This window comes from Thalia democratica, chromosome 7 (genome assembly GCF_965202585.1).
Source record: "Thalia democratica chromosome 7, ktThaDemo2.hap1.1, whole genome shotgun sequence".
NCBI classification, from domain to species: Eukaryota; Metazoa; Chordata; class Thaliacea; order Salpida; family Salpidae; genus Thalia; species Thalia democratica.
In genome coordinates, this window is record NC_139171.1 from 56,629,077 (window position 1) to 56,701,165 (window position 72,089).

A 72,089-nucleotide genomic window follows, 5' to 3' on the forward strand; every position below is an offset into this window, starting at 1 on the left:
TGGTTCATAAATCAGAAACACTTAAATATTAAACCGATTTAAACTTTATAATTGAATGAAAATTAATAATTGTAACCCATTTGATTTATACTCTACTGAGGTATGTAAGTTTTAAAAATATGAACTTTTAACAAATTTTAAGTACAAAAAATATGTCATTTAATTTTGTAGCAAGGCGAAGTAAGTTGGTCGTTTAAAGTTTTAGTTTGGTAAAAAATTGTTTAAAGCTTTATTTGAAAGTGATAAATCGAACGTTGTTAAGTTCAGTTAAAACTTTTAACCTCAAAAATTAAAAAAATATTACTTATTAAAACGTTCAAACTCTTTTTTATCATTTACATATTTAATCGTAGATATATATATATACCCATGCCTGTTTATACTAATTAAAAACTTGCGTGTATTTTAATATCAATCTTCTGTGGCTGCAGTAAATTCAAAAGTTTATTTTTATAAAGAGCAAAAATAATATTTAGCCGATATTGTTTATAACTTGAATTCTTTACACTTTGTTTGCATTGTGGAAATAAAAAAAACAAGTTTTAAATGAAAATCTACTTATACTAAGTTATGTTGTTTGTCCTCTTGTAATATTTTATTAACTTGAGTTTAAGATACTGTCATGAAATTATTGCTATTCTAAATATGTTTTTTTTTTTACTTAAAGTATTTGGAAAAATGTTTTTTGGTAAGTTGTTGCACATAAACGTTTTGCTATTCAAGTTTATTTGTTATAAAGTTAATAAAATGTTTAGTTTAAATCAAATATTTTCAAGTAATTTGTTGTACTTGAAACTAATCGTTTCTTCATGAACTTAACTAAGTTATGAAGTTTCTGTGTTCACACGAATTAACAACACATGTAAAAATTTATATTACACAGAGTTTAATTTAATATTATTATTTGTATTTTAATGAAAATTTTAGTGTAGATCTTATGTAGATTTTATCTTTCAAAGTTTCACGAACATATCAATTTGTTTGTTTCTTTTTTCGCGTATATTGTTTAAACGGCTCAGGTTTTAATGCCCGAGCCCATCTTCGCACAATAAACTCCAATAATAATAATATTGAGTAAAAAACTAAATTTGGGAAGTCGGAAACTTAGTATATATAAATAAGCTCGTAAAATTTTAAATTAATTTTAAAAGTAGTTAGTTACTTTAAAGGTTTTAATACTTTTTGGAAACTTGGTTATCAATTTTGTTGTAAATTTAACAAAAATAGTTAAAAACTTTATTCGTAAAAATATTTATTAGTGTGCTGTGTTTGAAAAAAATACTTTAAAGCTTTGAGGTTAAAACTTAATTATGTGCAATTTATTCATTTCGAAAAAATATTCGTATAACCTAATTTATTTAGAAACACACAAATCGTAAAATGTTTTTGAGGTATTTAAGCCTTTAAGATAAAAACTTATAGCAAAGCTTAGATATTTCAAAAACATATCGTTCAAGTTCTTTACAAGCACATAAGTTTGATCTATTACGTTTATCTAATTTATAAATACTTTAAGCATAGTTAAAACTTTTAAACCTTAAAATTCAGACATGGTTTATTTGCGAAAACAAACTTTCAAGTTCTTTTTTATAATAACTTTAAATCAACTCAATACATATTTTGTTTTTTAATTACTTGTTGTAAACAAATATTACAGAAAATTTCATTTCTTTATACGCTAACTTAAAATTAGTCTAGTACAATTGACATAATAAGCTTATACATTAAAGTTTTATAACAACCATTTATTTAATAGCTTTATCTAAATAAAGTGCTCATTTAAACGTTAAATATCAAATTTATATAAGTGGAGCAAAAATATACTTTAATGTGCGCGAACCATTATTGTTCTGTAATATAAAAAAACATTAAACACAAAAACAAACAAATTGAATAAAAAATGTTGAAATGATATTTTTAAACCGTTCGGCTTTATCTTCTTATAAAATTTCCAGAGATGAGGTTTTTAATATAGCCGCAAAGCAAGTGTTGCAGTGTAAAGTACTCGGTTTTTATGTGAAAAATAAAACTACTCACAGAGGACCGCTGCGTCAACCGGTTAAAAAATGAAAAGTTTTTTAAAAGTTTCTTTCTGTTTGATGCTAATTTAAATATAAATTTTTAATAATAAATTATGTCAACGGAGCTCCACTTAATGGTAAAAACGGTAATGACAAAGACACTTTGAACTGTACACTGTTGGATATGACTATAAATCCGCACCAGTATACATACTCTTGAGTATCTTTAACTCAAGGGTACGTAGTTAATTACAAAACTAACAAAAAAAACAACTTAGTATTACCAAATTTCATTGTTTTGTGCTAGATATAAAACTTAGCTTAAATTCTTAACTCAAAGTTAATATATTACAAGTATTTTCTTTAAGAATGAATACTTACTCTTTATTCTGTAATTAAGTTTATGAAAATAACTAAATGTTATATAAGGTGATATTATTAGTTTTACCCTCGAAAAAAATATTTGTTTTTTGTCAGTTCACCTAAATCAAACAAAGTTAAACGAAAACGTGTTTTAAGTTGCGTAAACAAATGATATATAAATTTTTATGACGACATAAATTTAAATAAACGACGTACAAAATAAATTTATTTCTAAGCAAATAAAATGTTTTTATAAACAACTTTTTTAGGTTAAAAATCAAATAAGTAAGTTAAATCAACATTTATAGTGGTTATAAGTAACTAGAGATAGTACTTTTTTTTTTAAAATATTATGATATTTTTACGCAGTAAAAAACATTTAAAACTAAAAATAGTTTATTACGTTTTTCTTTTTGTTAAAGATTATTAAGTTTTTTAATATATGCAGGAGAAAAAAGATGGTTTCTTGTTTATTTTTACATCTACTACGTTTTAGCACTTTTTAACTAATAAAAATACTAAGAATATTAGTAGCTTTTGTTTAAATAAACATAAAAATAATTCAAAGATTTAGTATTTTTCATATTAAAGTTTTAACAGCTTCTTCAATAAAACAAAAACATTTGTTTAAAACATTAGTAAATACATGTACATCATACTTGTAATTAGTCTTAATCAAACTTACCACAACTTAATATTTATAAATTTAGATGTTGTAAATTCCGTGGTTCCTCACTTAGATCTTTATGATTATAGCTTTTAGACTAATTACTAACAATAAATGTAAGTATCATGACTGTTATGTTGAAGTAAAAAAAAAATAATAGCATTTTTATAAAATTGAGTATGTGTACAACTTACCCGGTGTTAAGTTTTAATCAATTTACTGTAACGGTCACTAATCAAATAAAGAAAAACATGTTTATATAACCATATACATAACCATTTACATAACCATTTACAAATACTCGTGTGTGTATAAAAGCTTATAACTTAACTGCAACAATTTTAATAGGCATTCAATGCTTTTTGCTTAAAATCTTAAAAATTAAAAGTTTAAATATACCAGTTGTACAAACTTTACGAAAAGACTGTTAAGTAAAGTACAATTAGTTTTATTTTTAAACTACATCTAGCACTTGTTCTATTCTATTACCGAGTAGTTATCATTTATATTTAATCTATTATTTTGTTATGTTAATGTTGTTAGTTTGTTAAACAACATAACATTTTTGAAAACAATATAGTTAACTGAAAAATTAAAAAAAAATTCATTCAAACTGTACTATTAGATACACATATGATAAAGTTTAGTTAAAATAAAAAGATAAACGACTTTATAAGTGTTTGACCTTTTAAAAATTTAAAGTAATGAGTTGTTAGTACATGTTTAAACTTTTCATTTTGCTTAAAGTATCAAACGTTTAAAGAATATTTTTAATTTAAGTTAAACTTAAAGTTGTGTACAGTTTTGATGTACGTAAGAAAAGAAAGATGATCAAAAGAAAAAAAAACTAATTTAAGATAGTTAAGCTATTATTAATATAAAAATTTGTACAAAAAATTACTTTTTCTTGCCTCAACTACTTATTGATAAGTTCTGAATTACAATCATATGTAGCTTATTTATTAATAAAGTATACAAACTTCGAACATTTTTATATTTTATGCACAATATGTTCATGGCTATTAAGATTATTTCACTATGTCAATATAAATTTCATAAAAGTAGAATTAGTTAAGAACTTTTATTTGTACCTTCATTGCCTCTAAAAATAATTGAAATTTTAACCAGGTCGAAACCGTGTCATTAGACAAATAAACAATAAATAAAGTTTATATAATACTCAAATATTTCTGTTTTTACAAAGCTTGTTGTTAATTGTGTTACAGCTTCACATGCAGTACTTAGGTATAAATCTTTAGAAGTTTACAGTTCAAAATTAAATGTACTTATAGCTTTGATTTAATATTCTTGCTTTTTTAGAAGCTTATTTAAACTTTTACTTTCTTGTAGTATTCCTTCTATATTTTTAAATAGTTCTACATTAAAACAAAAACTGAAAACATTTTTTGCAGTTGTTTACAGTTTAAACTTAGTTAAAAACATCTGTAAGTTTAAATTTATTTTTATTTTCAATGTATTTTATTTTAGTAACAATTATCGTCACACACACGCATTAGATGCGTAACGATCTTATTTATAAATTTTTGAAATATTTTAGAAAATAATTTTACATTTACAAGTTGTAATTGATATTTCTAGCATAGTGTAGTATACTAAAGTGTAGTCAATTGTACAGCACAGTGTAATAGTTTTTATTAGTATCTTAGTTTTGTTTTACAAGTAAACAATAAAAGTTTTAAAAAGTTTCCTACATTTTTTTTTTCATAATATTCGTTTGAGTTCGTTTATACTTACTACCCACATATACACTATACATAATTATACATGTTTTTTTTCTAATGTGTGTTAATATTTTATAGACTCCGTAGACCTGTTCTTAAATTAATTTGAGAGCTGTGAAACGCCGTTAGTCGGAATAAATTTTTAACACAAAAACATCTGTGGTAAATTAAATGCATAGTTTATTTACATCATGGAAAACTCAATTAAAGGTTTCTAAATTTGTAAGAAAAGTTGTTTTAAATTATAGTTATTTTAAAAGTTAAACACTTGTTTTTTTTTGTTAACAAACGAACTCGAAGTTTAAGTAAACAAAAAAGTTGTCAGATTATACAACATTCGATTTATGTTTAGGATGTTGTTCACAAAAGCTAAATACTTGACTGTTAGAGACCTAAACACTTGCAGTAGTCTTTGTTAAAATTTTTATAATTTAAAGTTTTAGTAAATATGAAATTTAAAAAACAAATTTAACTACTTTAAAAAACATTAAATTCATTGTATATTAATTTTGTTTAAGGTTCTTTTCTATCCAGATACTAAAATAAACACAACATTCTAAAAGAAACTAATTTATATAAGCATAACTTTGTTATTAATAAACTTTAAAAGTATTAAAAGTATCTTATTACTTTAAAATATTTAGTAAGGATTTATAAGCAAATATTTGACTCTTTTAAGTTTTATTTACGAACAATTATAAGTATTTTGTGTATATGATCAAATGTCGATTAAATAAGGCAAAATAAAGACTATACATTGTTCTAATATTCAAAAATTCTGCTTATTTTTATTAACTTAAAATTGTTTAAATACTTTCACTTAAAGTTGTATAAATATGATAAAGACTATAAAATGGATACATTTATTAATTAATTTGTTTTAGCTACAATATTTTATGATACATACGTATTAAATGAGTAATATTTTTAGTTTCTAAATTATTTTTTTTAAATTAAACTATAAATGTGGAAATTACATATTTTATTTACTACCAGTTTTCGGTGGTAAAAAAAATTACGACATTTTTTTGACACCAAAACCTAATAGTAAATAAAATATTTAGTTTGCACATTTATAATTGAATAAGCTCTTTACACTTCAGTAAATTGAGCAATCTTTTTTAATTAAGACAAATAACTATATAAACTAGAATTACAAACACAGAAAGTTGAAACTTTCAATACAATGTTTGTTCAATCATTTATTATTACGCCATTTTTTTTGTATACAAAATCGTCTTTTAGGGTAACATTACTGATAACATTATTACATAATACTTAAAAAAATATAATTAAAGATTTTAAAACACAATACGTCACTTAAAACTTTGTTGTTGGATTAGATCAGTATTTTTTTTTTGTAATCTTAAAATTTTTAATATTTAGTTAATGAATTTATAGTTTAAAGTATCTATAATTTGTGAAATAGTTTTAGGTTTTAGTAAACACACTTTGCGTTATATTTTCAATTGTTATATAGCAGTAAACGAAAAAGTTATTCAATAATATTTCAAACTTGTATTTATTTCCATGATTACTAAAGCTTATTACTAATAAGATTTTAGCAATCTTGCAGTATTATTATTTATATTATTTGAAGTCAAAATGTTACACTTATACAACAACTAACAAACGACAATAAGATCAGTATAATTAAACAATATTTTGTTAATTGTTACATAACCTACATTGAAATAAATCTATTTTATATAATTTGGGATGTTTATTCTTACTAAGTACACAAAACTAAATTACAAAGTCATGCACAAGTTTGATATGATCTTTGTAAATATTAATCAATATACTTTGATAAAAATCGTCAAATGTTCTGAATTTTACAAAGTTTTGGTCTCATTGTTGGTATTTGTTTATGTAAGTTTTTAGTTACAAAGTAAATATTTATTCTTTACGCTCTTTGATTTAAAATATTTCTTTACTAACAAATGTACTAACTAATTATCATAACTTTAATTTTTTTTATAAGTAACCGCTACTACGAAAGTGTAAAAACTTATTTGTTTTTATGCTTAAAATCAGGTTCGCATTAAACTCAATAAACTAGTACATTAAAAGCACTTCTCAAATAAACGCTTTTTAAATTTATTATCAATAAAGTTTAACCAGGCTGCTAATACTAATGATAATCAGTAAAAGCTTTGAATTGTATAATAAACTAGTATATCTTTATTTAAATATTGTTAAGATAGGTAAAAGAAATTTATGTTAAAACAAAAAATAAAAATATAATTGTTGATATTAAAACGATATATTTTGAAAATATAAGTGTTATAACTTTCAGTGCAGAAAATTGTATAAAAATAAACGAAATATGGGTAAACAGATTTCAGCTCTTAACACAGAAATAAAAGAATCTGTAGACAATACAGAAATGAGAAAAATTTGTAATAAGGAACAAAATGACTCTGACACACTGCCAAGCGGATATAGAAATTTGTTTTTCTGCATAGCTGAGTCTTTCGATGAGACTAAAAAGTTTACTTCTGATTATTTTGTTGCTTATAACAACTTTTTTTAACTTTGATTTTATCAAAATTCAATTAGTTTGTATTTTATAATGGATACAAAAATTTATGGAGAACTATTATATCATTATTTTAGTATTATTTAAAAAATCCTATAACTGCCTAAGACAAAAAAATTCTAAATATTTTTTCTCGAAATTTGTTTAATTGTAATTGAGTACAACTTTTTTATTTACCTAGTAGATAATTTATGCGATTCGTTGTTAGCTTATTTTAAAGGAAAAGTCAAATTTTTGAACAAAGGAAAAAGTAAGATACTTCTGATTCAGTCATTATTTCAATAACAAAGCAGTTGTTGTAAAAAAAATAATGATTTACTATAAAAATAATTCAATCTAATACATTTTCTAAATAAAATATGCTTAAACATAAAATAATATTGACCCAGACTTGTTTTTAATAACTATTATGGTTGTATATTTTTATGAGTATCTATAAAATGTTTTGTTTTTTTTTGAAATTTGTTTGTGCATTTCAATAAACTTTTTTGTTAACATATATTTCAATTAATTTACTTTTATTAGTTTTCATTACATCTTAATCTCAGTAATTTAGGTTGTTAAAATTGTAAACTTTTGGCTTTAAATGTAACTATTAAAGTTATTAAAGTTCAAACTTTGATTAAAAAAAACTCTAATATTTTACAATGTGTCACTGTACTTAAAATCTCACTTATAATTAAACTTTTATTTGAATAAAAAAATCTACAATTTTTCCTTTACTTTGACATTCAAAAATTTAATTTTTTGTTTCCTTAAAATTTTAAAGTATAACGAAAATAACAAAAATAAGTTCTTATCTTGTGAATTACCTAATTTACTTTAAGTTTAAGTTGAGATTTAGTACTTTTCTCATTTGTTACTTACTTAATTAACATAATGATTTTTATCTTTTTTGCTGTTACTACAGTTTGTTATAGTATAATTATTTTTATCAAAGAGTAGTAAACCTGGAAAAACTTTATTTAAGCATAACTCTGGTCTTTCTTTATAATTTAGTTTAAAAACATAACGTTAATTTAATAATTTTTCAAAATATTTCATATTTGTCAAAGTGAAAGAAAATGTTCAAATTGACTTGGAATACCAGCCTAAAACTGCGGTTCAACTTAAGTATTAAATAAATATATCTTTCTTGGTTAAGTTTATTCACAAACTAATTACAAGAATGATAAAGTCTGTAATACAAAACATAGTTAAACTAGGTAAATACTTATACATCTCTCCCCAGATTTTATCTACGAAGGAGATAAAACGATAAATTTACTTAGCGAAACAAAATTGTTTTAAAACAATTTGTTACAACTTAAACACAATTTTCAGGTCTAAAATTCAACGAAATTAAACTCAAAAAGACAAAAACATTAAAAAATTTACGATTAACTTAGTTCACTATTAAATGATTTGTTAAAACAAGCTACAACTTAAACAAACAAACAAACTGTAACAAAAATTTGAGACTTAATCTTTACTTTTTTTTCTTCACTCAGTTGCTGAATACAAGCATTCAAAAACTTAATTGCTTCACCGGTTTGAATTTTTCAGCTTTGAAGAACGAAACCACACGCCAATCATCTAATTAACTTGAAACTTTACTTAATTTGCCGATAAACATCTTTATCATAATTTCGATTTCAAACAAAGTAGAATGTGCATTACTGATGGCATTAAACACTGAAGAAATACTGCTACACTTATTTTCTAAATACTCGATACCAACTAATAGTTCGAATTTTTTAAAGTCAATCCCTGCGCCCTCATCCAAGATTACTTTGAACAGATGGCTATTAGACAAGTCTGCTGCAAAGTCAACTACAAACTTAATGACGTCACCACTAGACTGAAACTCATTCATTAGTTAGACCATAAAACATTAAATTACAGTGAACATTCCAACTTGACAATAAAAGAATATCAGCAACATCGGTGTCACGAAACTTTTGAAAAGCATCATAAAGTCTTAAACGGAAACGCTGCAAATAATCCGATAATTTCACACACTCATTCCGGACACATTATTGTTTGCAAGTAAACTTTAGTGGTCTGTTTGCTTTTCTGTATAAAATATAAATCAAGGAAATATAGATTAAAGCAAATCCGGTTCAACATCAATTTTGAAGAAAGCCATTAGTACGGAGGGAAATTACACAATGCTTATTCAAAAAGAATCTTCCTTCTGGAACACAGAACATCAAAATTTTTCTTGACATCCTTTTTCTCAACTTTACAAGAAAAGGCAAACTTTTACAGTGGTATGTTTGCTTTTCTCAGATAAGGGATACTACAACATTTGCAAACAGGAGGGGCAAATCTTCTTAGAAGCTTACGATTTTGAACAGTTAAGCGACCTGATCCATCAACTTTGACAACACATTGATGACAGTCTTTCACTTCTACCACCACTCCACTTTTCCCCCACTTGCTAGGAAAGTTACCTGTCTGATTTAGTATCACGACATGATCACCGCAATTCAAAGGTGGCAAAGATTTTGTGTTCTCACTTATATTTTCTAGAGACTTAACAAAACGAATATTGAGAGATTCTTCCTTTTTATTCCAAATATCACGCAACATTTTTGAGATCTGCGGGTTATTGTAAGTCATAACATTCTTTCTGACGTAAAGTAATGACTTCTTATCATTTGGAGGTAGGTGAGGATTGCTTTGGAATTTTTGCGGTTTTCGTCGCCATCCAGTGTGTAGAAATACGTTTTCCTGTCCCTGTACCTCCTTTTTCTTCTTGACGTTTTTAGCTCAAACATATTTTTCCTACGACCTCGGCTGCAAAAGTTATCAAAGTTTTGTGTATACAATCCACCAACTAGAAGTGCATTTGACTCATCAACATAATTTTGGTGACATTGATAAACTTTTTTACTGGACTTTATCCAGCATTGTTTGCAGGCAGAACACTCAATATACCTCATATTTTTACTGCTCCAAACAAATTTATCAGTTGATTTATTACATATGCCACAGGTTATTTTACCATTTGGTTTTTGTGTGGTTTTCTTTGAGGATTTGTATGAGAAAACTGAGGCTGTAACAGCAGGTTTCGACATTGCATCACGTGCCATCTCTTTTCCTTCAATAAAACCGATTGTCTCATTGACATCTCTTTCATCTAGATTTTCCCACCCTAGCACCTCTTTACGGATATCCTCATCCACTAAACCTGTTACCATGACATCTTTTAGGATTATGTCTGTAAAATCTATCATTTGATTACAGCCATCCTTTAGGCATTTACATATGTACGAGCATGTTCTGGCTTTTCCCTTTAAACGGGCGGCAAATAATCTAGTATTTTCAGTCAAATCCTGTCTTGCACTAAGAAAGTCTGATCGTCGTACAACAACTGAAACAGGAATAACTGCAAGCTGCTTGATCCTCCTTAAAGGCTCTTGCTCACTTAAATTTACTACATCTTTATGTCCCTTCAGAATAGCATCCCCTAGATCAGGGGTCGGCAGGCAGTTGGTGCTCGCGGGCCGAATTTCAAGTTTCCAAATTCTTCGCGGGCCGCAGTTTTAGTTTTAGTGACATTTGAATAATCTATTGATTTTAGTTTTAATCACATATAAAAAAAGTTTCACTTTTATTCACTTTATAAATTCAATGATGTTTAGCTACACATAAAATGCCTATTTTAATTATAAATATTTATCGGAGTAAAATTTACATTGAAAAATATACCTAAGTCATAATTAACTGTGTACTTTTTTAAAAATAATTAATGCTCGAATATTATAATTAAGTATCTTATTAGTTATTAATTAGCTTTTAACATTATTTCCACTTTTAAAAAAAGTGCAAAATCTTGCAATTAATTAAGCTCAGATACCTGACTAAAATATCATCAGTATAATAAGTACACAATGTATAAGTAGACCAAAAAATTACAATTAGTAAACTACACTACAGTCTTAAAAACTATTCTGAAAATTCGAAGATTTATTTAAAGTGTTTAAAATAAAAGTTTACCAGAGTTTCTTTTAAATGTCTCAACAGGTTTAACCTAGTTTGAATTTTTCAAATTTTTAAACTAGACTGTATGTTTGGCTGTACTTTTTAAAATCAAGTTACAAAAAAAAAGAAATAACGAAGTTTATTAACAGTAAAATAAATATATAGCAAAAATAGTATCATATGTCAGCTTGAATGGACAATTACGTTTCTTAAACATTTTTTAAAAAATTAAAAAAATGTTTAAGGTATTAATAAAGAAGAAAAACTTAACTTTTTATTGACATTATAGCAATTCTTTATCTGCAATAAAGATGTTGTATTTAAGGAGTAAATGTGAAATATAAGACGAGCTATAAAAATTAAAAAAACGTTAGTTAGGAGTTATTGTGTGAAACAAAAAAAAAACAAATAGCTATAGTCAGTTTCAACAAAACAAATGATTTTATTCAGTAACTACAGACTGATCAATAAAAAAAAACTGTTAAGGTAAGTTATAAAGTAGCAAAAATAATTACTAAAAAAAAGATACCGTTTAGAATTAAAAACTTTTCTAAGAATTTATGTTGGCGGTAGTAAAATATTTTGTTTTTTTTTTTTATGACAACAACAAATCGTGTTTAGTAAATCTCTGAAGATTATAAAGCAGCATAAATCAAATTAGAACTTTAAACAATCTGTTAAGATGAGAGAACTGATACAACAAGTATTGCTCATCTGAGAGTTTTTATTAGAGGTGTTTTTACTGACTTTGATTTTTTTTAAAGTTTGTAGGTTTAGTTCCAATGCACAACAATAGGTAAAGGCGTTTTAAAAGCAAAGATGCAATGCACTTACATAAAGTTTTTGAAAGTATAGTTTTCTGCTTCTTTTTTTGGTATAAAATTAAATACATGTAATAACAAAATTTTCTTTAGTAATAAAGCATTACTAAATAGATACTGTTAGACTAGTTTTAATGTGTTTAAAAAAGTATCTATATAATAATTTTTTTGTGTCTAATCGAAATTTCATTACTTTACCCGTAAAAATTGTTTAAAATTCCAGCTTTTTTCACAAATTCTCAATTTCAAGGTTTTTCCAGAATTTTTAAGCATAAGTTTTTAAATTCCAAGCTTTTCCGGGTATCAAGTTTTTTAGCAACACTAATTGTTCACACCTATGTGTATACAAATATATTAATAATATTTCAAATTCTATCAGCTGCAAGACTAAAGTTTAACATATACTACATTTCAAACTAACACTCAAAATTTAACTAAACATACATCATAAATTAAATTTGCCGCTCATAAAGCAAAAAAGCCAACCTAAATGACCAAAAACTAGCCTAATATTTTAGTATACAAATATTTATTCAAAGCAAAAACTGAAAAAATGACTAAATTGACTTGAGATTTGAAATCTACAGATAGTCATAGTTTAAGTGTGTGGCAATGTTTTGTTTTTTATTTGCTTGAACTTGAACTATTTTGAATAACAATATACAAACCTTATAATTTTACCATCCCTATATTTAGTTTGTATTAAATAGGTAGTTCAAATAAAACAGTAACTGTGTATTTTAGTGCATAAAAATTAACTTGGTTTGTCAAAAAAACATTGTTTGAAAAATGAAAATGTATACCTACCAAAAAATATTTTAATTTATATCACGTTATAGATGTGTCTTTACACATCTAGATACTACATGTATAAACAATAATTTAAGAAAATTATGAATTAAGTAAACTTAATCTAATTTAAGTAATAAAAAAACGTGGTTTAAAACGGGTACCGCTAATTTCCTACCCGCGATCATTTCCCACCCGATCAAACCCAAAAACCGCTTACTAACCAAGGGTTAGGGGTAACAGTGACAGTAAAACATAAATTAATAATAAATAAAACTAAATAAAATCAATAGAAAATAAAGGAATAAATAAAAAAAGTTTAAAATATTTTCGAGTTGGAATTGTGCGCGGGTGGGATTTGATCGGGTGGGAAATGATCCTAGTGAGAATTGTCAGTATGCTGATTAAAAAATGAGCATCTTTGTACATTTGTGTGCATCAGAACTAATAAAAATTGCTAAAAAAAACTTATAAAAAAAATCAAAATGTGTGAAAATCAAAATAAAATAAACCTTTTTTCTTACTAGTCTGTTATTCTAAATGTTTATGTGCAGACTCAAATATAAATTTTAGTAATAAAACATCTATAAAAGAAACTTAGTTTTAAAAATCATGTAAAAAATACCTAAATTTGCTGTTGTAAGAAAAAAGCTATGATGCAACTAAGAAAAAACATGGTGGAATGCTAATCTGTCTTTTTTAAATTTTTAAGCTGATACTGTAAAGTTTTTTAGTTGTTTTAAAATGTTAATTAGGGACTAAAAACGAAATTAATAAAGTTAAACAAAAACCAAAAAAAGTTTAACTTGAAATATTTTTTTTTGCTCAGCGGGCCATATTTACATGCTCGCGGGCCACAAAGTTTTCTTCCGCGGGCTGCATTCCATTCAAAAAACAAACCTGCTCGCGGGCCGCAGATTTACCCTTTGAGGGCCGCATTTGGCCAGCGGGCCGCAGTTTGCCAACCCCTGCCCTAGATCTTCCTCACAGCACTGGTACAGTTGACGGCGTTTTTCTATATTTGTCATCTCTATGCTATCTTTAAAAATAGTCCACTTTTGTACAAATATGTTCCAACCCTCTTCATTGCAGTCTGTCCCTATTCGAGGACGGTCCATCTTTGGAGGCTTTGGTTTAAAAGAATTTGCACTAATGTGAACATTGTTGTGAATGATAAGCAAAGAGACAACTACAGAAGCATCGACGTCTGATGTTTCATATGTGCTACTCTCAAGAGGGCATTTAATCACAGGCATTGTTGATTCAATTCAGCTTGACTTTATCATAAATAAATATATCTTTCTTGGTTGAGTTTATTCACAATTAAGAATGTTAAAATACAAGAATGATAAAGTCTGTAATACAAAACATAGTTAAACTAGGTAAATACTTATACAAATATGATTTATTACATTTTATATTTTAAAATAAAAACAAGTTCTGTTAACTTTAAGCGCAAAAACTGCCGTAGGGTTATTTTAGAAACCTTGAAAGTATTTATGTGCTCATACAGTTAGCTGCCCACTTAGTTAAACTTTTAAGGCACAAAAATTTTTTTAGTCAACTTAATGTGCACAGGCTTTGATTAGCTTAAAGACCACAGGTTTAAAAAATGGTTTACTTATAACAAATTCTACAACTAGGTTATATTAGAGTGTAAAATGTTATTTTGTAACTGTTAAATTTGTAGGAAACTTTAAGATATTATTTATTTAACTGTTGGTTCACCGTAAAATAAAACTTAAAGATGGATTTTACTGACTTCTTGAAAGAAGAATTTTGTCACCTATTTTTTTAAACAATTTGTTCTGATTTAAGTATTAGCCTCATTTATTTCTAATATTTGTAAAAATGTTCTAAAAAAACAAGTAGTACTTAAATGTTTAGTTATACAAACTAATTAATTTATGTTGTTAATTGAACGATAAAATAGAAGCGCTCAAAAATTTTGGTCTAAGGACTTGTGTAAAAAAGAACCCTTTGGTTATTCAGTCGTACAACACATCTTTTTACAATCTTTTATGTACTTGTAAAAACTATTTGTTTTACTCTAAGTTCTTAAACCACAAAAAAAAGTCAAAAAACAAATAAAGATTATATTTTATTCGGTTAAAGAATATCTTGTTTTATAAAATATACCCAAAAATATTTGTAGTTTTATTTTTATAGTTTCTTTATGTTCTGTTCTGACCATATTAAATTTCAGTCAGTAACTATTTGTTCTTTTACTAACCATTTTACCAGTTTTTAAATTAAGATTTATATTTTTCAAAAACATATTTTTTTCTAGTTGTAGAGGCATACCTCTGAAATCCTTAATTTATAAACATTTAGTGTGAGTTTGTTTACTATAAAATAATCTGATACCTTTTTTATTTCTATATTAAAGTTTTTACTGTCATTTAAGTTTTTGTGAATGTTTTGTATAACATTGTATCATCTGCAAAATTGAAAATGTTAAGACTAGTATTATTATAAGAGCGAGTTAAACATGAACGATGACACTTTTGCTAGAAGGGTCACTTTTGCAAGGGAATCGCTTATTTGCAACCCGCGATCAAAACCGAGTCAAATCCGAGAAATGCTTACCAACTAAGGATAAGGGTTAGGGTAAACTGTAATAGTAAAAAAGAAACAAATATTAAGTATAAATAAAACAAAAATATATAAAATGAAGGAATAAATAAAGAAAATTAAAAAAAGTTTTCAGTGGGAATTGATCGGATGGCAAATGATTGCGGGTGGGAATTGTCAGTATACTCTTTTGCAAGAAGGAACAATTTTGTACGAGAGTAAAAAACAAAACATTATAAAAAATGTACCGATACCGACAAAGAGTAAGGGTTAGGGGTAACAGTAATAAAAAAAAAATAAAAGTTATAGACCGAGAATAAGAGTTAAGGGTAACAGTGAAAGTATAAAGAAATAAATCATAACAAGTAATAAACAATAATTATCAATAATAAAAATAAAAACATTAGCAAATAATAACAAAATTGACAAAATAAAAACATAAAAAAATCTTAATACAATGAGAGAAAATAAATAAATAACATAAAATAAATCAATCAATCAGTGCAAAAGTGCCTTTTGGGGCATATTTGACTCCAACATATTACCTGTAAGTCGTTTTTATGGATTAGGCATATCAATGGTCCTAACACTGAGCCTTGTGGTAACCCCAACTTTACTTTTTTTTTACTGTTTGACTCATACCCTCCAAAGCCAAATATTTTATTTCATCTCAAGTGTACTAATAACTTAATGCATATTGCCTCTTATACTATAATATTTTAATTTTGTTATCAAGATGTTTTCACATGTTATATCAAATGATTTACTTAAATTTAAAAAGATTACTCAAAGTTAAAAGAGAAACATATACTTAAGCTTATTTTTATACGCTTTAAATTTTTTTACAGTTTTTATGATTTTTTTTGTTTTTTGAATACTTAATTAAACTACAAAACTTATGAACTGTTTTTGTCTTTTACTAAAAAGCTCAACTCGTAAAACTTTTTTTATTACTGTTTCTATGTTGCTCTGTTTTACCAAAGCTAAAGCACAATGCTATTTTGGTACAATTGTAAACATAGATTTTGCATTTTAAACAAAAAAAAGCAACTGAAACAATGGTAAAAAATTAATGAAGAATTAAATGACAATGACTTTTGTTACAGCTACATTAGTTTTCATAACTAACCAAATTAGCCTATGCTTGCTTTTTGTAGCTTAGTATATTTCCTGAATTCTTGGTCTGATTTTATTCTTAAGGTCCTGGACAAGATGATAATATTTATCCTCTGATAACCAAAAGTTTTTTTTTGTGCACCACGACCAAAAATTTTGAGCTTTTTTTTTGTTGTTCAATAACTGAATAAGTTATTTATTAAATGAATATTTTAAAAATTATACTTTTAGCTTGGTTGAAATAAGAAAGTACAAATAGATAACAAAAAAAAAAACAGTTTTGCATTAAAAATTATGAATTTTAGATTTATATAAGAAATATACAAAAAATATTAATTATTATTTAGTATTTTGTTTGATGTTTATTTTGTTCAAAGTATGTTTTCAGTAATCTAAGTAATTTTTTTCAACAATAAATTTAATTTTCTACTAAAAATAAACAAGAAAAGTTGTACTTAAAAAACCCTGGACAAAATTTCTAAAATACCAGCAGCCATCTTAAATCTTAATTATTCCTGGACAAGACATTATAAGGTATCCGTGGTGTGCAATTCAATAACCGAACGGTTTTTTTGTGCACCAGGTCCGAGGACCAAATATTTTAAGCATACTTTTTGTTGTTTATTATTAGTGTTTTACCTGAAAAAGACATCATTACTCACTTTTCCTATCTTAGTAGTAAGTGTTAAACATATGTCAAATAAGTAAGTCAAGTCATTACTATATTCACATGCACCTTTAACAACTTTTAATCATCCAAAATAGACCATGCTTTTTTTTATAAAAAACTGTTAGTACCACATCATTTAGCAAACCACTAAGTTTGAGACTAATGTCTTTTTACCACAAAAAAAGTTTTAGTTTCAACCTTAACAACCACAAAGTGTTGGAAAATCATTAAGCTCAGATTTCAGAGCTAATTCAAGTAGAATTTAACTATAAGCCAACAATTAACAATTTTATGATCACTGTCATAAAATTGAACCCACAATCAGCTGTTGCAAATAAAAATATTGCTAACAAGTCACTTTTATTTTTAAATCAGGTTCAGCAAGTCTAAAAATAACTATTTTAATATATTATAAAACCTATTTTTGATAAAAACCATAGACAGGGGTGATTAGTTTTAAAAGTTAAATTTGTTTTTAAACAAATTTATATTGAAATTATTAAAATAAAAGTTTGAATGAGGCCTTTAAGGACTCTGGACTAAACCATAATGAAGAAAATAGTTTGATATAGAAAGTAGCAAACTAAAATCTGCTAGTATAAAAATTAAGCTAGTTTTAACTATTTTAAAACTTACAATACTTATTAATTTTCTATAAAGTAAAATATTGGTAATTAACATTTTTCTGAATATAAAGAAAAATTTTTTTGCTTGTTAGTTTTAAAAAGTTTCAACATATGTACAGTTTTTTATACAATAAAAAAATTTAATGCTATATATGCTTTATGCTTGTTTAATTGTCCTAATTTAAAATTTTTAGTTTTTGTGATCATATATTGTTTACTTTTTGTTTTAGATACTCTTATTAAACTTCATTGATTTTGAGTAACTATTTGAAATGAAAAGATCACAAAAGCTTTCGTACAATTCGTTAAGAGGACATATGGCCTTAAAGAGCAGTGGTTAGTGTGTATTTAATTTAAAAAATTAGTTAAATAACTAATTTTATTTGTTTCAAAATATAACAATTACTTGATTATTATTCTTTCTTTGAAAAGTTAATAAAAGTAGTTTAAATACTTCTAATTATAACAGACATTAAGGCCATAGGGGGGGTAGGCCATGTTTTTTACAAGTTGATCTTATTTTATAGAGTTTTTACTAAGCTTCAAGTTGCTTTTTATCGTTTTTAAAAATTCAAATTAGTTTTTGAGATATGACTGGCCAAAGTTGGGCCGCATAACAGGTTCTTTATGGGGAAGGAAAAACTAAAACGGCGAAAAAAGACTAATGCATTCAAAATCTATCTCCTCCTTTATTTTTTAAGCAATCTTCTTCAAACTTTCACAGTCTATTCTTTATACAATAACAAAAAAACGTTATTTGTGACTTTAAAAAATTTCAAGTAAAAATACCTTTTTTGTGAAAAAAAAAATTTTTTTTTGATAAAAAATCACTTTTTTTTTTTATTTTTGTCATAAAATTTTTATTTTTTTAAATTATTAAAATTCACAAATAACGTTTTTTTCTCATAATGTAAGGAACATTTCCTGAAAATTTTAAGAAGATTGCTTGAAAAATGAAGGAGAAGATAGACTTTAAAGCCCGTTTTTAAAAACTTGAGAAAAACGGCTTTAAAGTTACCCTTTTTATACCCTTTATAAAGACAACCCTTTATATAACCGGTCATAAAAAAAAAAAAGTTACTAAATATTTTTAAAATCTAAAAAAAGCATCTGAAAAATTATGAAATTTACTATAATATTAGTCTATATGTTATTTTTGGTCAAAAAATGGCTTCTACCCCCCCCCCCCCCTATGGCCTTAAATACAAAAACACAACAAAAAATTTAAAGCATCATAATTTTTTGTATTTATAAATTACATTGCATAATAGTAAAATGTAGTGGTCAGTGTAACTGCTTTAGAAACTTTTATATAATAGCTATTTTAATTGTTATAGGCAATAAGTAGTCTGCTCTTTGCTTTTATTTGAAAAGTAAATTGAAAATCAATAGTCAATATGATTTTAAAGTTAACTTACTTGGAGTTTCATGTAGTTTTAATACTTGTAATAAAAATCATGATACTTCAGTACAATTTAATTTGTTCTTTTTTTCCTTGAGACAAAGTAAAAAAAAAACAAAAAAATTATACCTTTCATTAAATTACAATGTATCAAAATAATGGCCATTTTTTTCACTTTTGTTTATCTATAAGCTGATTTACATTTTGTTTTTATCATATAGCTTTGAAGCCAACAATAAACAAGTTGCAATCTCAGCATTTAATACAAGACCAGATGTCAAACCACTACTACAATCTCAACACAATGAAGTGTTAGTTTACAAATTTTTTTTTAAAATTCTTTGCTTTAAAACTTTTTATTATATTATGAGTTTTAGTATATTATATGTATGTTAAGTTTTTTTTAACCCTTGTCTACTTCAATTATATATTCACCAGGACTATGGTTATTTAAGCGTTCTAAACTATAGATTTTTAAAAGTTTTTTTATGCAAGTGTTATCAATGTACAATTAGTTATATTTTTTACTCTTTACAGCTGCAATAGACAGCAAACCTCCAGCCTCAACCAGGAAGAGTGTTGTCAAAAGAGACCAGCTGAGAAGAAGCCAGATGATCAAGAAAATTAGGCAGCAAAATGAAGATCCTGGAAATATTAAGGTTTTAATTTGTTTAGTAAGAAAAAGTTCATAGTTATGGGTTGGATAGGTTATTTTGTTTAAAATATTGAAAATTTATTACATTATTCTCATTGAGCAAACTTTGAAGACTAAAGTAGTTGTTGTTGGATACAATTTGTGGGTGAAGTGTCATAACTACTATAAAGATAAATTGGAATATAACAAAATATGATTAGAGGTTGTCCTAAAAAACATCAATTTTTCCATAGCTATTCAGTTTGTAGTTTTGGTATAAAAACTAATTTTATTTTTGACCAGAGACTATTTGTTTTTCTTTTAAAAAGTCATTATTACTCAACTATTTAACTTAAACTTTTACCCTGTATTACTTAAGATAATTAAAAAAAATAAGTTATAAGTAATATTGTTATAAAAATATATCTATTATTTATCCGTTATGATGTCATAATAAGGAAAAATTGAATGTTTTCAATAGATAATTCTAAATATCTTCAAAAAGTTAACAAATTTTTTTAGCTAAAAAACAACTATCTAATAATTTTTAGATAAGTCTTTTTAGTTTTGTATAAACAATACAAAAATTAAACTCAATAAATTATAGTTTTGGTTTTCAAATTGCATATGTTTTTCTAAACGTATTATCAGGGTTTTACAAGAAATCAACAAAAAAACGAAACTGAAAGATTATATTTAAACAATAATTATAGACATTAACAACAATATACACTAAAAAGTAATAAAAATTATAATAAAACATAATTGATTATATAGAAAACAAAGTTATATTTAACAACAACAAAAAATCAAGCAAGACAAAATGAACTTTATTGTGGACACTTTTATAATTGGTTATATGATTGTTCAAATGTAAACCTTTAGTTTTCTTGTGAAGTTGAAGGTTTACTTCTTTTAAAATTATGTGGATAGGCAGAGGAATGCATTAGTCTTTTTGAAAAAAAAGATTATTTAACAATTATAATTGTTTTTGAAATACTATTTTTGTACTTAGAATATGTGAAATTTACAGAAAATAATATAACAGTAGAATATAAATACTTATCTTCTGTATTTTAAAGTAGTGATGTACCGGACCCACAATTTCGGGTCCGGCCGGACCCGGATCCGGACCTTTTTTTCAAAATAGAATCCGGCCGGAACCGGATCCGGACTTTTTTTTCAAATTAGAATCCGGCCAAAACCAGATCCGGACTTTTTTTTCAAATTAAAGTCCGGCCGGAACCGGATCCGGACTTATTTTTTAAATTAGAATCCGGCCGGATCCGGATATCAGACAAAAATGGCAATAACCGGCCGGACCCGGATAGTGAGTGCGGTACATCACTATAATATACTAGCCTAAGTCAGAATGAGGTTTTTAAAAACTTAAAAAAAAGAACTTTAATCTAATAATAAGTAGAACAGCTAGCCACAAGGTTTACAAATTTAGGTGTTATTTACAATTAAAAATCTAAAATCAAGTTCTTAAACAAAATACACTAGAAAATTACAAAATATTTGAAACTGGATCAGCTCAAACTCATTCAAATCTAAAAGAAAACTAGCCTGAGTTTTTATATAAAACTAAACTAGCCTGAGGTAGTCCAAGATTTTCTAAAATTCCCAAAAATTTTCAAATTAGCAAGGTTGCCACTGTTTAAGTCAATAAAACTAGTTAGAATGAGTATAAATAAGCCTGAGTCAGAAAGAGATTTTAAAAACTGAAAAAAATACTTTAATCTAATAATCAGTAAAACAGCTATCAAAGGTTGACAATTTGGTAGTAAAGTTGTTGACTGATTGTGGTACACTTAACTTATTAGTACTACCCATCATATTTAAATACTACCTTATTTAATTAATATCTAACAAATACTAAATTATAACTGAGACTACTTTCTATAATCAGACACGACAGTTTTGAGTGATGAATCTTTTATATAAAACACAACAAGAAATACTAGCATATACAAAATTATTAATTACTTTGGTAACACTTTAAAAACTGGAAGCTATTAAAATCTATATCAAAAGACTTAAAACAAAAAACTAAAATTAAATTAAACTATTAGTAAACAAGAAACTGAAAAATTTTTAATAAACTATTAAACTACAAACCTGTATTAAATATTTAAACAATTAAACACTTGATGAAATATTCACTTTTAAAACAAAACACTACTTACAATAAGCATTCACAAAAAAGTTCAAGATATTTTGTTGCTTCAAGCTACACACCAAACTAACTAACTGATTACATATAAACTGCCTGTCATGTTCTGATGTTTTGTTGCATCAGTATTTAGTTTAAAACATTTCGTCAGATGATTCTTATTGGCTCGTACATTCAACCGTATTAACTCTAAATATTCTCTGAGCTCAACTTTAAACAATAAATAATGCAAGTATTCATTCCAAAGTTTTCAATTTTACAACATATGTAAAGAGTTGCATTTCATGAAATGTTTATTTCATAGTTTAAATGTAAACAAATGTAAATTAGTCATGTGTACAAAATGAGCCAATCACGGTAGGTGTTTAATTTTAACTGACGAAAATGACTCTTATTATATTACACAGGGTTTGTTTTTGAAAAAATACTTTTCAGTATGCTCTTTTTTACTAACTAGACCGGGTCTGGCCGGATCTCTGTTAGGATCCGGCCGGACCCGGATCCGGACTTTTTTTTTAATTAGAATCCGGCCGGAACCGGACCCGGACTTTTTTTTCAAATTAAAGTCCGGCCGGAACCGGATCCGGACTTTTTTTTCAAATTAGAATCCGGCCGGATCCGGATATCAGACAAAAATTGCAATATCCGGCCGGACCCGGACCCGGATAGTGAGTCCGGTACATCACTAATTTTAAGCGAGTTTAAGGTTGATATTTCGAGGAACCATACCTTAATATTTTCAATGATGCAGGGTTGCCACACACTCAGGGAACTCAGGGAATCTCAGGGAATTTTCAAACTGTAGAAAATCTCAGGGAAACTCAGGGAATTTTGGAATTTTTCTTTTAACTCAGGGAAACTCAGGGAAGTTTTGATTTTTTCTTTAAATTTCAGGGAAGTTTTTGAAAATCTCAGGGAATTTTTTTTCTAGATCTAGAATGAGGTTTAGTTAATCCAGTTTCAATATTTTGTTCAAAAGTAGTAGTTTTTATTATTTAAGTGGTTATTTAGAATTTTTTTAGCCTTGTGGCTAGTTCTTCAATATTCTTAGTATTGACCTTGTAGTTTTTTTAAGTTTTAAATTTATATTTACTTAAGTAAAGTCAAACAGTTTAGAGAAATGAAAGTTGTTGTTAACTATTCATTGAAAAGTTCTAATAAATTTTTTATTTTTAGTTACTTATGTAGTTTAAAAAACACTATGTTGTACTATTAGTTCTTATTTTTTAAATAATAAAGTTATTTGTTATTTGTTTAAGCATTAATCAATACATTTTTACAATAATGTTAAACTTAAGTTTTATTTACTGCATTCAGAACAGTTGTTAGGAAAGACATACAAGTCATAATGAAGTTATTATGTATGCATTTAAGTGAGTTCTTCATGTGAAATTATTATTATAGTATAATTTATTTTTGTCAATTAAAATGTCAAACAAATTAAACTTTATTCTTTTATGTAGAAAGTTAACTAACAAGTTTACACAAAGTTGTGCAAAAATTTAGTTTTTAATTTTTAATTGGTTTAAACCTTTTAAGATTAAGTTTTTGAAAACAGTTTTTTTCATAAATTTAATGTAGAAGCATACACATACAACCTTCCTTTTATTATTAAATAAGAAAAATGAGAATGAGGTATTAATATTTTGTGTTAGAAGAGAATTTTTTTTTTTAAGATTTGAAAAATACTCAGGGAAACTCAGGGAAATTTAAGGTTACTCAGGGAACTTTTTGGTCACTCAGGGAAGATTTTTTGGCTCAAAGAGTGGCAACCCTGATGATGCTAAAAATTAGCATTTACTCATCTTCATTATTGCCCACTTGACAGTAGTACAATAAACACTGTGTTTACTAGGTTAAGATAAAATGTTTGCTTGTTAATTACTTATTTACTTTGTAGTCTCCTTACTAATTATTCACCCTTATAGTCAAAATCGCCCAAGTGGTCAATATCGCCCACTTTGAGAAACTCAGTTCTTAAATAAGAGAATAAACTTTTAAAATATTCTAGCAAACTACTTAAAAGATCCTATTTAAGTTTTAAAAACATTTTTTATCAATAGGATAACCTACAAGAAGAAAGTTTTAGCTGCATACAAAGTATCACTTAAAAATGAGTAACTGACTTACCTATATTTTATTTGTTTTCAACAAAATTCAAGTTGAGACTGATTTATTAACTTGTATTTAAGGTTTTAAAAGATTTTTAATATGTTATGTATGTCCTTGCTTCAGTACCTAACTTTATCAGTTTTGTTCAAGCAAACTTTTAAGTTTAGTTTTTATTGTTGATGTCATCTTTGTTTTTAATATGTTGATCAAAAATAGTATTTAATCCTTCTAAATGCGTTATTTTTCAAATCAAATTATTCACAGACAACTCCTTCAAAGCAAGTTCAAACACCACGAGGCGCTTCGATCAAGTACTATGACGTCACAACCAACCCAAACAAGACTTATGACGTCACAACTGCGGAAGACAGGTTGCTGAAGACTCACAAAATGGATAACAGAACCCAGCAGCTCAGACCCAAATCGTCACTGATGACGTCTACATCCCATTACGCAGGTTCTTGTAAATAAATTGTTGCTATTGATAACAAAGATTTACATATTTATCAAAATATTATCCCACTACGCAGGTCAGGGTTCGTGCGCGTCAGGCAAAATCAGGCTAAGTCAGGCTAAATCAGTTTTTTGAAAAAAGTTGGAAAACGTCAGGCTAAATCAGTTTTTTTGTTTAAAAACTTGAGAATCTCAGTTTTTCTCAGTTCAAATGCTTAAAAATTTTTGATTAAAAAAATTGAGATGTGAATTTATTTCTAAATAAAGATTTAGTTATTAAATTCAAGATCAGTCAGTGTTTGTAAAGATAAATGCTTAAAACCTTTTGTTGAATCTCTTAAAAAAATTTAAGAACATTTAATATTTGTTTTGGGTAGATTATATACGTCATAATTATGAAAATTTATAAAAAAATACAGTTTAAACATTACAGTTTAGTTCAACAACTTAGCTGTTTGTTTGAATTTGTTTACATCAGCTTTGTTTTTCAGAGCTTAGTTGATTAAACTGTTTTAATTTCTAATTAAAAGGCTTTATACCAAATAATTTTTAGATTATAACTCTAAGCAGTTTGTTCATATATTTTACTGTTTGTCTAAAATTATTAGAGATATTCACAACACTAAAACTTAGTTTTAAGATATAAGTATTAAGTTTTGTGGGAGTACAAATTTTAGGAACAATCCATTTTTCTATACAAGAACAAAATAATTAAGGTTATTTGTTTAAATTTAAGTGTAAGCTTTTTAAATCTGATATGACATCAACAATCACTATATTTATTTAAAGTTTAGGATTTATAATTATGTATCAATTTTAAGTACTAGCTAAAATACTATAAAAATATTTTTTTACTTATTTTAATACTCTTGTAAGCATTTCATTATAATTTTAATGAAACACGACAATGCACGTTGTTTTATTATAAATCTTCTGTTTATAATGTTTTTACTTAGTGCTTAATTAAATTGAAAAATTGTGTTAAGTAATATATATTAAATTTTTACACTAGTAATAGATTAGATATAGCGCGTATTTTAAAACTTATCACTGAATTTGTTATGTTAAGGGCATAGGGGATGGGGTCAATCACTTTTTTCACAATTTAGTCTTATTTTATTGAGTTGTAACTAAGCTATGAGTTGCTTTCAGCAGATTTTTAAAGCTCAAAATATTTTTGAGATAAAGCTGGTTGAAGTTGCAAACTACAATAGTACTAATCAAGACCCCAAATACCTAAAATGACTTCTAAAGGGAATTTTCGTTACTTTGAAAAAATGTCAGGCTAAATTGGTCTCAGTCAGGCTAAATTAAAAAAAATTCGCGCACGAACCCTGGCAGGTGTTTATCATTGTTTTTGATAACAAAACGAATAATGTTTTTTGTTAGTTTTTTAATTGTTTTAGTACCAATAATCAAATTTAAACTGTTAACAACAACTGTTTTTATTTACGTAAATTAATGTTATAGGTTTTAGTTTAACTGTTATGTTTTTTTTTTATTAATTAACCTTTTAAAGAGCTGAAATAAAAATTCTAAACTGATAAGATTTTTTACCGATAAGAACTTTAAAAGACTAATATAAAAATATTTTGAAACAAATCGTTAACAAAAATATTTTAATCAGCAACTTTTTCAGTGTCAGACAAGAGGCCCAACACGACCCAGAAGCAAAAAATGCGGCAGACCATGAACAAAGCGCGGGAAATAACCTACAGCGGCGACTACCTGCTGCGCCACAGCGACAAGTTCGTTCAGCCGGAACGCCAGTTTCAACCGAGGACGCTGAAGAAAAACGGCGGGAAAACGTCGTGGCTGTCGAGATCGAGGAACTACGCTCCCCCCATGGTGAGGAGGAGGAAGGCGGAAGAGGAGAGGAAGGAGGAGATGGATGAGAAGGAAGAGGAAAATATTGTTAAGAGGTTATTGGAGTTTGTTTTTTTTTTTAATTGTACTTTTTAACATTCATCAACTATTTTTTAGCTTTCGTTATAAGGTTTTGGAGTTCTAATATATTTTTTAGTTTCTAATGTTTTATATAATAAGTTTATTTTTATAAAGTAATGAAAACAAGTTTTGGTGTTTTTATTTATTATCAGTTTAAGTATATATTTTGTATACAAAATCTAAACTAGTTTAAACATTTTTAAATGCTCTAAATAAGGTTTTTTTTTCAATCATCTTTCATTATTTGCTATCATCACATTTTCAGGTCTTGTAACTGAATGTTAATGGAACATAGTTTTAGTACAGTTTTTCCTCACTTATCCGGTCCTAACTTATCCGTTTTCTCACTTATCCGTCAGTTTAAGTAATATTTAATTAGGCTAAAGTATTTTAATATAAATAAATGTCTAAACTGATTTCAATAACTAAGCAAGCAGTTTATAAAAACGTGAAAACTCTTGAAAGTTAAACTTGATGTCATAAATTATAATTTTTGCGTTGTACAAATATTAGAGTATCAAATCAAGGAATACTCCAAACTTAAAGTTTTTGGTTTTGATTAAACTGGGTTGTATTTAAGAATGTTGCCAGGACGCACCTTAGCATTAGTACACAACCGGCCGGATGAAACAAAAAACCAGAAGGTGTTGCACAACTTATCCGATTCTGTGAGTATTATGCTAAAAAACAAGAGAGTTATGTCAAACAAACCTCCATCCTCATTTAGAAAGATTTCTGATATTAGTTAAACTCCACACAAAATAATTTGTTTCGTTTAATTGAATTTTAACTTTACAAAGTTTTGCTTCGTTTAGTTTTTGTCTGTTTTAATTTTTTGGTTCGTCGAGGAAATTAAACTTTGTAAAGTAATTGCCTTATTTGTAAAAGGTGCTTGTCCAAAATGACCGTATGAGTGAGGAAGCACTGTATAACTTTATATTTTTCCTATTAGCTGTTTTTTGAACTCTAAACTAAGTGTTCACTTGCCAATTTAGAATACGGTCAAAGGTAATAACAAAATATTTTAAGAATTTCTTCTTATGATGTGATCGTTTTTAAAAATAAACTGTTGAATTTTCGAACGTCAAGATATTTTTTTTTTGTGTGGGTATTTATTCCGTACTTTAATAATGAAAAAAAGTAGAAAATTCCATTAGCAAAAGGTTTTTAGTTTTGATAGAAATTTAATTGTTTTAAATTACTTTTAGCAATTAGTAGTTTTGGTTAGTTATTTTTAATAATGCTGATTTTGTTTTGTGGTTCATTATGATGTATTATAAACAGTAGAAAAATAAAATTAAGAATTACCAGCAATAGTCAAAATTAGACACAAAGTAAATATTTTGATAAACATTGGTTCATTAGAAGATGTACTTCTAGTTTTTAAATTTATTTAGATGTGCCATAAAAATTAAAATCAATTGTTTTATAAAGCTTACACAACTTGGTCTTAAACAGTCTTGTAAAACAAAACAAAACACTTTTAATTTAGCAAATCAGGTAGACTGAATTGAGCATGCTAAAAACTACTTGTTGTTATTTTAAAAAAGGTATTTCTTTGTCCGTATAATAACACAGTACTTTAAATTGTACATTGGTTTGTAAAATGCGAATTAAAAGCTTTAAATTTTAAAATAAATTATTCATATGTAGCTTGTATGTTACGCACTACAACAGTTAACTCATGAATAAATGACAATAAAAGCTTAGGCAGAATAAGCTAAAATATACACAGAGGTGTTCAAAAAACAAAGTTGTTACAAATTATGTTACTCTATGATTTTATTTGAATACAATAACTTGTATCACAAATATTGTTCCTTTTTTTCATAGAAAGCTCAAAACTATTTAAAAAGTTTATTTTGTAATGTTAGGCTATTATTCGAAAAAGTACAAAATAGTTATATATTTCTATGAAAGCTAAAATTAAAAGATATGACGTAATAATAGATAGAATTTGTGTTTTTGAAGACAGGTTTTATGTCTTCAGAGTTTAATAATAGGGCTTGAGAGTTACATGATATGTTTTGAGAGTAACATGATATGGCTTCAGAGAACTTGTTGTAACCTTTTGTTGACTGCTATCTTGTAAATGCTGTTATTCTCTCTTGATTTTCTTTAATTGCAAGCTTAAATTTCTAATTTGTTTAATAATAAAATTAGTGAAAAATAGTTGTTTATAATATATTAGTGATTTATTTAGTATATTAGTGGTAGTTTAAGTTTTCTGTATTTATATATAATTATTTAAAATTATTAGATCCTGTTAAATGTTCATATTATTATATGTATTTATTATTGTTATTGATTCCCATTAATGATATTCATATTCCCTATATTCATATTAATCATATATTGATATGCATATTTGATATTTACAATTGATATTTGTATATTTTATATATTGTCTATACATATTGATTGGCTATGAGTGTGAGACGCATAAGTTACTCAAAGGCAGTAACTGTTCCGTCGGGGCTGCCGGGCCCTCCGAGCGAACAATTTCTACAACAAATCGAAATTTCACATCAATGATTTTTATTCTAAAATGAATTTTTAGTTGTCATAGCAGCTAATTAAATTTACAAATTTACGATCCAAATATAGTTTTTACAAAAATTTTGCAAGTTTTTCAATCAAAATGTTTCTTAACTTTTTGGTCTCGCCTGCTCAAAGTAGGTCAAATTTACAAAGTGATGAGTACTTGAAAAATTTACTTTTCAATTTGAAGTCAAATATCCACAATTCAATGACACATAAAAATCAGTACTTAGCTGCCTGCGAAAAACTGGAAAATAACGAAGTTTTCCAACATTTAAAAGTTGATAGAACACCAAAAAACACGGTTTTAAACCAAAACTTTTTGTACATATGGAACGCCATCGAAAAAGAATCTAGTTTGAAGCTGATGGAAATTTTACGAGATCATTACTTATCTGAAAGCGAAAAACACAAAGAAAAATACAGAAGTCTCGTATTGGAAATAGTCGAGTTTAAATCAAAGAGACATGCTTGTAATAAAAACTTTGCTTTGGAACTAGTGAAAAATTACGTTAGGATTATTCAGAAAAATTTTAGATACGAAAACAGTACGGATATAAACGAGAAATTGAACAGAAAAGCTAGTTATAAGCTGAGTGAGGAATTAATTTACGAAAGAATTTTAAGAACGTCAGTTTGTGTCGCTATAGTGTGAAATCGAAAAAATTTAATTATATAAATATTGATTTGTTATATATCAGGGTTCGTCGCGTCAGGCTAAGTCAGGCTAAATCAGTTTTTGGAAAAAAATTAAAAAACGTCAGGCTAAATCAGTTTTTTATTAAAAATTTTGAGAATATCAGTTTTTCTCAGTTCAAATGCTTGAAAATTTTTGATTCAAAAAAATTGAGAAATCATTTTAAGATCAAATTGAGATGTGAGCTTATTTCTAAATAAAGATTTAGTTATTAAAGACAAAATCAGTCAGTATTTGTAAAAATAAATACTTAAAACTTTTTGTTGAATGTCTAAAAAGTTTTTAAGAATTTTCATTATTTAGTTTTGAGTAGATTATATATATAATAATTATGAAAATTTATTAAACAAATTCAGTTTAAACATTACAGTTCACCTTTTTCACAATTTAGTCTTATTTTATTGAGTTGCAACTAAGCTATGAGTTGCTTTTTGCAGATTTTAAAGCTCAAAATGTTTTTGAAATAAAGCTGGTTGAAGTCGGAGACTACAATAGTACTAATCAAGACCCCCCAATACCTAAAATGACTTCTTAAGGGGATTTTTCTTACTTTGACAAAATGTCAGGCTAAATTGGTCTCAGTCAGGCTAAATAAAGAAAATTTTGCGCACGAACCTAATATATGTAACATTCAGTTTGATTGGATATATAAATTGTGTTATACAAATACGTAATATTTTACTGACTACTTACTGAAGTTTCGATTACTTGCAATCAGTCTTATATTTCAACTGTAATACAATGTAATATTTTAACAAGTATGTGTTTAACTTAAAAAGTAGTTTGTTACGTAAACTGTGTATGCTTCCAAAATAAAACTATTACAATACACATTTAAATTATTTGTTCGAAATTAAGAATATACTGTACAGCTTACAACTTTGTAGTGTAATTATAAATTATAAAAACAGGAGTGAAGATTATGAAAAATGGGTTGAGGATCAAGCGGAATTTGTACAAAAACTTCAGGAGAAAGATGAAGAGGTTGCTACTCATGTGGAACTACAAAACAGGTTGGAAATTATAACTATGTAACATTTTATACACGGTGTCTTAAACAATGAATATAATTTATTAAAAGTAAAATTTGGCTGCATCATTTGGTTTAATATATTAATAATGAGTTTAGTCTGTAAAGAAAAAAAAACTATCGAGTTATCTGCTGCTAAAGTTTTGGTACTTATTTGAGTTGTTATAAACTCAAAAAGTAACTTATGTTTTAAAAACTATTTGATGTGTGGATACGTTTTTTCAGACACCCTATACGTGTAGAAATAAAATTTAAGTTGAAATTAATTCATTTTTGTAAATTAAATTTTAAACGATTTCTTTAGTTTAACTAGAATAATTTAAGAGCAATAATAAGTAATTATCTTAAACAAATATTATCATAAGTAGAATTTGTATATCAAAAACTTGAACATTTAAAAAGTTATGAGTGTTCGAAATATAAGTTTGGAAAATTACTGAAATCAATTGATATATTATACTAATAAGTTCATATCAAGTATTCAAATTAAACAAATATTCACAGTGCAAACGATAGATTTGAGCGGGCGATAAACCAGCAGCCTTTTGTTGACTACAACGACCAGCAGAAGCAAATAGAAACCAGGAACAAGATAATAGAGGAAGACGAAAACCTGAAATACCTGAATTTCGTCAGCAGGGTCACCAACGACATACTGGAGAAAAATATTTACTCCAACAGGTTTGAAGAAACTAGTTTTATGTAGTTCAGTTGTGCCTATGTACTCAAGTTAAAACTTACATAAAAGTTTCAGTCATACTGAATTATAAATTTTTTCTTAGTTTCCATAAAAAGTGTTCCTAATTAAGAAAACTTAATTAACGTCTAAATAAACTGTCATTTAAATTTTATGAGTCTGCTAATATAAAAGTGTGTTTTTAAATTTATAAATACTTCACACATTCTTTTTTGTGCCTACGTGCTTAGGTTGTAACAACTCGTAAAAGTCTCAACCACACTGGTTTTAATTTTCTTGTCTCTAAAAACAAATTTAATTAAAGTTATAACTAACGTTCAAAAAAACATTTTTCTGAACTAGGTAGTATAATTAAACAATTCCCTTACAAGTAAAAAATGTTTGAGAACAAGGGAAATAATTATAACTAAGGTTCAATTTTTTTTCGAACTAGATTATAGAAATAATAGTTATCTCCAGTTTTCTTACTAATTTCAAAATTGTATTTAATATTTACAAACAGAATGCTGGTGTTGACTATGGAGCGCCACCTTCAGTCTAACTTGCACCAATTAGAAGAAGGCAAGATGAGAATTCATTTGAATAAACTGAAGCACCAATTGGGGATAGTTGAAGAGATCAACGACCTCAGTCAAACGATGACGTCACGTAACAATGACGTAATCAGTAACCGTGGTAACAACATCAGTGGTTATGAAGCTGATAAGAGCGTCAAAAGTTTCGAGCGGTTGTCTCACAAGGGAAAAGTTTTCAGCTCGAGGGGAAGCGATAAGAATGACGTCATAAGCGTCACTATTAGCAACAAAAGTTACAAAACTCAAAAGGATGACGTTGCCAGTGTTAAGAGCAATCAAGTGAAAGATGTTGAAATAAAAAATGTTGAAGTTGATGACGCAAAAAGTTTAAGAAGTCACATCAGCAGTTTGAAAGATGAAAAAGACTCGATGATTTCTAAAGCTAAATCTGATCATGCTGAAGGCGATGACGTTTCAAGCCGCAAATCTTCTTCAAAAGCTCAAAATGATGACGTCAAAATTGAAGACTTTGATAATGACGTAACTTCTGAGAAATCTCAAAACGACGTCGCAAATGATTTCGGCATGGAGACTTTGAAAATCGACGATTTGAAAGCTGAAGCGTCTCAACTTGATGACGAGCATCTCGAGAGGGGCGACGCTGCAGTGACGTCACAGAAGATCAAAAGTGACGTTATGGACACCGAAAAAAGCTCCGCAAAGTCGGAAAGTGACGACACGAGCGAAGGTGACGTGACGAATAATGATGACGTGACGGTCGGCGGGTATTCCGATGATGACTTCGAGGTCGACGAAGACGACGAAGATTTTTGATTGTGACGTCACAATAAATTTACATTCTGAATTGTTTTTTTATTTATTTTGTTATTTTTAAAACATTTCGTGATGTTAATTACGTTGTTATTTTTTTTAGTTTTCTGTAAATTTTGTATTATACATTTGTATTATTTGTTTAATGTAAAAGTGATCTCTTATTGGTTTTATTTAGTTTTCTGTAGAGATTGTTATTTACTTATCAAAAAATATTCGTTATTCACCATAATTTGTGCGTATCTTTCTTGTAAATTATATTTTAAATGTGTGACACTGTTTTATATAATATTATTTACAAAACTGTGATCACAAAATTATTGAGATTTCAGATTGAGAATAACTAAAACATACATTTTTAATTTTGTTGTTGTTTTAAAGATGTATTTTTTGTGTCTACCTGTAATTTTCATTTTTTAATTTTTTTAAACTTTTCTGTGCAATTAACACTAAAGTAATCTTAATTTTAACTTTTTTATTAAAATTCTGATACTTTTCATTGCTAACTAGTTTACTGTGTCAAACTAAAAAACTTTTGTAAAGATTTCAATGTTTTTTTAATCAGTCTTGTTTTTATAATCACGTTTTCATATATGCACTTTTTTATCTAAGTTTTTTTGTTTTTATAGTAGCATTCTTTGCACAAAGTTGTTGAATGTTTGGCATTTTTTTGTTGTTTTGTGTAATAATTTTTATATACTTTAAACATATTTCAAGGTAAAAGTTCTTTTAATTCCAAGTGTTTATAATAGAGTGAATTTTTCTAACATGTGATAAAAAAATTTAATTTTTTTTTTTATAAAATGCTTATAACTCGACTAAAATATAGTCCAATTCTTTTCAGTCAACGCGTTTGAAGTATGATTTTCATTTAATAAAAAGCGAGTTTAAGCTTAAAGATTTAAATTATTAAAATAAATAGAGTCAAAAGTAGTGTCAAAAGTAAAAACTCAAGGTTTGATATACTCAAGTTGAATCGTTTATGTATGTAACTATGCATTGAAATATTTTTACTTTAAATAAATTAACATTTGTATTTTTAATAAAAGCTTTTTATTGTAGTTTACTTTGTTCATTGCTTAAATAACATCTTCATAATTATCAATCAGACTTTGATACTCAAAACGAAAGTAAATTTTTAAGTTTATATAAAATTACTCAGTTTTAACATTTATTAAAACCAAACTGCTGATAATAAAGTAAAGTAGCGAATATTTTTTAATTACTATTAGCTATTTTATTTTTGATATAGGTTTTATCGATAGCCAATAATGAGTTAAGTTTATGTAATTAGAAATTTTAAGCATAGTCCTACTTGATAATAGATTATACATTAAATTTGTTGCATGTAGATGTTTTTTAAACTGAACTATGTTTTTTAAGTTGCTTTCTTTGCTTTGAAAGGAACAAATTTAAAATAAGAATTAACTTCTGTAGACCTCTCATTTTAAAAACTAATATTGACTAACTTATAAATTTTATGAAGCTCGTAATTTTTTATTATTATTGAAATGAAATTGAATATAAAATTAATATGAATTTGCTTAAAATACTGTAGTTTTTAGTTAATAATAATTCACATCATTTTTTAAAAGATCTCATAGTCCTAATAATCCTAAAATGTTCTATACAATTTTAAGTTATATATAATTTCAGAGTTTAGATCTACTTAAACTATAAAAAACAATAATATATTAACCCATGGGTTTTGGAAGGTTTGTGTTGTAACATTTTTAGTCTTGTAACTTACGGGGGAATGCCCCGGGGTGGTGGACACATTAGTGGCCATGCTAAATCGTGGGGAAGGTTTTCTAGACGGTAGCTTTGCTACATCTAGACTAGAGGGGGGTTTATAGTTGTATATAGTCTATGTTAGGTATAATTCAGGGGTCGGCATTAAAACTTTTTTCAACTTGTTTAATATATTAATATTCTCAAAATACAAAAAATAAGTTTTAGTGTTATCTTTAAAGGATAATTTATCGCCTATTTTTTTTTATGAAAAAATTATGTTTAATTATGTGTTTTAAAACACACAAAAAACGTTCCTTTTTTGACCTGCCGAGATATTTTATTAAATAAAGTCAATGTAAGATAATGAACTTATTAAGCTATAAATTCAATAAAAACAAATACAAATGTACAAGATTGGCAAATTAGTCAAATTTGAAATATTTTAAGTAAGTAACAATCAGTCCTAACAAAAATGTATAACACAGCAAATATAAAAAACCTAGCAATGTAACCGTATAAGCCCGTCATAAAATTGTCGAATAGGTAAAATGTTATTTTGTATTGAACTGGAAGCTAACTGCTGAGTTCGAATCAACTGTTTAAATCCAAATACAGAGCTTCCGTACAAACATATTCAAATCAAACTAGCCACAAGTGAACTGATTTCACTGCTCCAAGCCAAATACAAAACTGTGATCTATCAACACTGATTTGACTGCAAGCCAGTAATAATTAAAAATGTGCTTTTATTTATTGCATCATCAATGCAGTTTTATGCATAATAATAATAAGTGATTATCAATGTACTGATTATGATTGGCTGTGCAGTTTCATTTTGATATTTAACACTTAATATCAGGGGTGCATTACCAATGCGTTACAGCTGAATTGTCAGCTGTAAATTCAAGGTGCTGTTTATTTAAACAAATAAAACTTATATCTCCAGTTTATATGATAAATACTTGGGTAAGGTAGATCAGGGATTTAAACGTTTTTAATGTACTGCGGTTTAAAGATTTACCTCATTTGCATAATACTATGGATAAAAAAATGATAAAGCCTTATTTTTGCAATCTATCTATCTTTGAATACATAAAAGTATATTTACTTGAAAACAGACGTTATTCATTCAAAATAAACTGACACTTTATAACAGCTTATCGGCAAATTACAGTCCTAGGCCATTTACGGAGTAGCTTAGATTAAATATCTAACCTGCATCGTATTTTTTTGGTTGAACACATCTTGCGCATAACAAGTATATCGAAACTTGTATTTGACAATTAAAAATTTAACTGTAAGTCAGTAAAAAGTTCGCATTAAATAATGACTTCATTATAAATTTACATTTAGAACTTTATTTTGTGTTTTGCTCATAACTTTAATTTTATATCGACCTAAAATATTTCATTTAGTACATAAAAAGTTATTTTAAAATTTTAAATATTTTTATATTAATTTAAACCTAAGTTTAGCAGCCTGCAGTTTTTTAGTTATGCTTTTTTGCTTATAAAAAGAAAACTATTGCTGCTTTTTTGATCTAAAACGTAATTTAAAGTTGAACTATTATCAAAACTTGGTTGGTGAAACTATTTTTAAGCATAATTCTTTTAATCAAAGACTGTTTTTGAGTTAAATCTATCACAATTTAGTTTTTAATTTATTTTAGCTATTTTTAAACATTTTTAGTCTATGAGAACAGTAAATTAGAGATTAAACAGAAAAAAAAGATTTTTTTTTTAGTTTTTAATCCTAATGACTATTTAAAGCTAAAAGTTCTATTCTAACACATAACAAGTATTAATATGTTTTTTATTTCTTCATTAGTGTTAAAGTTACTACTTTTTCTCTATATTTAAAACATATAGTAGTATATGAGTTACAAAATTTTTAAATTTTGTCTATAGCTTTAAAATATTTGAAACATTCTACAAAACAAATTATATTTTAGAAATAATGGCAACTAAATTTGTAACAGCTTTACTAGTTTGAAAAGTGTGCTTCGCAATTAGAACAGTTTTATTATATAAACTTTTTTATGATAAAACATGTAAGTAGTAACTATGTAGTAACACTTTAACAGGTAACTAAATTAAAAGAGATAAAAAAAGCTTCAACACCGGTTAAAACACAAAACTATTTTAAAATTTAGATATATCACTAGTCACTACTTGTTTAAAACTAAATGTTTGTGGTTCTTATTTGTACAATATACTTAATGCTAATCTTTTGAATTTATAACTGTTTAACAACTATAAATAAATTTATAATCAAAGTTTATAATTTTCAAATCTATTTTATAATTTTTAATAAGTTTTTTATTTATAAAGACGGAGGAATGACTTGTTAAAGGTTTATTGTGAAATAGACATTGGTATGTTCATCTTTTATAAAATTATCATCGCAAACTTTACAACTACATTTTTATGTTAAGAACTAGAATCTAGATTTATGAATTGAAATGAAAACTTAATTATTTAAGGGGAATTTACAAATCGCCAAGTAAGTTGTGTATGCTAAATTGTGTAAATAGAAAATTCATTTTTATTGTACTATGATTTGATTTTTAGAAAACAAATCAAGAGATCTCAAGTACTAGAGGAGAAACAATACAGTTAGATCTTTTAAGAATTTATTATGCAAAATAAATTTCGGCCAAAGACCTCGTCAGTAATACCACAAGTAAATGGTGTGCAGCTCGATGACCAAAAGGTCTTTCTCCACACCAATCCATTGACCTTAGTTGTGAGTGTTCACATTTTTCTTTCTTTCTTTCTTTCTTTCTTAAATCAAATAAATTTATTGTATTTTAAATTGTCAAACACCAAAAAACTTCTTGAAATTTTACCAGCTACTTTTGCATAATAGTCGTTTTTTCGCTGGACAAAATCTGACTGGACAAAATTTTCAGCTTGATATTCCGCTAAAAACACAGTGAGTTCAAACAAACTAAACTGAACAATTTTGAGAAGGACAAAAAACTCACTGGACAATTTTGGAAAGGACAAAAATCTCACTGGACAGTTTTGAAACAATAAAACAAAATAAAGAAATAATGGAAAAAAAAATTGTTTGTATTTTTTATAATATTTTAAAGCTTAAATAACGTAAACAATATTGCAAATATTTAAAAAAAAATGTTATTAAATATAATTAATATTAATAAAAATTTTAAATAATAAATATTAATAAAATAAAAAAATATTAATAAAATATTAACAAAAAAATATTAATACAATAAATATCTAAATTAAAAAAAAATAAACAAAAATTTAAAACTTATTAAAGCTCAAAAAACGTAAGCAATAGTACAAAAATATTAATAAAAAAATCTAAATTAAAAAAAAAAATAACAAAAATTTAAAACTTATTAAAGTATAAAGAAACGTTAGCAGTAATGAGAATATTTTATAAGAATAAAACCGTCTAAATTAAAAAAAACGTTTTAAGTTTGTAATTCTGTAAATAATAAATACAAACAAATTAAAATAGTAAAAACTTATTTTAAAATTTTTATACATTTGTATAAATACGCAATATTGCAATAACATATAAGTGTTTTAAAACAAAAACAAAATTATTTCAAATTTGCAAATGTGTAAAAGGTAATTGAAATTAAAAGAAAACAATAAAAACTCTTTTAAAACTTTAATTATATTTTTAAAATATAAAAAATAAAATAGGGCACGCAATATTTTTGAATATTAAATAACATTAAAATTTGTCTGAAATTAAAATAAAATCTACTAAACTGTTTTATCATTTGTATTTGTGTTTTTAACTTACAAATACTTAAAATGTTACAAATAACACTAGCACAGTCGCTTTTTAGTGTAAAAACATATCTTATATCTCTTCTTAAAAAAAATACTTAACTAAACGTTTTCAAATTTTGTATTTGTAATTTCCAAGTGTTTGTCCGTGCGCGATCAAAGTAAAATTAACTTAAACTTTTTTATTTTTATAGTTAAAGACACTTAGAATATTACACAATAACACTAGCATAGTCCTTTTTCGGTATAAAAGCATATCCTATATCTCTTCTTAAATCTAAAATACTCAACTAAACAATTCAAACTTTTGTATTTGTGTTTAACAAGTGGTTGTCTATGCGCGATCGAAGTAAAATTAACTCAAACTTATCTATTTTTATAATTAAAGACACTTATAATATTATACAACTACACTAGCATAGTCCTTTTTCGGTATAAAAGCATATCTTATATCTCTTTTTAAATGTAAAATCCAAAACTTAAGAATTCTAAATTTTGTATTTGTGTTTTACAAGTGTTTGTCTATGCGCGATCGAAGTAAAAATTAACTCAAACTTATCTATTTTTATAATTAAAGACACTTAGAATATTACACAATAACACTAGCATAGTCCTTTTTCGGTATAAAAGCATATCCTATATCTCTTCTTAAATCTAAAACAGTCAACTAAACAATTCGAAATTTTGTATTTATGTTTACCAAGTGCTTCTCCATGCGCGTTTGAAGTAAAATTAACTCAAACTTATTTACTTTTATAATTAAAGACACTTAAAATATTACACAATAACACTAGCATAGTCCTTTTTCGGTATAAAAGCATACCCTATATCTCTTCTTAAATCTAAAATACTCAACTAAACAAATCGAAATTTCGTATTTTTGTTTTACAAGTGTTTGTCTATGCGCGATTGAAGTAAAATTAACTTAAACTTATTTACTTTTATAATTAAAGACACTTAGAATATTACACAATAACACTAGCATAGTCCTTTTTCGGTATAAAAGCATATCTTATATATCTTCTTAAATCTAAAATACTCAACTAAACAATTCAAAATTTTGTATTTGTGTTTTACAAGTGTTTGTCCATGCGCGATCGAAGTAAAATTAACTCAAACTTATTTACTTTTATAATTAAAGACACTTAGAATATTACACAATAACACTAGCATAGTCCTTTTTCGGTATAATAGCATATTTTAAATCTCTTCTTAAATGAAAAATAATTAACTGAATATTTTCTAATTTTGTTAAGTTTCTTATTTTTAATTTTAATCGAAAATTGTAGCCTAATTAAAATTCATTTAGATAACTTTAAATCTTTGAAAAAAATGCTTTACTCCTTCTCCAACGCTCTTAAATGATTGCTTAAAATGATGCTGTTGGTTTCACCGTTAGTACGGTTACTCGACCAGTACGCCACGATGAGGCCAGCATCTTGTACTGGGTTGACTTTTTTTATAGTGGAGTGTCACTTATAACAATATAAGTCCTATAATCCACTTGTACACGTTTAAATACATAATCCACACTCATAATTTTTACCTTGAGTGCAATTCTTCAAGCAGGGAAGATGAAAATATCTTTCGCATTTTCTACAGCCATGCTAAAAAGTTGTTTTTTTTTATGTAAATAAAGGTAATAAAATGTAAAAAAATATTTTTTACTCACCCATTCTATTTCTTTTGTTGAATTTACTGACTCAGAAACATCATATTCATCTGTGCCACACGAGAAACAAAAGTCTGATAGTTTTGATTCATTTGTACTACAATCCCTAGGTCCTATATGTATACAATAAGGTTATAATTATTTTATAAAAATCTTAATTTGTATAATTTCGCTAACCTCCTTTTTTTTAATATCTTCAGCAATTTTAAGTTTGAAATTATTGTAATCTTCTTCAATAATTTTCGTGAATTTATCATCTTCTATTGTAAAGTAGTCAATTGCGTACTAAAAGTATGTTTGCATTAAGTTTTAAAGTAGGCTCAACTTCTCTAACAACTTTGTGTAATTAAGTATATTTTTAACTAATTTACAACGGATAAATACCTTTATCACGTTTAAAGATGACTCTTCATCATTTTTTAGACTGTGACACTTTTAACGTTTTTCTTTGATTCCTTTCTTCTCAGAAAACTTACAAATCTTGGTTTCTAATTTTTTTTTTACTTTTTTCGTCATCTTCGTTTCCAAGTAAAACCCATTCTTTTTTTAATTTGTTCACAATCTAAGTATTATAATGAAAGTAGTAAAATATTCATAAATAGTTAAATTAAAGAAACATACAAATAATTTAAAGTTTTCCTTTTTGTCCTTAAACACCGAAACAATTCTATCTGATCTTTTCATCTTTGTATTTACTTTAATGAGCCCCTTTTCACTCATCATAAATCTTTGTAAAAGACCGCCTTCAATAATTTCAACATCTAAAATCATAATTAATGTTTTATGACATGCGTTTAAAAAAATATAAACTAATAAACTAACAGTCGCTTCATAGATATTATTTTAATCAATATAAATTAGATTTAATTAACGTTGCAAAAAGAATATATTTACAGTTAACCTTTAGGTAACTTTATTCTTAATATTGTCTTAATAACTTGGTCATGCAATACTTTTCCTGGTGTTAAAGTTTTGTACTGGTTGTGATTTATACTTAAAGTTGATGTTTCATCTTTTATCAAAGGAATATCTTTGAGAACACTTACTAGAACTTTGCTTTCTTTAGCTTGCATAACTTTTTTGACCTAAGCAAAATAGTGGATTACTTAGTTTATTAAAAATTACAAAGTTATTACTATTCCAAACTTTTTCTTTGTAGTATGAGGGCTTGTAGTGTGGCATTTCAGAGGCTTTCTTTGCTCCATCAAGTGAAGCCTTTTATAGAAAATAAATTAAAAAAATTTAAAAAAACCAATTAGTATTTTAGTTTCTCACTTCTAATTTATGTTGATAGTACCCAGTTGTTTGATTATTTCCTCTTTTTTTCTTGCTTGGTTGGGTGTTCCATTCATCATCTAAATTAAATTCGTTTTTCCTTTTTCTAAGCATTTTTAACACTCTGGTCATATCGATTCCTTGGTTCACCATAAAAGTTTCTTGGTCTTTTCTAAAAATGTTTAATAAGGCTTTTGCAAACTTCCTTAAAATTTATGAAAAACAACCTGTAAATTGGTCTAATTCTTTTCAAGTAACTGTGATAGCTCCATCTTGTATTCACATCACCATCATCATCCTCTTCGTTGTCTTCCCTTCGATGTTTCTTTTTGTCCATATTTTTATGTTTCAATGAGGAAAACCAAGACTTTAGGGTATATTTCATAATAAAATTAGTAAACTATTCTAAATCATCAACTTTAAAAACGAAACTGTAAACATATTTTTGAAAAAGTTTTAATTTCTTAAATTGGAAACTATCTAAATTTGTAAAAACAAACATACCTGATTGTTAAACTTTACTTGCGATTTTACAAAATGCAGAATGACTGCTGTCCATAGGTGAATATTAGGGGCCCAAGTACGCAAGAAGTATTTTATGAACGCCGGCAAGTACATAGGATTGGACTCTCCTGCTTCTTCAACCATTTCTTTACACACTTGCAATACAATTTCCTGAGTTTTACATTATATTAGTGATGGTAAAGAAAGTACGAGCATAAAGTTAATTTTATAGACAATTTTATAAATTTTTCAAAAAACATAAAACTTTAATGTCAATTATTTTCCTTATCTTAAAAGCTATCTAAAAAATTTTTTTTTTATCTTAGAGAACGCACCTTTGTCTTTAATTAAAGAAAAAAAAATTTGGTTTAGGGTTTGAATTATTTCATGGGGTCCCTCCAAAAATAAAGGGTTTTTTTTCTTTTTTTTATTCAAATTGCATTATAACCAAAAATAAATTTTTTTTTTAAATATTTTTTTTTTGATTTCCCTTAGTTTGCATGTTATTTAAACTCTTAAATAGTTATTTTATAAATAATGTTAATATCTTTTACGATTTGGCCCCAAAACAAAATGATGTATATTACACTATCATTTGCCTTGGCCGTTTCCTAGATAAAAAATTGATAAAAGGAAAAAAACGATTAATAAGAATGTAAATTACAACAAATTTAAATAAACTATAATAATTTAATTAAATTTGTTGTAATTCACATTCTTATTAATTGTTTTTTTCCTTTTATCAATTTTTTATCTTGGAAACGGCCAAGGCAAATTATAGTGTAATATACATCATTTTGTTTTGGGGCCAAATCGTAAAAGATATTAACATTATTTATAAAATAACTATTTAAGAGTTTCAATAACATGCAAACTAAGGGAAATCAAAAAAAAAATATTTAAAAAAAAAAAATATTTTTGGTTATAATGCAATTTGAATGAAAAAAAGAAAAAAAAAACCCTTTATTTTTGGAGGGACCCCATGAAATAATTCAAACCCTAAACCAAATTTTTTTTTCTTAAATTAAAGAAAAAGGTGCGTTCTCTAAGATAAAAAAAAAATTTTTTAGATAGCTTTTAAGATAAGGAAAATAATTGACATTAAAGTTTTATGTTTTTTGAAAAATTTATAAATTTGTCTATAAAATTAACTTTATGCTCGTACTTTACGAGCATAAAGTTAATTTTATAGACAATTTTATAAATTTTTCAAAAAACATAAAACTTTAATGTCAATTATTTTCCTTATCTTAAAGAAAGTACTGATTTAATTTGTAAATTTTTACCTTAAAATCTTTTACAAAAAATGATTGTTCGCTGTTAATCTCATCGCAGATGTTAACTTCACTTAAAAATTTGGTTGCTTGATTTTTTTGAAAGGCCTCATCAACCATATCGGCACTGCAAGTTAAATATATAAAATTTCTAATATTCACAACTTAAAAGTCTTTTTATTACCTCATTCCACATATTTCAGTAATAAACCTATTGCTTTCTTCAACTGCTTTTGTCCTTGCTGTAAATAAAAGGTTTATAGTTTTCTGAATAAACAAAACACAAATAGTTAATTTAAAACAATTACTTTTGTTCATTGAAACAACTGCTTAGTGATATAAAATCTTTTTAATGAATTCATAATCACGAGCCATCATCATCCGGCATAGGGAGCCCATAAATCTTTTTTTGACCTGCTTTTTAAGCTTCTGTGAATCTGCTTCTCCTTTGTCTCTTGCATCGCCTTTTTCTTTTGGATTGTCGAAAAAGCGCTTCCATGAATGAAGATTGTGGTTTGAACAAACGTGTATTAATGACTTTAAGAAGAGATATAGGATATGCTTTTATACCGAAAAGGACTATGCTAGTGTAGTTGTGTAATATTCTAAGTGTCTTTAATTATAAAAGTAAATAAGTTTGAGTTAATTTTACTTCGATCGCGCATGGAGAAGCACTTGGTAAACATAAATACAAAATTTTGAATTGTTTAGTTGAGTATTTTAGATTTAAGAAGAGATATAGGATATGCTTTTATACCGAAAAAGGACTATGCTAGTGTTATTGTGTAATATTCTAAGTGTCTTTAATTATAAAAGTAAATAAGTTTGAGTTAATTTTACTTCGATCGCGCATGGACAAACACTTGTAAAACACAAATACAAAATTTCGAATTGTTTAGTTGAGTATTTTAGATTTAAGAAGAGATATAGGATATGCTTTTATACCGAAAAAGGACTATGCTAGTGTTATTAAGTAATATTCTAAGTGTCTTTAATTATAAAAGTAAATAAGTTTGAGTTAATTTTACTTCGATCGCGCATGGACAAACACTTGTAAAACACAAATACAAAATTTTGATTTGTTTAGTTGAGTATTTTAGATTTAAGAAGAGATATAGGATATGCTTTTATACCGAAAAATGACTACGCTAGTGTTATTGTGTAGTATTCTAAGTGTCTTTAATTATAAAAGTAATTAAGTTTTTGTTAATTTTACTTCGATCGCGCATGGACAAACACTTGAAAAAAAACAAGTACAAAATTTTGAATTGTTTAGTTGAGTATTTCAGATTTAAGAAGAGATATAGGATATGCTTTTATACAGAAAAAGGACTACGCTAGTGTTATTGTGTAATATTCTAAGTGTCTTTAATTATAAAAGTAAATAAGTTTGAGTAAATTTTACTTCGATCGCGCATAGACAAACACTTGTAAAACACAAATACAAAATTTTGATTTGTTTAGTTGAGTATTTTAGATTTAAGAAGAGATATAGGATATGCTTTTATACCGAAAAAGGACTATGCTAGTGTAGTTGTATAATATTCTAAGTGTCTTTAATTATAAAAGTAAATAAGTTTAAGTTAATTTTACTTCGATCGCGCATAGACAAACACTTAAAAAACACAAATACAAATTTTGAATTGTTTAGTTGAGTATTTTAGATTTAAGAAGAGATATAGGATATGGTTTTATACCGAAAAAGGACTATGCTAGTGTTATTGTTTAATATTCTAAGTGTCTTTAATTATAAAAGTAGATAAATTTAAGTTAATTTTACTTCGATCGCGCATAGACAAACACTTGTAAAACACAAATACAAAATTTTGATTTGTTTAGTTGAGTATTTTAGATTTAAGAAGAGATATAGGATATGCTTTTATACCGAAAAATGACTACGCTAGTGTTATTGTGTAGTATTCTAAGTGTCTTTAATTATAAAAGTAATTAAGTTTTTGTTAATTTTACTTCGATCGCGCATGGACAAACACTTGAAAAAAAACAAGTACAAAATTTTGAATTGTTTAGTTGAGTATTTCAGATTTAAGAAGAGATATAGGATATGCTTTTATACAGAAAAAGGACTACGCTAGTGTTATTGTGTAATATTCTAAGTGTCTTTAATTGTAAAAGTAAATAAGTTTGAGTAAATTTTACTTCGATCGCGCATAGACAAACACTTGTAAAACACAAATACAAAATTTTGATTTGTTTAGTTGAGTATTTTAGATTTAAGAAGAGATATAGGATATGCTTTTATACCGAAAAAGGACTATGCTAGTGTAGTTGTATAATATTCTAAGTGTCTTTAATTATAAAAGTAAATAAGTTTAAGTTAATTTTACTTCGATCGCGCATAGACAAACACTTAAAAAACACAAATACAAATTTTGAATTGTTTAGTTGAGTATTTTAGATTTAAGAAGAGATATAGGATATGGTTTTATACCGAAAAAGGACTATGCTAGTGTTATTGTTTAATATTCTAAGTGTCTTTAATTATAAAATTAGATAAATTTAAGTTAATTTTACTTCGATCGCGCATAGACAAACACTTGTAAAACACAAATACAAAATTTTGATTTGTTTAGTTGAGTATTTTATATTTAAGAAGAGATATAGGATATGCTTTTATACCGAAAAAGGACTATGCTAGTGTTATTATGTAATATTCTAAGTGTCTTTAATTATAAAAGTAAATAAGTTTGAGTTAATTTTACTTTGATCGCGCACCGACAAACACTTGGAAATTACAAATACAAAATTTGAAAACGTTTAGTTAAGTATTTTTTTTTTAAGAAGAGATTTAAGATATGTTTTTACACTAAAAAGCGACTGTGCTAGTTTTATTTGTAACATTTTAAGTATTTGTAAGTTAAAAACACAAATACAAGTGATAAAACGGTTTATTAGATTTTATTTTAATTTCAGACAAATTTTAATGTTATCTAATATTCAACAATATTGCGTACCCTATTTTATTTTCTATATTTTAAAAATATAATTAAAGTTTTAAAAGAGTTTTTATTGTTTTCTTTTAATTTCAATTACCTCTTACACATTTGCAAATTTGAAATAATTTTGTTTTTGTTTTAACCACTTATATGTTATTGCAATATTGCGTATTTATACAAATGTATAAAAATTTTAAAATAAGTTTTTACAATTTTAATTTGTTTGTATTTATTATTTACAGAATTACAAACTTAAAACGTTTTTTTTTTTAATTTAGACGGTTTTATTCTTATAAAATATTCTCATTACTGCTTACGTTTCTTTATACTTTAATAAGTTTTAAATTTTTGGTAAATTTTTTTTTAATTTAGATTTTTTTTGTTAATATTTTTGTACTATTGCTTACGTTTTTTGAGCTTTAAAAAGTTTTAAATTTTTGTTTAGTTTTTTTTAATTTAGATTTTTATTTTATTAATATTTTTTGCTAATATTTTATTAATATTTTTTTTTTATTAATATTTTTTTATTAATATTTTATTAATATTTTTTTTATTAATATTTATTATTTAAAATTTTTATTAATATTATTAATATTTAATAACATTTTCTTTTTAAATATTTGCAATATTTTTTACGTTATTTAAGCTTTAAAATATTATAAAAAATATAAACAATTTTTTTTTTCATTATTTCTTTATTTTGCTTTATTGTTTTAAAATTGTCCAGTGAGATTTTTGTCCTTTCCAAAATTGTCCAGTGAGTTTTTTGTCCTTCTCAAAATTGTCCAGTTTAGTTTGTTTGAACTCACTGTGTTTTTAGCGGAATATCAAGCTGAAAATTTTGTCCAGTCAGATTTTGTCCAGCGAAAAAACGACTATGATCAAATACATACACAAAAAAATATTTTCAGAATAATATCATTCACAGGATAACAATGACTTTTTATAACTTAATATTTGATTTTCTTTATTTTGCTACTGTTTTTTTTAACGTTTTTTAATTTTTCAGGAACTTGTAAGTGTACAAAGTTGGAATAAACTATAGGTTCCTTATGTAATGGAACAATTTCAAAGACAATATGACTATCTCATTAATCACTTTCTCCTACAATTTTTCACAAATCAAGATATTTATAGTCTAAACCAGTGGCTTGCTAATATATTTTTTCCAAAATTTATTACAGTTACTCAAACATACAAAAATACATTATTTTTCCTGAATATGTAAACTTCTAGGTTGAGAGACTGTCTTGCAAGACAGATCTAAACGGTTTACTAATTACAAAATAGTAATCTTTTATAAGGATATTTTTCATTGAAACTTGTGTTCTATATTTTTAACAAACAAAAGTTGGTGACGAAAACAGCTAACAATGTTGTTAAAGTTTATTTGTAGTTTAACGAGGGTCACTTTGGCTCGAATAGCTTATTTTGTTTTTTTTACCAAATTTTAAAGAAGGTACTATTTTTTCATTTTTTTTTATATGACCTATGCAAGTTTCACATAGATTTATAGCACTTCAAACGTCTTGAGTATAAAATCCCTCGAATAATGTAAATTTATGTAAAGCTCGCTAAGGTCACATTCACATAACAAAAAAATTGAAAATTTAATATTTCTTTAATATAAAACTTGTTTAAATAAGAATATTGAAAATAATAATCTTTTGAAAAATGTTCTATCATTAGATAAAACCATAATAAATTTGATTATTTAAGAAAATTTTATTTGGGGATATCTTAAAAAAATAGTTTAAAGAAAAAAAACTTCCTTCATAGAAACTTAGTTTTTTAAATAAGCTAAAAATAACAATTCTTTTTTTTCGGAGAAAAGCTAAAATAAGTAAAAAAATTGAAAAAAATTGTTAAACTTTTAAAGGGGCCTCACTACCAAAATCAAACCCCAATTCGATTGAAATTATTGTGAAGATGTAAATAACGTTCTTTAGAAAAGAAAAAAGTTCCAAGTTAGCGTTAAAGAAATTAAAAATAATTGGTTTTAAAGTTTGGTTAAAAAAATAAAGAAAAAGCTATCGAGCTAAAGTAACCCTCGCCGATGTTAGTTTCTCTGCTGACTGAGTTTTTTTTTAATTTTTACATTTATGTTCAAAATGTTCGTAAAATTAGAGCTGCAAGCTCGATCTGTGGCAGCTGAATTTTAAGTGATTAAATGTTTTCAATGAATATAAACGTTAAAAAGTTGAATTCTGGAGCTGCATGAACTTTCAGCACCATGTGAATTAAATCATGATCGTTGTTTGATATTCACTACAAGGCGAGAACAACAAGACAAATTAAACTCGAGCAGAAGAAACTCGAGGCGGTAATACTCAAGCAGAGGCAACTCGAGCAGGAGCAATTAAAACAGGAAAAACTCATCAGGGAGCAACTCGAGCAAGGAAAACTCGAGCAGGAAAAACTTGAGCAGGGAAAACTCCAGCAGAGGCAACCTTTATTTTTAAGTTACTTGCATGTTTTCTTTTTTTTTTTAATTACTTAATAGACAAGTCATAAAATTAAGTTTGTAAATTTATAATTGTGCAAATACAGAAACTTACATTGACATAAATAGAAGTAGCTATATTTGTTAGGAAAGGGTGATGATATACAAAGTTATGAGATATGTGTTTTTTTTTATTAATTAATTAAACAAATATATTCAACTTTAATCTGAAAAATTTGCTATTTTTTCATATTACCTTAATCAACTTTAATTTAAAGTTTAAAACTAGGGAATTTTTATTTGACAATTTCAATCTGCAGCACTCCCTAACAAAAAGACTACGCGACGCCACTGGTAATTTTGATGAAAAAATCGAAAGTGGAAAATCAAAAGATATTCTTTGGTACGTAATGATTAGGAGTAGTTTTCTTTGAAATTTTTGAAAAATGGGTTTGGGAAACCCTTGTTTATGCCAAAGACAACGTTAATAATATTTTTTTAGCTTGTAAGTAGCTGTAAAATATGCCTTTGTTTTATTTACTATTTTTTGTAGGAAAAATGGTGTCTATTAAGAACAGTTTTCTAATTTATTTAGGATTACAGCTTTTTAAATGCATACAAAAATAAAGTATTACCCTTATTTTAATTTGTTTTGGATAAAAGCTTTACAACAAGTATTTTTAATTTCTGAAGTTACACAAACTTAACAGTTCTTTAAAAAAAATCAAAGTGAATTTATTATAAATGTTCCACAGAAATTTAAACTCAGTATCTAATTAGTATTTCAATTTAATATAAGGGCTACTATTAAAATACGTATATGAGTTAGAATGTTAGATCAAAGATTATATAGGCACAATTCAAACTTTATTTCAAAGTTTTACGTAAAATATCCTTATTTTTGTCGTATTTTATCGTAATGCCCTATTTAAAGTTGAAACTTTAAATTATTCGTTTTAAGTACTTTTTTAAAGCAAAAAATTATCAAAGTTTGTTTTTGACCATTATTTTTAAGCGCTTAAACTTTTAAGCAAGTACAGTAGCCTCTCGCATCTTTACGCACTCGTGACGTTACGCACTCTTGTCTAGTTACGCATTTTAGAATTCTAAAAAATTCAAAAAATATAAATTTTAATTAATGTCTTAACACCTCTCCTTTTATACCTTTAAATAAATAAAAAAATTAATTCCTCAAATTCTTATGGTATGAAATTTCATTCCTACTCAAAAATCCATTGATATATCTTTAATACAATGCAAGACAAGTTTATCCTAATGTTGGTAAAGGTCAAATTAAAAAAAGCTGTTGTAACAAAAACAATTTTTATTGAACGTTTTTCTTATACTTTATATATTTTTGATTAAAAGAAGAAATCTATTACAGCACCAAATGCATATTTTTGTAAAAGGCTATAAAAACAAATTTTAATATAGAAATCACACTATTTCTCAAATGTAAACAAATGCTTAATTATAAATTGAATTTGCTAAGTAGAGTAGAATCTAAATGTTAAGTACCAAATAAGTCATAAATAAACAAACATACAGATAAAATCTACTTATTATTAAAAACAGTTAAATATTTCGACAATTATTATTATTTAATATAAATTTAAATCCTCTTTTTCTTATAAATGTATAGTTTTAACTATTTTATCATATTTATAAATAAAGTAAAAATTGTTAAAAGTAGGATCTGATTTTAACTAGAAGCAATATTAAAAAACACCCATTATAGTAAGTATATTTGGTACCTCTCGTATCTTTACAATCTCCCGTATATATACATATTTCTGTTGACACAATGTGCGTAAATAAGCGAGAGGTTGCTTTATCCACAAGCATTACTAGATAAAAGTATGTGTTTATTAAGATATTAAGCTTTTCGAAAAAAAATCTAATTTTTTTAGTAATTATTTTAAAGTACACTAAAACTTTTATTGAAATTAATAAAACCTGCACATACATTAAAAACAACTTTAGGGTAAAAAAATCAAATCGCACAGATTTAAAAACTTTCAAAAGTTTTTTTAACAATAAAACTTAAGAATTAACTCTGTGCAATTTTAAAATTCTTATTGAAACTTTTATTTTTATTTTATTTTAAAATTAATCTTGAAGTGGTATAATTGTCATATTTAGTTAAAATGTACAAAATTTCAAAAATATATCGTAAACTTACCTTATAAAATGTGTAAAGGTAAACCTTAATTATTTTAAAAATATGTTTACTACTCACTAATTTTTTGTACGTCAAAGTTGTCTCTAAAGAGCACAAGAGCACACTATTAGAACCACGACAAAAATAAAATTAGATATTTCTTAATACTTTTGTACTACATTATGGTTTTTAATAACTTTTTGTCGTAAAATTAAAATGATACTAGCTTCAAAAAAGCATCGTGTCCAACTAATGAGCTATAAATGCCAGTTTAAACTTGTAAACTTATTTTCTTTAAAATTGTCTTTAAAATACTAGTTTTAAGATTGAAGTAAGCAAATATACTTTCAGATCTCAATATGTATTCAATAATGCAAAATAAACTTAATACTTAGTAAAATTATTAATTTTAAGTTTAGCTTATTAAATTTTAAAAGCTATTTTAAAATTTTCTTCATTCTAAACATTATTTTGTTTACATGGTAAAATTAATTCAAAGGATTACTCCGCTTTCCATATTTAAATTTTAAAGTTTCTAACTCTTTGTTAAATCATTAATTGATAACATACTTTAAAGCTATGCATACAACAAATTACAAACTTTATAAAAATAACTGTTTATTAGCAGTTAATGCTTAAAAGGCACAAACTTTTGCGATCAAAAATAGAGTCAGCAAAGATTTGACTCGATTTCGCAAAGCGCATAAAAACTGGAATCACAATCATAGTCGTGGAGATGATAACTGTGTACGGCAGCACAATTTTCACTTGTGTTTTCATCGTAATCTGAAGCGCTATACCAATCAAAAGCAGCAGTTGAGGCGTCAAACTCGCTACCTGACGACCAAAAACGCCATTTTGTTTCCTCATAGACGTCAGTAAGGCCAATCCAAATGTGACCAAGTCCGCTACTGTAAGCAGCACTTATGATGGCTTGCATTTGGCTGTATTCGAATAAATGTTTAGAGTACTAAAATAATTGTATTTTTTATTTTTTCGACAGCTAAAATCTATTTTGATTATTATTTTAGTTATTGCGTTAATCCATATTTAGCTAAAAGCTTCAAGTTTTGTAAATAAGTACAGCTAATACTAAAAGTTTGTTTTAGAAGTTTTTAAAGCCAGTACTTTTTTTTAAATTAAATGTGTTTATTTGTTTTTTAATTATTTTTTAGTATTTAAATAATATTATGTTGCTAACGAGTCGTTTTTGGCTTAAACTTAAAACCCAAGATTCAACTTAAAAACTTTGTACAACATTAGTATTTAAAACAAATTCTTGCATAGTGCTCTATTTAATAGACTATAAAACCTATGAAAATAATTAATACTTTAAAACATTTTTTAGTAATCAGTTTCATTTTTTATTCTTTAAGACTAATTACTTAGTATGAAGTTTGCATGTTAATGAAGAAAAATAGTATAAGCATTTGAAAAAAAAACTCAATGATTTGTGAGGATAGTTTTACGAAAGTTGAAGTAGCCCATACTAAAGAAAGTTTTTACAATATTCAAAATAGACAAGTAACAAGCTGTAAGTTAATTTTTATAACGCATTCGGTTCGTTTTAGGTAAAGGCTCATTAATAAATAAAAACAATTTTATATTTTATCTTGTGGATTTCTCAATGATAATTCTGTGTAAAATTTTCTAAGCTTTTATTGCACTTATGATGTTTTTTTAAGAAATAACTGTTGAATATTAAAGTTAATTATTTAAAAGTTGTTTAAATTTTTAGTCGTTAGTTTTTATATTGAATTATCTAAAGGCTTGTGACAAATTTTTTAAACGTTTAAGTGCTTATCACTTTTTGTTAACACATAAGTTTAGAACAGCAAGTTAGTTGTAGTAACAGTCTGATGTATTTTTTGAATACTTAATTACAACCTGTGATATTTTTTGCCCTCCTCACTCACCACCTCCTGCACTACGTCGCCACCTAGCGCCAAACACATTCCCCTCGACTTTTGGAAAGACGCTTTCGCTGGAGTGAGAATAAACATCTTACCGATGCAGTTTTCTAAAAAAGTTGGCAATATAATTTTTTTTACAGTTTTTTTGAATACTGATTTCTGCTTAACACAATTTTCTGTTCTTTATAGGTATTTACTATACTTTATTATTTATATGATGTTGTAATATTTAAAATTTATTAATAAAACTTATATCTTTTGTATATGTTATTATTGTTTATAATTTTAATTACTTTTTAAAGAATTATTAGTAGCTGACAGTCAATATTTTAAACTATTTACAAAAATAGTTATTAGTTTTACTTATTAAAAAAATCACGCTATACGCAAGAATCAGCGCAGACATCCAACAATTCTGATTGTGACACAACAACACAAGCTAAAAAGACCACTAAGTTGATAATATTCATTTCTAAATTTTAAAGATCAAATCTGTTTTAAATTTGTTTAAAGTATATGTCTTATAATTAAATGTATTAATGATGAAAAATTTCTTAAAAAAGTTCTAATGTAGTCCAATAATATAACCTTTTAAAAAAATTTTTACTTTAAGATTATAATTTGTTTTACCATTACTACTCAATTTTGAGCAGTAATGAAATTATGATTCAGCTTCGGCATTTTAAACAAATTTCTTGAGAAACTATTATATGTTGTTGTTTCCAGTAAGTTTTGTTCAATCTTTAAATTTTAAACATGTTTCGTAAGTTAAACGTGATATGTACCTTAGTTTTCCAGCAATAGAAACTCGAACACATAACTTTTTAAATAACTTTTGTGCGCCCGAAACTTTTATTTACTTAAGCTGTATAGCTTGCTGTTTAAATACTTATTACTTCGATATGTATTTAAGTTTTGTTTATAAGCTAATTTCTTTAATAAATGTTGTGGTATAACTTTTTTTTTTAGTTTCATTATTATTAATGCAATATTTTATCATAAAGTGCAGCAGGAATCTAAGGACTAAGTTAACTACTAATAAGCTTTAAAATTTAAGATTTACTTACGTAAACACTGAATTATTGTACGAAAGGTATAGATAGATTTGTAAAAAAGTTACTTGAAATAAAAAAAAAGTTTAAAAAAAAAAAATTATTCAAAAAGCTTTGAAACAAATAGTCTGAAGTAAATATATTCATTGTTTTATTTAAATTTGCTTCTGTCAATAATTAAGAATGTTGATATTTTTTAAAAGGTAATAACATAGTTAATTCGACTGAAAAGAACTTGAATTTAAAAGAATGTAAATTTACGAACTAAAACTCTTAAAGTTTTAAAGCTTATGTTTGCTTAATTTAGTAGCAAATAATAATAAACAAGAAAATTTTGAATTTAATGAAAGTTAAGAATTTAATCACTTATAAACATTTTAAAAGTCTCAAAGTAGCAGTTCTATTGGTTGAAATCATTATAAATTTACACATTTATAATACAACACTGTTTTATTATTTTATTTATATTTATATAACTAATGCCAAAGATTTTTTATAGTAAGAGAAAAGATACAAAAATATTTTGTGAGTAATTTTGATACTCATTTTTATAGTCCATATTATAAACAAACATTTGTGTATACATCACGTATATTTTCCACATTATTAGCATAAAAAAAATGTAATCAGCCTTATAATCGATGGATACCTCAACGATGTTTTTATGACGAAGTTATGTTAAAAGACTGAAAATTTGAACTTATTCTACACAAAAATCTTTTATAATAAACGAAATTTTGTTGTATCTAGTTAGTTTTTTTTCTTAAAACATGTTTCTTAACTTAAACGTCATTTACCTGTGTTTTCCAGCAATAGAAACTCTAACACATAAATTTATAAATATATTTTGTGCACCCGAAACTTTTGTTTAATTAAGCATTATACCTCGCAGTATAGTCATTTTATGCTGCTAAATGAACAAAGTTTTTTTTAAATAGTTTATTGTCATTTTCTAAAATTTAAATGGGGTTTGATTTTTGTTCATTTAACTTTTTTTACTTCAAGTAAAGTGTAACCTATGTTTAGTAAAGTATATTTAAGTTAAATTTTCAAACTGAAAGCTTAAAAGCAGTAACACTATATTTTTATATCTTGTTGTTAACTTATTACCTTTTTTTCGTTTAAATAGAAATTTACATCGCCGCTTAAAGCAATTCAACTTTCCTTTTTAAATAACCTTGGTTCTTTTAATAAGGAGGGAAATATTAATGGTGGTAAACATAGTAAATGCTAAAGTATTTTAAAACGGTAAAAGCATAAAAAAATTGTTTGTTATTCACACTTTTACAGACTGAAACTTATAAAGTTTAACCTAGGTAAGTAATGTTTGGGCTTTAAGTTAGCTTAATCGCTAATCGCTTTTATGACTGTTTAAGCTTGTAAGTTTACTTCATTTATAAGTTTTAGTTGGTAAAACCCGTTCACAGCCGCGGTAATCTTTTATTCAAAAGTAGATATAATTGAGTTAATTTTATGAACATTGCTTCTGTATTATTACGTTTTCAATATTTCGAGCAATAGAAACTAGTATTGTTTGAAAACTTCGTCTAATTAAAAGCTATGTTAAAAATTATTTTAAAGAGACATTAAATAAAAACAAAAATATGTACAAAATTTATTGCAAGAAAATTTACGGACAACAAAAACAAAGTAGCATCAGTGCATATAAAAGTTTTAAAATGTAAAAAAAAAACACTTCCAGTCTTTTTGCAAAGCTAAATTCAATTGCCCATAATGGTCGATTACAAGTTTTTCTTGTAATCTTTCCGGGAACTGGTTTTGAGGGGAAATCACTTTTCAACTGCGAGCGTCCAGCCTTGCGCTTTTTATTTATTTTTACCCTCTTTCTGATGCGGCTTGCGGTAGGCTTGACGTCCTTTTCAATCTCCTTTCCAACTGACGAAAAATCCAACTGAGTCGTCTCGAACATGATCCGATCTCTGCTGAAGATCAGCTGGAGGTTTTCTCTCAGCAAGCCGACTATCTTATGCAGAACTTTAGAAGTTTTCGTCAGTGAGGCGTTGTGCAGTTTGGGTCTCAACTTGCTCACTCGTTTCAAGTTCCTTGACATGGTAAACCCCATTTTGTCAAAAGCCAGTTTGTTGGAGCGGTATTTTGTCAAAAGGCTTGTTGACCATTGTGATCGAAGTAATTAAACTATATTTTGAAATCTAAAAACAATAACAATTCAAACATAAAAAAGTAGGCTAATGTGCTAGAGAAAAATATGACAAAAGAAATGTTCGATTACATTTCAACGATACTTGATATATTATTAACTAAATTCAAGATAAAATAATGATTGTGTAAAACTATGTTGAATGTAAAATTTAATTGTAAAAACTATTAAAGCATAAAACTTTTATATTGTATAATGTTCTAAGTAATTTATTTATATTAGGATTTGGAGCATGCGACCCGCGGACCGAATCCACAAAACAACAAAAATATCTAGTCTGCGGTATTAAGCTGTAAAATACCTAGTGCTTCAAAGTTCAATCAAACTCGTTTTTTTAACAAAATTTTTAACTGGGATCTCAAACTTTTTTTTAATACATAGTAGTGCTTATTAAAAAGTACTAAGTTTGGCCTGTAAAAGACTTTTTTATAATAAAGGTGGCCTGCCGACTACACAAGTTTTAAATTCCTTATTTACATGTTAAATTGATTTAAGGGTAAAAGCAAATTTGTGATTTTGTTGTCCAGTATTATTTTTTAACTTTGATAAAGTTTAAAAACAGTTGTTATTAAAATATATAAAGACTATTGAAAATACGATTATAAATTTCTTTCTAACTTATTTTCTACGATCTACAAAATCCTGAGATTCATAGTTTTCTTCTAAGTTTTGAATGACGATAAAAAAAAAACTATTAATTTCGAACAGAAGGACTCAAAACAATTTGTCGTAAAAACAGAACGTGTATTAATTAAAAGAGAAATTACACTTAATAGCAAAAAGTCCTCCGAAAAGACACCAACTTTAAACGAACTATAAGTTTAAAAAATCCACGAGTGTGAACTTAGCTTTATCAAGTTTTTCAAGAATTAAAAAAAAATTTTTTAGACTTTGGACCTAATCTTTTCCTTACCTTAATATTGTTTATTTTAACGAAAAGCGCTTAAATATTTGGTTCAAGGACCTGGTCTACGAAATAACTTTTCAGTTATCGAGTCAGGATACAGTTTGAAGTCATGTTCAGGACAATAGCTAATAATAGCTATATAAAAACTTTTTTCCTAGAGAATAGTTTTTTGTCTTTAATTAAAAAAATCTATTGGATTGGGGTTTGACTTTTAGTGTTGGGCCCCTTAAAAAAAATTATTTTTATTTTTGACTTTGAGTAAAAAAAATAAAAATAGTATTTTTTTTTAATCTTTTTATTATTATATGACTTAACCGCTATAGTTTTTTTTTACGAACTGTCAATATTTTGTACAATTTGGCCTTAATTATGTTTTTTTATAAATTTTTTATTTTATGAGTTTGTTAGAAAAAATTTATATGAAAATCTAATTTAGGCCAAATTGTACAAAATATTGACAGTTTGTAAAAAAAAATAAAGCTGTTAAGTCACATATTAATAAGAAGATTAAAAAATTTGTTTTTCTTTTTAACTCAAACTTATAAAATAAAAATATTCATAAAAAAAACCAATTTTTCTAACGTGCTCTACACTAAAAATCAAACCCCAATCCATTAGATTTTTTTTTTAATTTAAAGACAAAGAACCATTCTCTAGAATAAAAAAAAACTATTTAGCTATTAAGATAAGGAAAATAATTAGGTCCAACGTTTGGACATTTTTTAAAATACTTGAAAAACGCGGTCAAGCTAACTTCACACTCGTAAAAAATCCTTATTAACAGCTACTTTACAACAGTCGTAGTTGATCAAATTTGGAGTTTTCAAAAGTGGGTAATATTGCCTCATTGGTAAAGAAATTATCTAGAAAAGAGGTAAAAACATAAATGGGTAAATAATTACACAAGGGGTTGTATATGACAAAGAGAGAAAATGATTATTAGTTTAAGAGCCTTTGATCTAAACTGTTAAGAGTTTCAAGCTTTTATAAGCACTTTATGTGTATCCGGCTACCTTTTATTTGTAAAATTAAATACAATATTTTTTATAGGCCGCCGTAATTGTGCAAAGTTAAACTAAAAAAAGAATAAAAAACAAACTGTATCCAAATAACTATACAAAGTCTATTAGAAACATAAACAGAGCCACTTTTTAAAACACAATAAAAATAAACTTTCTAAGATGTTTTCAATCAGAATAGGTCTTAATTTTAGAATTATGTAGACTAGTTGTCTTAACAGTGTTCACATAGGTGTGAACAAATTTTTTTACAGTGCACAGAAAACTTTCAATAGTCCTTTTTTCTCAAATTAAATAAATAAAAATTCTAAAATTTGATTAAGGTTTGTTTTTTTTTTAGAAAAAGTTAACTTTAACTTGAAATCAAGTTCTTAAAAGTAAACAATTAAACTATCTTGAGATAAACATTCTGAATGTTTGTTTGTACACTACTTATACTGAAACTTTAACTTGCTTGACTAAATAGCTTATCAAAATATTTTATCAAGTACATTTCAAACACATTTATCTTAAATTTCAAATTTAGTGATTGGAAACTGAAAAATAATAAAGTGTTAGATAATCAGCTTAGATTTTAAGGTAAAAACCATTTTAACTTTAGCATTAAGTTGATATACTAAACACAAACAAGTTAAATATTTTAAGACGGTTGTAACTTTTGTCTTTTAGGGAAAATAGACAAATTAAACAAAGAATTTATTTTAGAGATAGAAATAAGAAAAAAAGTGTTCGCATAAAACAGTGGATCTCAAATATACAAAAGATTTAAACAGCAAGTTTATGAAACTATATTTTGGGATCTGTTTTGTTCCTTGTTTTTATGAGTTTTTTAACTATGAACTTTTTTTACCTTGCTATTATCATTTACTCAAATACCAGTTTATAGAAGCATAGAAAAAAAAGTAAATGTAAAACATTAAAAAACAAACAGTTTCTAAAGTGCTTGAAATTAGTAAAAATTTGTGCTACATACTTCAAAAAAATATTTTAACAAAAACATACCAAGTTTTAACTCAAGGGTCGGTAGCCACCACTAGTGATGAGCTGTTTTTTCATATAAAAATTATTTTGAGTAGTCAAAAATAATAACAATAAAACAACTATTTTTAATTAATAATATGAAAAAACTTGCAAAGACAAAACACAAGTTGTTACTAATTGTTAAGCTAAGAGTTTATTTTTTTACTTTTTAACACAAAAACTTCTTTTTAAAATTATTTTTAAAAGGTTTTCTTTTAGTTAAAAAATTCAAGCAATTTACTGACTCCTGTTCTGATTTTAATGTTGTTAATTTTATTTTTGTAAATTTTTACATTTTTAATTGCTTCGCTTACCACTAAAATGTATATAAAAGTACAATTATAAATATTCTACCTTAAAATAAACCAAAACTTTGAAACAAGGATCAGTAAACTGAAGCTTGTTGGCCAAATCTGGCTTAGGACGAAACAAATCTAGCCCATAGCGTCTTTTTTTTAACTCAAAAACGACTTGCGCAAAACTAGCTAAATTGTGTTATTTTTGTAATAAAAGTTTACAATTGATCTGTAAACATAAGTCTGAGTAAACATTTGGTAATTAATGTTTTTTTTTAACTAGGTATTTTAAAGAGTTTTCTTTTAACATTTTTGGTCTAACTTTAAGCATACAGAGGCTGTAAATATGTTTTATTGTATATCTTATCTTTCACTTAGAAAAGACTGCTGAAAAATTCTTCTTTTGTCGAAATCAGTTTATTTGTTTTGACTTTGTTTTGATGAAAGTTGATTTATTTCAGCAAATTAGTTATTGTTACATATATAAACTTTATCAAACAATTTTGTAAATAAATAGAAAAAGTTTTTCAAGAAAAAAATTGTTTCTTTATCTAAAAGTATCTTTTAAGTCTGAACTTTGCATTAAATCAAAATAATGTTTTGCTCGTCGTCTTAAAGAGCTTTTATTGTGTTTAAATAAATTGTTTCGACAAATTATGTAAACAATAACACATCAACAGCTAAGTAAATTGTATTTTTTATAAAATATACATATTGTATATCAAACAATTAATTTCAATAGAAAAAACTTTAGATTTATTAATATCAACTGAACTTGTCTGCGATTTTTCCTTTACAAGAAGTCTATATAATTTTTTTTTTTTGAAAACAAACTAGTCTCAGAGGGGAAAAATATTTTACAACTTGATAGAAACAAAATTAATACTAAGGTTTTTCTTATGTTGTAAAAACAAAAACCATACTCGCTCGGGTCGAAAGTTTCCAAAATTAAAAATAAACCCTTCAAGATGTAAAATTATTCAGAAACTGTTTTTAAAAACTCTTCAGAATGGCCTAATTCGAATGAAAAGTTTTCCAATTCACATTGTGCAACTATGTAATTTTATAATTTATGTATAGTCTGTACAACTTTTTCTACAAATTTTTGACAAGTTAAATAAAAAACATGAACTAAACTTTACTTAATGTCAAAAAGTTTACATATAGATACGGATTCTTAGTAAAATATATTTAAATAAAACCACATTCAATCGCTTTTTTATTTGCCGTTTAGTCTATTTTTTCAGGGGTTGCACTAAAAGTTAGTCAAAACACGCCCCTGATTAATACTCATTATTAAAATGACATCCGTATCCCATAATAACACCTAAATAAACCTTTTTAAAAATGTAAGCCCTGGTATAGTATTAAAATTGAATATAAAACTAACAAGTTTACAAATAATCACCAAGTATAAAATTCCTTATACAGTGTGTTTTATGATTTTACAAATCAATTTTAACTTTAATACCTACCTTAAATAAATTTTAAGGCCATAAGGGGAGGCCAACACTTTTTTTTTTACAAAAATTAACTTTGGCTTTTATATGAAAGCTTTATGTACAAGCAAGTTTTTATAGAATTCTAAATTATCATTCAACTTGAGATATTTTATTCGGGTGGGTGTCACTTTTGCACGAGCGTCACTTTTGCACGAGGGGACACTTATGCACGAGGGTCACTTTTGCACAAAGGGTCACTTTTGCACGAGGGGACACTTTTGCACGGCGACTCTTTTGCACGAGCGTCACTTTAGCACGAGGGGACAATTTTGCACGGCGTCACTTTTGCACGCAGGGTCACTTTTGCACGAGGGGACACTTTTGCACGGCGACTTTTTTGCACGAGCGTCACTTTTGCACGAGGGGACACTTTTGCACGGAGGGACACTTTTACACGAGGGGACACTTTTGCACGGCAACTCTTTTGCACGGAGGGTCACTTTTGCACGAGGTGACACTTTTGTACGGCGTCACTTTTGAACGAGGAGACACTTTCTACGGCGAAATTTTTCACGATGACAGTTTTTTACGGCAGCATTGTTGCACAACGTTACATTTTTACGATGAAATTTTGCATAGCGACATTTTGACACGATGACTTTTTTGCACGGAGAATAAATTTTGCATGCAGGCTGATTAAAATTTTTTAGCTACTACCAAGTCTGCAACATAAAAGGAAACTCAAAACTAAAATTTTATAACATACCTATATTAAAGTCAAAAAATAAAAGATCTTAAACAGTAAAAGTTAATGTAGAAACAAACTAACGAAAAGATAAAATAAAATTATTTCTAAAAGATTTATACCAGGGACAATAAAGTTAATTTATTTAGAAACTAAGATAAAAAATACTTTAAGTGTAAGTAAGTTGTTCTATTTTATTTTGAATTTTAATATTTTAATCAACAACTATGCCTTTTAATATATTTTACTATACGGTTACAAGTTTATTGTTCATATGATTAACCTAAGCATCAAAACCTAGACCACTTAAACTGGAAGACACATAAGGAAAAAATAAAATAACACATATAGTTTATTTATTATAACAATGATAAAAACATAATTTGATTTAAAATTTATAGGTTAACAAAAAAAGAAAACTTTTAACCACAAACTTATATTTATTTACGCTTTGATGTAGAACGAACAACATCAAGTATTTAAATGCATTGACTAACAACAAAAACAAAAACCTATCGCTCCAAGGACATTAACGTTAGGCTCTTATTGGCTTATTTCATGATCATGGAATGCTGGTATAAGCATCTCCTGATACTTTTGATGAACATAAGTTCAAACTTCGAAATGTTACTCTCTCATTGGCTTATCATTATCATGCAACATTATTGTAATGAAATAATCTAAGTTTAAATCATGAAAAATGCGCTATTTTATTGCTTTTTTTATTCTCACGTTAAATTAATAAATAAAAACAAACATCAGGTAAAATCTTAAATACCTTTACACTTCATAAACTAAATAAATCTTTATTCTAATTTAACAATTGTTTGAAATAAAAATAGGTTTAAATTTTTTTTTTAACAACAATATTTGCTAATTATAACATCGAGAGAAAATAAGTAAAAATAATACTCAAAATTTTTGTTTTAAAGCCTTACTAAAGTTTATCTTTCTGTTTAAAAAGTAACAAAATTCAGATTATTTTCATTTAATGTATTCAAATCGTTTTTAATTATAATTAAAAATGTATATTCAACTAATTTATTTAAATTAAGCTAATAAATATAAATTAATGAATTGTAGTACGTTATTAATTATTATATAGTTCTACATAAAATAAAAACTGTACACTAAAACTTTATTAAAAAACTACCACATTTTATTTATTTAAAACAACTTGCGTTTAAAAGCGAATATTATTTAAGTAATTTTTTTTTAATTAAAAAAAAAGTCTTCGTGCAAAAGTGTCTCCTCGTGCAAAAGTGTCCCTCCGTGCAAAAAAGTCGCCGTGCAAAAGTGTCCCCTCGTGCAAAAGTGACCCTCCGTGCAAAAGTGTCCCCTCGTGCAAAAGTGACACTTTGCAAAAAAGTCGCCGTGCAAAAGTGACGCTCGTGCAAAAGAGTCGCCGTGCAAAAGTGTCCTCTCGTGCAAAAGTGACCCTTCGTGCAAAAGTGACCCTCGTGCAAAAGTGTCTTCGTGCAAAAGTGACCCGTTCCCATTTTATTCATTGTAAAAAGTTTCTGATACTGCAAATTTATAAGCATTAATTTTCTTGGAAATTTTGAAAGTCACTAAAAATCTATCTCCTCCTTGATTTTTCAAGCAATTTTCTTCAAATTTTCAGGAAATGTTTCTTATATTAAATGAAAAAAATGTTACTTAAGAATTTGAATACATAAAAATTATGACAAAAATTAAAAATAAAGTCTTTTTTTTTCAAAAAAAAATTTTTACTTCATATTTTTAAAGTCTAAAGTAAAATTTTTGTTATTTTATAATGAAATAGTTTGAATAATATACTGTTTGAATAATAATAATATATATCTAATAGACTGTGAAAGTTTGAAGAAGATTGCTTGAAAAATGTAGAATAAGATAGATTTAAATAAAATAGTCTTTTTTTGCTGTTATAGTTTTCCCTCCCCATAGGGAACCGATTATGTGGCTCAACTTTAATATATCTCAATAAGTTATTCGAATTTTTTAAAACAAAAATATCATCTTGAAACTTAGAAAAACTCTATAAAATAAGTTCAACTTGTAAAAAACATAGCAACCCCCAATGGCATTAACTGTACAATATTTTAGTTTATTTTAGTTTTACAATTAACTTGTATGCAGCTAAAAGAAATTCATACAATTAAACAACAGTTTATTTAAATTAATAGGGTTGTCCAACATTTATTTTACATAGACTAAAATTTATTTTGTATATAATATTGAAAATGAAAGTTTAAATTCTTTTTAATAAAAAGCCATTTGTAAAAGGTTTGTGCAAACCTATGGATCACATGTGCAAACCCACATTTTTTTCTCAAAATTAATCAATAAAATATAACACATGATGTAACACACTTTTTTATCCAAGGAAACATTCATTCTTGCAAAAAGATTAGTTTGACACTGATGTTTTGGTAATTACCTAGCATGATGTCCACCAATATTTAGTTAAAATTATACAATTATCTTTATATACATATTTATAATCAGTGTATTTTTAAACCATATTTTTAGAATTTTTTGTTTTTTATTTTTTTTATAGATACTTCTAATTATTTTTAAATCAGTGAGCTAAAATTTAAGATAGACTTTCAGATATTAAGTTTTATAATATTGTATCACATAAAAGTAGTATTGTTTTGTTTTAATTAATGATGTTGGACCTGTTCTAATCTTTAAGTATGATTTTAAGTTTTAAAGAATATATTAAGTTTAAAAATTCTTACAGAGTGTTGAAACCAGTCCTAACATTAATTTAAAGTAAGAATAAGTTACACTTAATGTTAAATTGTAGTAAGAGTAAGCTTGTAGTAAGAGTAAGTGGCCCCTTTTGGGGTCATGAATTATAAAGGAGGTCATAATTTGAAACTTACACCAGATTTTCTGGAGTTCATGATGGACGGTGTTGCTCTTATTTTTTTGCATTTTTTTTGCCGATTTTTTACATCTTGAGAAAAAAAAATGGCGTGGTTGTTGCCTTTTTTTAACAAAAATAAGTCTTAGGTGTTTTTAATGGTAATTTTGAAACTTTAACTAGATACAGTGGAAAAGTTTAGGAAACATTGTGGGTCACAAGGCTATAATTTAAAACTTACACTAGATATTCTGGAGTTAATGATGAAAACCAAAAAATTCATTTCTCACAAAAGCCTAATTATACAACTAAGGCTAGTTGTTGGTTACTTTAGCTGTTTTTTTTTGTCATAAAGAATGGTAATCCAGGTGTGAACTAACCGGGGTCAACTATTAAGATATGTTGGTTTTTGCAAAAAGGGGATAGGGAGAAAAGAGCAAATGAAAACAAAAATAACTTTAGACCTTGTATGAAAGCTGTAAATGTTTACTATAAGATACTTTTCACAAAAAAAAAAAACTTTTGAGATATTTTTAGTTGTGTAAAACGTTTTTGACACATACAAACAAAGAAAAAAAAACATTGCCAATTTTCTCAGAATTTTCAAAAATTTGCTAAAATTTTGTTTTTATCTTCATATTTTGTTAATTTTATACATTAGGAAAGGTTCCTCGCATTAATAGAAAAATTCCCTCTGTAAGAATTTAAAAAAAAAGACCTTTATGACCAAAATAAAAACAAAAGTATATTTTTATTGAAAAAATATTTGTTCAAAAAAAATCCTACTATAGAAATATTTATCATTTAGTTTAAATTAAATGGTGAGGTTTCAGAAAGGTTGCTTGAAGACTTTAGGTCTAGACAGTTTTTTCTTCTATTTAATTTAGTCCTTCCATAAGGAACCTTTAGAGCTTTCCGACTTTTTCCCATCATATCTAAGAAACTAATTTAGTTTCCAGGGTAAAATGCAACTGCTAGCTAAAATCAAAAGTAAAAAAGAGCCCCTCTACGCTCTTAATTATTTAGAAATAAAATATTATAATTACTTTTTTCTTGAGGTAGAGATGTCAATACTTCAGGAAATATTTCTTAAAAAACATAACATTGTTTCTGGTGTTGGAAGTTTAAAAATATAAATTTCAAATAAAAGAAAGATGTATGATTTTTTCATATTATGAAAATTCCTTGATATGAGTTACATAAATATTAGTAATATTTGAACTATATTTTATGACTGTAAAAATTTGAAGAACAATATTTATAAAATTAAAACAATATTTTTAGTGAACAAGGTTTATTTTTGCATTTTTGTTTTAAAAAAACCTTGATAACTATTGAACTCACTGACTTTGATCCTATAAATCTCAAAGTTGTTATGAATTTTATTCGACTATTAGAAGTGTCTGATAGCAAAAATATAAGTGTACAAAGTAGAAATAACTTGCAATAAACATTAGTTTACTTATAAACTAATTCATAAAGTACTGTTTTTATCAAAATAATTTTGCTGCAATATACCATAATAGTAAACATTTTTATATTTTAAAAAGTGTTATTAATGTATAATTATCAAACACTTGCTAGAATGTTTTTCTAAATATTATAAAATTTATTATTTGTATGTTCTATTTTCTAAAACAAAAATGTGTGCATAAATATCTGCTTGTAGTAGTCAACAAAAAACATGTTTTTAGCCTAACTTAGTTTTGCAATAAAATATATTTTCTCAGACTTTAAATAAAATCAATATGAGCAAGTTGGTGGCAAAACTTTCAGCACAGGTTCCAGTATTGATGGAGGCAGCAAAACCTCAATTGAGCAAGTTCATGTATTACGCAAAAGTAGAACTTCGACCACCCACCCCTGTTGAAGTTGGACAGGCCATCCCTCTTCTTACTAAAGGTATTTATTTGCTAAATTTTTACAAAATTATTGAATTAGAATATCTCTTAAGTTATTGAGTTATCATAAATGTTACTCAGCTACACTAGTTTGAACATTTTGTTTGCTTTATTTTTAAACATATAAAAGTTTTGTATTTATAGATTTTTTTGTTTATAAATTTAAGTTTGCTATTCTTTTCACTAAAGGTTGGCATACTCTCAAGTTATTTATACTAAAATACTTTATAAGATATAAAAATAAATAAATATTTTTTTAATTTAAATAAAATAATATACTTTTCATAAAGTTTTACTGTAAAGTTTTAGATAAAATAGAAGCAGTAGAAACTTTTCATTGACAATTTTCTTTGAATTAAAAACAATTCACTAAAATTCTATCTTTGTTCATTTTGTCTTGAATTTTTAAGTCATACTTCATTATATTATTCTACCATTACAAGAAAAAAATATATCTTAATAATCTTAAGTAAAAGATAAACATTTAAGACCAGCAGTAAAAAATATAGCACTTTTACTCAAAACTAAGTTAAATACTACAATTTTTTTTTTTCTTGAGTTAAGTTTAAACTAAGAAAGTTCAAGAGCAAATCCTAGAAAATTGTTTTGATTTTTTAAATTTTAATTATTTCTTTCGATCATTATGAATGTTTAATATTACGTCTCCTATTCTTATATACAAATCTATTAATGGTAGAATTACATGCTTGCTAAGTTTAAAGTAAGTGCAACTTGTAAAAAATATCTACCCACCAATAGCGTTGTTTTCTTAATAATTTACTTTTTATTTTAATAATTTAATTTACTTGTATTTTTGTATTTATCCCTTACAAAAAAGTTTTATTGTTATTAGTTTGTATTGAGAATATTTATTACTTTAAAAATCTCTATTAATATTTTGTTTCCTAGATTGTTAAATTAGTTCGTGATTAGCTTAAAAAGTTAAAACTAGACGTATTAAAATCTTACTAAATTTTTCTTACACAAAGCTTATACTTAGGTTATTTAGGCTTGGCTCTTTATACCAATAAGAAGTTACAAAAATTTAAATTACAAACATTCTTATTGATCTTTTAAATTTTAAAATGTATTTAAAAAAGTTCTTATTAATAATCTAATAAAAACTATTATGAGTAAAAAACTCTGCTATACTGAACTTGACTTTTATCTCCACTGAAATTTAGCTAATATTATTAATACTCTTTGAAAAAAAGTAAAAAGAAAGTAAAAATTGATTGTTTTTATAGTATAAATTCATAACTGTGTTTAAAACTTTTCAACTTTTATCATCTGATTATTTAATGATGTCAACGAGTATTTAATATTTAAAAAAGTTGAATTAGAGCTTGTATCAATAAAAGTTTAAAAACTTTCAATTTTATATCATTTTAGTTGCTTTTTTCTAAGAAATTAATTTATAGTTTAGAAAAACTTTAATGGTTTAATTGTTACAGGAATCAGTAATTTGATTCAATAAAAGTTATGGTTTACTTTGTAATAAAATTGTTTGTTTAATTTCACTGGTTATTAAGTATATTAAAAAATACCATTTCTATAATCATTTCTAATTATATCAGTTTCATATAAGAAAAAGTAAAATAATTAAAAAATAAATAATCTACTAATCGATAATTACCATGCACATTAAAATACAGTTTTTTGTAAACAACTAAATTTTAAACAGGAATAAGCAATGTAACTTCAAATCAACAAAAAAGAAAATAAATAAAATACACTTATTTATAAACAAATCATTTTAACACAGGAATTTCAAACGTGACTTCAATGCAGTTCACACAGCTTCCAGTGAAACAAGCGCTTTTGAACGCCATGGTCTTTACTGAAGTTTGCTGCTGGTTCTTTGTTGGTGAGGTCATTGGAAGGGGCAGCCTTGTCGGATATGACGTTTAATTGTTTAGATAATTCTTTCTTCTGTTTAATGTTATGTAGTAAAAAGTTTTTAAGTTTTTATATAAAGTTTTTAAGTCTTGTTAATATTCATGCATATTATCAATAACAAATAAGCTTCAAATTTATTATCAAGTTTCAATACATCTCTAAAATAAGAGTTTCAACATTTTTAGTGTATAAAGTGTTATAAATAAAACATTATGTATTCAAACTTTTTATGGCGGTTGTTTTATGTATGGTGCTAATAAAAAAGTACAAGCTTTTTTGATAAGTAATAACGTAGTTAAAAAAAGTAAGTTTACTTACCGTTTTGTATCTGTTTATCAGTGAGAATGAGTTATAGTATTGCGTTTTGTCTCAACTTAAAAAAACTTCACTTACAAATGTTTTATAATATTGCTGTTTAATGGCAGACAAAAAAAGTTATTAAATCTAAAATGTGACATAAGATAGAAGTATTAGCTGTTTTAAAAGTATTTCTGCCAATTATTGACTTAATATTTGCTTTCCTTAAAGGTACATATTTTTTAGTTTTCTTTTAGCAAAAAAAAAAGTTTTTTATTTAAAGTTTGATGTACTTAATTAGTTTCTCTATTATATAAGTATGTCAACTAAAGTTTTTATAAAAAATGCATTCTTCGAGTCTGTAGCTTTTTTTTTTTGGCAATTACAAAACAGCTTTTGAAAATTTTTAGCTGACTTAAAAAAAAATTAATGGTACAACTTTTCAATTTTTTGAAAAAAATCCCAATGCAAACTGTATGGGACTTAAAAAGTGTGACCTTAAAGTTTTTAGCTGGAAGTTATTTTACATGTGGAAATTATTACAAAAACACATTGTGAAAAATTTAAAACTATTTAAAGATTTTCTTGATTTTATAGTATTTTTGTTACTTATTGTAAACTATCTTTTTTTTTTTAATCAAGAAATGTGTTTATTAAACTTTTTTTTCATAACTTAAGTTGTCCACAATGTGCTTCTGTGATATTTGCCAGTAATATGTAAATTTATTACCAGCTAAAAACTTTTGCTGTCGCATTTTGTGATCCCATGCACTTTGCATAGGGATTGTTTTTATAAAATTGAAAATTTCTACCATGAAAAACTAAAAAGTCAGCTAAAATTTTTCTAAAGTTTTTTTGATATAATTTGTTGTTGTTATATTTGCCACATGTAAAAATGTTTTTAGCTGAAAACTCAAATATTGCTTTTTTGTAAGCACCCTAATATACATTAAGACTGTTGTATCTTTTTAATTATAGTATATTTTGAAATCAAGTTTATCAACTTAAGTTGACTTACATTTGTTTTCTTTGAGTATATCATTAAATTTTAAGGCTATAATATTTTTTTACTCAGCTAAGAACATTTTTTAACTTTTATTGAAGAAACTAACATTTTGACCTGAGGTTACCATAACTAAAATAACGATAACGTGTTTTTAAAGTTATTTATAACCTTGGTCATACGTTGCACCAACCATTATTATTTTTTGCCTAAAACCTCCTGAAGGTGTGAATAATACCAATCAAATTTAATTAAACAGTAAACTTACTAATATTAAAAACATTAAGTTGCTTCTTTTTATTAGCAAAATGTTAAGAAATTTTTTGCTTAAACCGTATTCATAAGACAAAATTTATTCAAAAACTTTTTTTTACATTCATGAGTTGTTAATCAAGTTTTCTTATGTCGCATTAATATTAAATCTTATGATTAAGCAAGACGTTTGGATGCTATTTTATGTAGCATTTGAAAAGAGTTCACAAGCAGAATTATTACGAAGCTTTGGGTGAACTAATAAACTTAATCTAACCTAGACAGCATTGTTGTAAAGTAAAATAATTAAACTGCTACCATCTAAAAAATGGTGTTAAACTTATAATAATAAAACTTGAGATGTTTTATTAATATAATTTCGAATATTTCTAATTCAATGAAACTTTATTATTTACGTTGTAAAATATACATAAATGACTTTTGTAATTCATTGGCTAAAAATTTCCAAACTGCGGCTGGCAATGTACTTTCAGTCATAAGTTGCAATTTATCAAATACGAAAATTAGTATCTCATTTTGAAACAACGATCTAAATCCAAAAAGGCACTGTCCGGGTGGATCCAGTAGAACGTCACCTAAAAACGTATACAGGGTTGCCAAATGATTTTGGCAAATTTCCTCCAGGTTTTAAATATTTCCTCTAGGTTATTAAAAGAACACACTTTTGGGTCTATTTTTGGTTAAAAGTTAAGAAACTAAGTTATATAGTGTGAAAGCATTGTAAAGTTACTTTAAATTTGTTTTTTAATAAATTATTTTTTGGTGATGACAAAAAAACTTTATCTATATTGTTTATTAAAATAACTTTAATTTTAGCTCTGCGTTAAATGTTTACTGACTACTTGGCATTTTTATTGCTTTTTTTATAATATTTTCGGTCATAAATGAGATCTCTAAATGATAAATACAGCTATTTCATCAAATACGGCCCGCGGACAACTTTCTATTGCGGCGGGCGACTTATAAGCTGCTGACAGCTATATTAATACTAGGTTACCTATGATTTGGAGTACAGTTGAGAACTTTGGGGTTAACCTTAAGTGTAAAAAATGTATGCTGTTAAGTATTTTGTAAGAGTTTTTATCAGGCCTTGAAAAGCTTAAATCAAAATCACTTAATATTATTCATGTATATTAAACTAAGATTATCGGATGTGTTAATTAAGTGCGTTTTTGTCATGTTTTACCTGTTTTTAGAGATTATACTAAGTTTTTCCTTTTTTGGAATGCATTTACCAAGTTTACCCCCCATATACAAAATAGTGTTTAATTTTGAGAAAAAAAACTATATTTTTTGAATTTTTAGCGTAAAAAATAAAAAAAAGTAGTTAGATTTAATTATTTCATTCACCTTTGAAATATTTCAGTTAAATACTAATTAATTTTTAAACCAAATAGATTATTAACAAACAAAATTTGTAATAAATAAATCTACCTCTAAAAGAAACAAATATACTCCCAGTGATAAATTTTCCCTAGGTTAAGAAATGCTCTTTAAGGTTGACGAAATTTGGTAACAACTTTTTAAAAAGATTACCAAAGTACTAAACTTCAAAAACAAAACACACATAACTTTATGGTTTCTTTTCTAAAAAACAGGCGTGTCACCAGCCTTTAAAATGTCATGGACCAATTAAACAGTAAAAAATACATGTGGACTGATATTAATAAAAAATTTTCACGAGCCGCAACCGATATAATTTACATTTAAAAATAGGCCCTAAAAATTCGAAAATATAGTTTTTTTCTCAAAATTAAACACTATTTTGTATATGAGGGGGGGGGGGTTAACTTGGTAAATGCATTCCAAAAAAGGAAAAAATTAGTATAATTAATCTCTCACTTATTTATTACTATTGTTGTAGAATACTATTGATACAGTTCTGAAGGCCTCACTTTTCTGATCCCCACTGAAAAACGCTTAATGTAAGCATCATCAAATTTTGAATTAGCCCGTAACTTAAAATTGTTTTAAATAACTCTTCTAGCCTTATACCAGCTTATCTTGCCCGCTCTTGGTTAGAAACAGAAATTTTTTTAGCGAACAGAAATTTATAGCATCCAACGTTTTATATAGCTTGTAAGCATTTATTTCGAGTGAATAAATTAAGTAGAGGTTTGCAAATTAAATATTTTGTTTACGACCCGGTTTGGTATTAGTTGTCACCAAAACCAGGTCGTAAATAAAATATTTATTTTGCACACCTCTTTTCATATGCTCTTTACATTCAGTAAATTGAGCAATTTTTTCAGTAAGATAAATAACTATAGAGTAAATAAATTAAACTGTTGTATTTTGAGTACATTGATAAAACTATTAAAGTACAATATTTAACTCAATTTTGCTGTATAAACAGCTCAGAGTTATTATTTCTGTGATGTAAAAGTATCTTTTTGTACAGCGTTTCTCAAGGATTTCAAAGTATATTTTCTAGGTTTTCAAAAGTACAAGCTTCTAATCCTTTTTCGTATATAATAAATTTTATAATTTCAATATTATATGTATATCTTAAAATAATATCATAATGCTCTAAATATGTTTTATATTTAACTTCAAACATTAGA

The 72,089-nt window shown here is 26.0% G+C and overlaps 2 protein-coding genes across 2 annotated transcripts; both read left to right on the forward strand.

Annotated features, from left to right (window-relative positions):
- The first annotated feature begins 18,133 nt into the window (after window positions 1-18,133).
- LOC145841650 (spermatogenesis-associated protein 7 homolog) lies at window positions 18,134-32,938 on the forward strand. Its single transcript, XM_082949002.1, has 8 exons — window positions 18,134-18,236; window positions 19,524-19,613; window positions 19,840-19,961; window positions 24,489-24,681; window positions 26,317-26,599; window positions 30,774-30,875; window positions 31,397-31,573; window positions 32,092-32,938. The coding sequence occupies exons 1-8, from the start codon at window positions 18,173-18,175 to the stop codon at window positions 32,936-32,938; spliced, it is 1,878 nt and encodes a 625-aa protein (XP_082805128.1). The 5' UTR covers window positions 18,134-18,172.
- A 32,948-nt stretch (window positions 32,939-65,886) lies between these two features.
- On the forward strand, window positions 65,887-68,683 carry LOC145840638 (ATP synthase F(0) complex subunit g, mitochondrial-like). The gene is made up of 2 exons (XM_082947957.1): window positions 65,887-66,054; window positions 67,819-68,683. The coding sequence occupies exons 1-2, from the start codon at window positions 65,901-65,903 to the stop codon at window positions 67,962-67,964; spliced, it is 300 nt and encodes a 99-aa protein (XP_082804083.1). The 5' UTR covers window positions 65,887-65,900; the 3' UTR covers window positions 67,965-68,683.
- Window positions 68,684-72,089: the final 3,406 nt, after the last annotated feature.

What these genes read in the sequence shown, in the direction of transcription:
- LOC145841650 (XM_082949002.1), top strand. Translation starts at nt 18,173, where the DNA reads ATGAAAAGATCACAAAAGCTTTCGTACAATTCGTTAAGAGGACATATG. An exon ending in TATGGCCTTAAAGAGCAGTG is followed by an intron (nt 18,237 to 19,523) that starts GTTAGTGTGTAT and finishes TTTATCATATAG; the next exon opens with CTTTGAAGCCAACAATAAAC. An exon ending in CAATCTCAACACAATGAAGT is followed by an intron (nt 19,614 to 19,839) that starts GTTAGTTTACAA and finishes TACTCTTTACAG; the next exon opens with CTGCAATAGACAGCAAACCT.
- LOC145840638 (XM_082947957.1), top strand. Translation starts at nt 65,901, where the DNA reads ATGAGCAAGTTGGTGGCAAAACTTTCAGCACAGGTTCCAGTATTGATG. An exon ending in CATCCCTCTTCTTACTAAAG is followed by an intron (nt 66,055 to 67,818) that starts GTATTTATTTGC and finishes ATTTTAACACAG; the next exon opens with GAATTTCAAACGTGACTTCA.